The sequence below is a fragment of the Panulirus ornatus genome, chromosome 14 (assembly GCF_036320965.1).
Source record: "Panulirus ornatus isolate Po-2019 chromosome 14, ASM3632096v1, whole genome shotgun sequence".
In the NCBI taxonomy this organism is placed as follows: Eukaryota; Metazoa; Arthropoda; class Malacostraca; order Decapoda; family Palinuridae; genus Panulirus; species Panulirus ornatus.
This window is the reverse complement of record NC_092237.1, coordinates 30,282,575-30,354,363: the sequence shown is the minus strand read 5'-3', so window position 1 is coordinate 30,354,363 and position 71,789 is coordinate 30,282,575.

Sequence of the window (71,789 nt, the reverse complement as noted above, 5' to 3'; positions counted from 1 at the left end):
AAGTGGAGTGAGAGGAATGTTGACGACACGTGGAGGTAAAGGAAGGTTGACGCCATGTAAAGGTAGAGGAAGACTGACGTCACATTAAGGAAGAGGAGGTTGACGCCACATTGAGGTAGAAGAAGGTTTAGGCCACGTAGAAATAGAAGAATATTGATGCCACACAGAAGGTAAGGGAAAGTTGACGACACATGGAGATAAAGGAAGGTTGACGCCATGTAAACTAAGAGGAAAGCTGACGGCCACGTGTAGGTAGAGGAAGGTTGAAACCACGTGGAATAGAGTAAGGTTGAGGCCACGTGGAGGTAGAGGAAGGTTGACGCTAAGTGGAGGTAGAAGAAAGTTGAAGCCACATGAAGGTAGGGGAAGGTTGACGACACATTGATGTAAAGGAAGGTTGGCGACATGTTAAGGAAGAGGAATGCTGACGCCACGTGGGGTGAAGAGGAATGTTGACGCCACGTAGAGATAGAAGAATGTTGACGACACATGAAGGTAGGGGAAGGGTGACGACACATGGAGGTAAAGGAAGGTTGACGACAAGTGACGGAAGAGGGAAGTTGACGCCACGTGGAGGTAGAGGAAGGTTGACGCCACGTGGAGGTAGAATAAGGGTGACGCCAAATGAAGGTAGAGGAAGGTTAACGCCACGTGGAGGTAGAAGAAGGTTGACGCAACGTAGAAGTAGAAGAATATTGACGCCATATGAAGGTAGGGGAAGGTTGAAGATACGTGGAGGTAAAGGAAGGATGACGATATTTTAAGGTAGAGGAAGGTTGACGCCTACTGGAGGTACAGGAAGGTTGACGCCACGTGGAGGTAAAGGAAGGTTGACGTGTCCTGGAGGTTGAGGAATGTGGAGTAGAGGAATGTTGACGACACGTGGAGGCAAAGGAACGTTAACGACACTTGTCGGTAGAGGAAGGTTGAAGCTACGTAGACGTAGAAGAAAGTTGAGGACTCGTAGAGGTAGAAGAATGTTGACGCCACATGAAGGTAGGGTGAAGGTTGACGACACATCGAGGTATAGGAAGTTTGACGCCATTTAAAGGTAGAGGAAGGCTGACGCCAAGTGCAATTAGAGGAATGTTGACGACATGTGGAAGTAAAGGAAGGTTGACGCCATGTAAATGTAGAGGAAGGTTGACGCCACTTGGAATTAGAACAAGGTTGACGCCAAGTAGACATAGAGTAAGGTTGAAGCCACGCGGAAGTAGATGAAACGTGACGCTACTTATAGGTAGAGGAAGGTTAACGCCACGTGGAGGTAGAAGATGGTTGATGCCACATGGAGGTAGGGGAAGGTTGATTACATATAGAGCTAAAGAAAGGTTGACGCTATATGTATGTAGAGGAAGGTTGACGCCAGGTAAAGGTCGAGGAAGGTTGACACAAACTGGAGGTACAGGAAGGTTGACGCCACGTGGAAGGTAGAGGAAAGTTGACGACAAGTGGAGGTAAAGAAAGATTCACGCCACGTGGAGTTAGAGGAAGGTTGACACCATGTGGAAGTAGAAGGCTGACTCCACATTAAGATAGAGGAAGGTTTACGCCACGTGGAGATAGAAGTATGTTTACACCTCGTAGAAATTGAAGAATACGTCACATGAAGGTAGGGAAAGGTTGACGACACGTGGAGGTAAAGGAAGTTTGACGCCATGTAAACTAAGAGGAAACCTGACGCCACGTGGAGGTAGAGGATGGTTGAAACCACGTGGAGTAGAGTAAAGCTGAAGCCACGTGGAGGTAGAAGAAGGTTGACGCAATCTTACGCTAGAAGAATGTTGACGCTTTATGAAGGTAGAGGAAGGCTGACGCCACGTGTAGGCAGAGGAAGGCTGACGCCACGTGTAGGTAGAGGGAGGTTAACGCTACGTGGAGGTAAAGGAAGGTTGAGACACGTGCAGGAAATGGAAGTTTGATGCCTCGTTGAGGTAGAGAAGGATAACGCCACTTGGAGGCAGAGGAAGGTTGACGCTTCATGGAGGTAGAGGAAGGTTATCGTCACGTGGAGGTAGATGAAGGTTGACTCTTCTTAGAGGTAGAAGAAGGTTGACGACACATGTATGTGCTGGAAGGTTGACGCCATGTAAAGGTAAAGTAAGGCTGACGCCACATGGAGGTAGAGAAGGTTGACGCCACGAGGAGGTAGAGGAAGGTTAACGCCATGTGGAGGTAGAAGAAGATTGACACCTCCTGAGGTAAAGGAAGGTTGACGAAACGTGGAGGTAGAAGAAGGTTGACGCCAAATGAAGGTAGAGGAAGGTTGACGCCACGTGGAGGTAGAAAAAATTTTACGCAACTTAGAGGTAGAAGAATGTTTCCGCGATATGAAGGCAGGGCCAGGTTGACGATACATGGAGGTAAGTGAAGGTTGACGCCACGTGGAGGTAAGGGAAGGTTGACGCCACGTGGAGGTAAGGGAAGGTTGACGCCACGTGGAGGTAAAGGAAGGTTTATACCAAGTAGAGGTAGAAGAATGTTGACGCCACATGAAGGTAGGGGAAGGGAGGTAGAAGAAAGTTGACGCCACGTAGAGGTAGATGAATGTTGACGTCACGTGGAGGTACAAGAAAGTTAACGCCACGTAGAGGTCGAAGAAGGTTGACACCACGTGCAGGTAGGAGAATGTTGACACCACATGAAGGTAGGGGAAGGCTGACGACTCATGGAGGTGAAGGAAGGTTGACGCCATGTAAATGAAGAGGAACGTTGATGCTACGTGGAGGTAGGGGAAAGTTGACAGCAAGTGGAGGTACAGGAAGGCTGACGCCTGTAAGGCATGTAAGGAAAGGTTGACGCTATGTGGAGGAAGAGGAAAGTTAACGCCAGGTGGATGTAGAGGAAGGTTGAAACCACGTGAAGGGAGAGGTAGTTTGACGCCATTTGGAGGTAGAAGATGGTTGACGCCACATGAAGCTAGAGGAACTTTGACGCCACGTGGAGGTATAAGAAAGTTAACTCTACGTAGATTTAGAAGAATGTTGACGCCACATTAAGGTAGATGAAGGTATCCGCCATCTGGAAGTAGAGAAAGGTTGAGGCCACGTGGAGGTAGAGGATGGTGCACGCTACGTGGAGGTAGGGAGAGGTTGACGACACATGGAGGTAAAGTAAGGTTGACAGCATGTAAAGGTAGAGGAAGATTGACGCCACGTGGAGTTAGAGGAAGGTTGTCGACACATTGAGGTAAAGGAAGGTTGACGCCATGTAATGGTAGAGGAAGGATGACGCCACGTGGAGATAGAGGAAGGATGACGCCGAGTGGAGATAGAGGAAGGTTGATACCAAGGGAAGGTAGATGAAGGGTGACGCTTCGTAGGGGTAGAGGAAGGTTGACGCCACGTGGAGATAGAAGATTGACGCCACGTGGAGGTAGGGAAAGGTTGACGACATATGGAGGTAAAGGAAGGTTGACGCCAGGTAAAGTTAGAGGAAGGTTGACGCCAGATAAAGTTAGAAAAAAGTTGACGCCACAAGGAGGTCGAGGTAGTTGTACGCCACGTGTAGGTAGAAGAGGGTTAACGCCACGTTGAGGTAGAGGAAGGTTGACGCCATGTGGAGGTAGAAGAAGCTGGACTCCACATGAATGTAGAGGAAGGTTGACGCCACGTGCAGGTAGAAGAAGGTTGACGCCATGTAAAGGTAGAGGAAGATTTACGCCACGTGGATGTAGAGGTAGGATGCCCCCACTTGTAGGTAGAAGAAGTTTAACGCCACGTGTAGGTAGAGGAAGCTTGACGCCATGTGGAGGTAGAAGAAGCTTGACTCCACAAGAAGGTAGAGGAAGGTTGATGCTACATAGAGATAGAACAAGGTTGACGCCACGTAGAGGTAGAAGAATATTGATGCCACATGAAGATAGGGGAAGTTTGACGACACATGGAGGTAAAGGAAGACTAACGCCATATAAAGTTAGAGAAAAGTTGACGCCAATTGGAAGTAGACGAAGGTTGAAGCCACGTTGAGGTAGAGTAAGGTTGAAGCCACGTGGAGGTAGAGGAAGGTCGTCGCCACGTGGAGGTGAAGAAGGTTAGGTAGAAGAATGTTGATGTTATATGAAGGCAGCGGAAGGTTGACGCCACTTGGAGGTAAAGAAAGGTTGACGCAACGTATAGGTAGTGCAAGGTTGACGCTACATTGAGCAGAGGAGTGTTGACGACAGCTGGAGGTAAATGAAGGTTTTCGCCTCGTTGAAGTAGAGGAATGTTACCGGCATGTGCAGTTAAGGAAAGGTTGAAAACACGGAGGTAAAGGAAGGTTGACTCTACGGGGAGGTAGAAGAAGGTTGTCGACACGTTCAGGTAAAGGAAGATTGACGCATGAAAAGGTAGAGTAAGGTTGGCGCCACGTGGAGGTAGAAGAAGGTTGACGCCACGTAGAGGTAGAAGAATATTGAGGACATATGAAGTTAGGGGAAGGTTGACGACACATGGAGGTAAAGGAAGACTGATGCAATATAAAGTTAGAGAAATGTTGATGCCACGTGGAAGTAGACGAAGGTTGAAGCCACGTAGAGGTAGAGGATAGTGCATGCTACGTGGAGGTAGGGAAAGGCTGACGACACATGGAGATAAAGGAATGTTGACAGCATGTAAATATAGAGGAAGGTTGAAGCCACATGGAGTTAGAGGAAGGTTGAAGCCACATGGTGTTAGAGGAAGGTTGTCGACAAGTTGAGGTAAAGGAAGGTTGACGCATGTAAAGGTAGAGGAAGGTTGATGCAACGTGGAGATACAGGAAGGTTGGCGCCACGTAGAGATAGAGGAAGTTTGATACCAAGGGGATGTAGATGAAGGGTGACGCTACGTAGGGGTAGAGGAAGGTTGACGCCACTTGGAGATAGAAGAAGATTGACGGCACGTGGAGGTAGGGAAAGGTTGACGACACATGAAGGTTAACGAAAGTTGACACCATATAAAGGTAGAGGAAGGTCTACGCCACGTGGAGGTAGAGGTAGGTTGACGCCACGTGTAGGTAGAAGAAGGTTAACGCCACGTGTAGGTAGAGGAAGGTTGACGCCATTTGGAGGATAGAAGCAGCTTGGCTCCACATGAAGGTAGAGGAAGGTTGACGGCATTTGGAGGTAGAAGAAGGTTGACGCCACGTAGAGGTAGAAGAATATTGAGGGCACATGAAGGTAGGGGAAGGTTAACGACACATGGAGGTAACGAAAGACTGACGTCATATAAAGTTAGAGAAAAGTTGATGCCAAGTGGAAGTAGACGAAGGTTGAAGCCACGTGGAGATAGAGTAAGGTTGAAGCCACGTGTAGGTAGAGGAAGGTTGACGCCACGTGCAGGTGCAAGAAGGTTTAAGCCACGTATAGGTAGAAGAATGTTGACGCCATATGAAGGTAGGGGAAGGTTGACGCCACTTGGAGATAGAGAAAGGTTGATGCCACGGGGAGGTAGAGGAAGGTTGACGCTACGTGGAGGTAGAGGAGTGTTGACGACACGTGGATGTAGAAGAAAGTTGACGCCACGTAGAAGTAAAAGAATGATGACTCCAAATGAAGGTGGGGAACGTTGACGATATATGGAGGTAAAGGAAATTTGACGACATGTAAAGGTAGAGGAAGGCTGACGCCACGTGGAGGTACAGGAAGGTTGATCCACGGTGAGGTAAAGGATGGTTGACGGCACGATTAGCTAAAGGAAGGTTGAAGACGTGTAGGTAGAGGAAGGTTGACGCCACGTGGAAGTAGATGAACGTTGACGCTACGTGGAGGTAGAGGAAGGTGAACACCACGTGGAGTTAAAGGAAGGTTGACGCCTCGTTGAGGTAGAGGAAGGTTGAAACCAAGTGGAGGTAAAGGAAGGTTCACAGCACGTCGAGGTAGAAGAAGGTTGACGCCATATGGAGGTAGAGAAAGGTTGACGCCACGTAGATATAGAGGTAGGATGAGGCCACGTGTAGGTAGAAGAAGGTTAACACCACGTGGAGGTAGAGGAAAGTTGACGCCATGTGGAGGTAGAAGAAGCTTGACTCCATATGAAGGTAGAGGAAGGTTGACGCCACGTGGAGGCAGAATAAGGTTGACGCCATGTAGAAGTAGAAGAATAGTGAGGCCAGGTGAAGGTAAGGGAAGGTTGACGACACATGGAGGTAAAGGAAGACTGACGCCATATAAAGCTAGAGAAAAGTTGACGCCACGTGGAAGTAGACGAATGTTGAAGCCACGTGAAGGTAGAGTAAAGTTGAAGCCACGTGGAGGTAGAGGAAGGTTGACGCCACATGGAGGTGTAAGAAGGTTGACGCTACGTAGAGGTAGAAGAATGTTGACGCCATATGAAGGTAGGGGAACGTTGACGCCACTTGAAGGTAGAGAAAGGTTGACGCCACGTGGTGGTAGTGGAGGGTTTACGCTACACAGAGATAGAGGAGTGTTGGCGACACATGGAGGTAAAAGAAGGTTCTCGCCTCGCTGAGGTAGAGGAATGATGATATCATGTGGAGGTATGGGAAGGTTGAAAACACATGGAGGTAAAGGAAGATTGACGCCATGTAAAGGTATAGGAAGATTGACGCCATGTGGAGGTAGAGGAAGGCTTACGCCACGTGGAGGGAGAAGAACATTAACGCTATGTGGAGGTAGAAGAAGGTTGACGCTCCGTGGAGGTAGAGGAAGGTAGACGCCACTTGGAGATAGAAGAAGGGTGACACCAAATGAAGGTAGAGGAACGTTGACGCTTCGTGAAGGTAGAGGAAGGATAACGCCACGTGGAGGTAGAATAAGGTTGACGCCATTTGGAGGTAGAAGAATGTTGACGCAAGATGAAGCTAGGGGAACTTTGACGGCACGTGGAGATAAAAGAAAGGTAAAGCTACGTAGATTTAGAAGAATGTTGACGCCACATGAATGTAGATGAAGGTATCCGCCATCTGGAGGTAGAGGAAGGTTGACGCTACGTGGAGGTAGAGGATGGTGCACGCTACGTGGAGGTAGGGAAAGGTTGACGACAATTGGAGGTAAAGTAAGGTTGACAGCATGTAAGGGTAGAGGAAGATTGACGCCACGTGGAGTTAGAGGAAGGTTGTCGACACATTGAGGTAAAGGACGCCATGTAATGGTAGGGGAAGGTTTAAGCCACGTGAAGATAGAGGAAGGATGACGCCGAGTGGAGATAGAGGAAGGTTGATACCAAGAGGAGGTAGATGAAGGGTGACGTACGTGGGTAGAGAACGTTGACTCTAACGTGAGGATAGAGAAGAGATTGACGCCACGTAGAGGTAGAGATGTAAGGTAAGGTTGACGGTATGTGGAGGAAGAGGAGGGTTAACGTCAGGTGGATGTAGAGGAAGGTTGAAACCACGTGAAGGAGAGAAAGTTTGACGTCATTTATAGTTAGAAGAAGGTTGACGCCACATGAAGATAGAGGAACTTTGATGCCACGTGAAGGTACAAGAAGGTAACGTATTAGATTTAGAAGATTGACCCCACATGGAGCATATGAAGAATCGCCATATGGAGGTAGACAAAGTTTGACCAAGGGAGGTAGAGAAGGTGAACGCTACATGGGGGTTTAGGAAAAGGTTGACGACACATGGAGGTAAAGTAAGGTTGACAGATGAAAGGTTGAGGAATGAGGTTAAAGAAAGTTAACACCATGTAAAGGTAGAGGAAGGTCTACGCCACATGGATGTAGAGGCAGGTTGACGTAGAAGAAGGTTAACGCCACATGGAGGTAGAGGAAGGTTGACGCAATTTGGAGGTAGAAGCAACTTGGCACCAGATGAAGGTAGAGCAAGGTAGACGCCATTTGGAGGTAGAAGAGGGTTGACACCACATAGAAGTAGAAGAATATTGAGGCCACATGAAGGTAGGGGAAGGTTAACGACACATGGAGGTAAAGAAAGACTGACGCCATATAAAGTTAGAGAAAAGTTGATGCCAAGTGGATGTAGACGAAAGTTGAAGCCACGTGGAGGTATAGTAAGGTTGAAGCCACGAAGAGGTAGAGGAATGTTGACGCCAAATGGAGGTAGAGGAAGGTTGACGCTACGTGGAGGTAAAGAAAGGTGAATACCACGTGGAGTTAAAGGAAGGCTGACGCCTCGTGGAGGTAGAGGAAGGTTGAAACCAAGTGGAGGTAAAGGAAGGTTCACCGCAGGTGGAGGTAGAAGAAGGTTGACGCCATATGGAGGTAGAGGAAGGTTGACGCCACGTAGAGATAGAGGTAGGATGAGGCCAGTTGTAGGTAGAAGAAGGTTAACACCATGTGGAGATTGAGGAAAGTTGACGCCATGTGGAGGTAGAAGAAACTTGACTCCACATGAAGGTAGAGGAAGGTTGACGCCACGTTGAGGTAGAACAAGGCTGACGCCACGTAGAGGTAGAAGAATATTGAGGCCAGGTGAAGGTAAGGGAAGGTTGACGACACATGGAGGTAAAGGAAGACTGACGCCATATAAAGTTTGAGAAAAGTTGACGCTACGTGGAAGTAGACGAATGTTGAAGCGACATGTAGGTAGAGTAAGGTTAAAGCCACGTAGTGGTAGAGGAAGGTTTACGACACGTGCAGGTGGAAGAAGGTTGACGCCACGTAGAGGTAGAAAAATGTTGACGCCATATGAAGATAGGGGAAGGTTGACGCCACTTGGAGGTAGAGAAAGGTTGACGCCACGTGGTGGTAGTGGAAGGTTGACGCTACATTGATATAGATGAGTGTTGACAACACGTGGAGGTAAAAGAAGGTTCTCGCCTCGTTGAGGTAGAAGAATGTTGACGTCATGTGGAGGTAAGGGTAGGTTGAAAACACATGGAAGTAAAGGAAGACTGACGCCATGTAAAGGTATAGGAAGGTTGACGCCACGTGGAGGTAGAGGAAGGTTTACGCAACGTGGAGGTAGAAGAAGATTGACGCCACATAAAGGTAGAGGAAGGTTAACGCCACGTGGAGATAGAAGAAGGTTGACGCGGCGTAGAGGTAGAAGAATGTTGACGACACATGAAGGTGGATGAAACTAGACGAAGCCAGGAGGTAAATCATGATTGAAGACGTGTTAATGAAGAGGAAGGCTGACGCCAAGTGGAGATAGAGTAAGGTTGAGGCCACGTAGCGATAGAGGAAGGACTATCCCACGTAGAGGTAGAAGAATGTTGACCGCTCATGAAGGTAGGGGAAGGATGACGCCATATGGAGGTATAAGAAAGTTGACGCCACGTAGAGGTAGAAAAAGGTTGACACCAAATACAGGTAGGAGAATGTTGACGCCACATAAAGGTAGGGGAAGGCTGACGACTCATGGAGGTGAAGGAAGGTTGACACCATGTAAATGTAGAGGAAGGTTGACGCCATGTAAATGTAGAGGAAGGTTGACGCTACGTGGAGGTAGGGGAAAGTTGACAACAAGAGGAGGTACAGGAAGGCTGATGCGTGTAAGGGATGTAAGGTAAGGTTGACGGTATGTGGAGGAAGAGGAGGGTTAACGTCAGGTGGATGTAGAGGAAGGTTGAAACCACGTGAAGGGAGAGAAAGTTTGACGTCATTTATAGTTAGAAGAAGGTTGACGCCACATGAAGATAGAGGAACTTTGATGCCACGTGAAGGTACAAGAAAGGTAACGCTACTTAGATTTAGAAGATGTTGACGCCACATGAATGCAGATGAAGCAATCCGCCATTTGGAGGTAGACAAAGGTTGACGCCACGTGGAGGTAGAGTATGGTGAACGCTACATGGAGTTAGGAAAAGGTTGACGACACATGGAGGTAAAGTAAGGTTGACAGCATGTAAAGGTAGAGGAAGGTTGACGCCACATGGAGGTAGAGGTAGGTTGATGACACGTGTACGTAGAAGAAGGTTAACGCCACGTGGAGGTAGAGGAAGGTTGACGCCATTTAGAGGTAGAAGCAGCTTGGCTCCACATGAAGGTAGAGGAATGTTGACGCCATTTGGAGGTTGAAGAATGTTGACACTACATAGAGGTAGGAGAATATGGAGGCCACATGAAGGTAGGGGAAGGTTAACGACACATGGAGGTAAAGAAAGACTGACGCCATATAAAGTTAGAGAAAAGTTGATGCCAAGTGGATGTAGACGAAGGTTGAAACCACGTGGCGGTAGAGTAACGTTGAAGCCACGAAGAGGTAGAGGAAGGCTGACGCCAAGTGGAGGTAGAGGAAGGATGACGCTACGTGGAGGTAGAGAAAGGTGAACACCACGAGGAGTTAAAGGAAGGCTAACGCCTCCTGGAGGTAGAGGAAGGTTGAAACCAAGTGGAGGTAAAGGAAGGCTCACAGCAGGTGGAGGTAGAAGAAGGTTGACGCATATGGAGGTAGAGGAAGGTTGACGCCACGTAGAGTTAGAGGTAGGATGAGTCCATGTGTAGGTAGAAGATTAACACCACGTGGAGATAGAGGAAAGTTGACGCCATGTGGAGGTAGAAGAAACTTGACTCCACATGAAGGTAGAGGAAGGTTGACGCCACGTTGAGGTAGAACAAGGCTGACGCCACGTAGAGGTAGAAGAATATTGAGGCCAGGTGAAGGTAAGGGAAGGTTGAAGACACATGAGGTAAAGGAAGACTGACGCCATATAAAGTTTGAGAAAAGTTGACGCTACGTGGAAGTAGATGAATGTTGAAGCCACGTGGAGGTAGAGTAAGGTTGAAGCCACGTAGAGGTAGAGGAAGCTTGACGACACGTGGAGGTGGAAGAAGGTTGACGCCACGTAGAGGTAGAAGAATGTTGACGCCATATGAAGGTAGGGGAAGATTGACGCTACTTTGAGGTAGAGAAAGGTTGACGCCACGTGGTGGTTGTGGAAGGTTGACGCTACATTGATATAGAGGAGTGTTGACAACACGTGGAGGTAAAAGAGGGTTCTCGCCTCGTTGAGGTAGAGGAATGTTGACGTCATGTGGAGGTAAGGGTAGGTTGAAAACACATGGAGGTAAAGGAAGATTGACGCCATGCAAAGGTATAGGAAGGTTGACGCCACGTGGAGGTAGAGGAAGGTTTACGCAACGTGGAGGTAGAAGAAGATTGACGCCACATGAAGGTAGTGGAAGGTTAACGACACGTGGAGATAGAAGAAGGTTGACGCGGCGTAGAGGTAGGAGAATGTTGACGCCACATGAAGGTGGGTGAAACTTGACGAAGCAGTGAGGTAAATTATGATTGAAGACATGTTAATGAAGAGGAAGGCTGACGCCACGTGGAAATAAAGGAAGGCTGAGGCCACGTAGCTGTAGAGGAAGGACTATGCCACGTAGAGGTAGAAGAATGTTGACGGCACATGAAGGTAGGGGAAGGTTGACGTCATATGGAGGTAGAAGAAAGTTGACGCTACGTAGAGGTAGAAGAAGGTTGACACCATGTACAGGTAGGAGAATGTTGACTCCACATAAAGGTAGGGGAAGGCTGACGACTCATGGAGGTGAAGGAAGGTTGACGCCATGTAAATGTAGAGGAAGGTTGACGCTACGTGGAGGTAGAGGAAAGTTGACAACAAGAGGAGGTACAGGAAGGCTGGTGCGTGTAAGGGATGTAAGGTAAGGTTGACGCCATGTGGAGGAAGAGGAAGGTTAACGCCAGGTGGATGTAGAGGAAGGTTGAAACCACGTGAAGGGAGAGGAAGTTTGACGCCACTTGGAGGTAGAAGAAGGTTGACGCCACATGAAGATAGAGGAACTTTGACGCCACGTGGAGGTATAAGAAAGGTAACGCTACGTAGATTTAGAAGATTTTGACGCCACATGAATGCAGATGAAGGAATCCGCCATCTGGAGGTAGACAAAGGTTGACGCTAGGTGGAGGTAGAGGATGGTGCACGCTACATGGAGGTAGGGAAAGGTTGACGACACATGGAGGTAAAGTAAGGTTGACAGTATGTAAAGATAGAGGATGGTTGACGCCACATGGAGGTAGAGGTAGGTTGACGCCACGTGCACGTAGAAGAAGGTTAACGCCACGTGGGGGTAGAGGAAGGTTGACGCTATTTGGAGGTAGAAGCAGCTTGGCTCCACATGAATGTAGAGGAAGGTTGACGCTATTTAGAGGTAGAAGAAGGTTGACACTACATAGAGGTAGGAGAATATTGACACCACATGAAGGTAGGGGAAGGTTAACGACACATGAAGGTAAAGAAAGACTGACGCCATATAAAGTTAGAGAAAAGTTGACGCCAAGTGGAAGTAGATGAAGGTTGAAGCCACGTGGGGGTAGAGTAAGGCTGAGGCCACGTAGAGGTAGAGGAAGGGTGACGCCTCGTGGAGGTAGAGGAAGGTTGACGCTACGTGGAGGTAGAGAAAGGTGAACACCACGTGGAGTTAAAGGAAGGCTGACGCCTCGTGGAGGTAGAGGAAGGTTGAAACCAAGTGGAGGTAAAGGAAGGTTCACAGCAGGTGGAGGTAGAAGAATGTTGACGCCAAATGGAGGTAGAGGAAGGTTGACGCCACGTAGAGATAGAGGTAGGATGAGGCCATGTGTAGGTAGAAGAAGGTTAACACCACGTAGAGATTGAGGAAAGTTGACGCCATGTGGAGGTAGAAGAAACTTGACTCCACATGAAGGTAGAGGAAGGTTGACGCCACATTGAGGTAGAACAAGGCTGACGCCACGTAGAAGTAGAAGAATATTGAGGCCAGGTGAAGGTAAGGGAAGGTTGACGAAACTTGGAGGTAAAGGAAGACTGACGCCATATAAAGTTTGAGAAAAGTTGACGCTACGTGGAAGTAGACGAATGTTGAAGTCACGTGGAGGTAGAGTAAGGTTGAAGTCACGTAGAGGTAGAGGAAGGTGACGACACGTGGAGGTGGAAGAAGGTTGACGCCACGTAGAGGTAGAAGAATGTTGACGCCATATGAAGGTAGGGAAGGTTGACGCCACTTGGAGGTAGAGAAAGGTTGACGCCACGTGGTGGTAGTGTAAGGTTGACGCTACATGGAGATAGAGGAGTGCTGACAACACGTGGAGGTAAAAGAAGGTTCTCGCCTTGTTGAGGTAGAGGAATGTTGACGTCATGTGGAGGTAAGGGTAGGTTGAAAACTCATGGAGGTTAAGGAAGATTGACGCCATGTAAAGGTATAGGAAGGTTGACGCCACGTGGAGGTAGAGGAAGGTTTACGCAACGTGGAGGTAGAAGAATGTTGACACCACATGAATGTAGAGGAAGGTTAACGACACGTGGAGATAGAAGAAGGTTGACGCGGCGTATAGGTAGAAGAATGTTGACGCCACATGAAGGTGGGTGAAACTTGACGAAGCAATGAGGTAAATCATGATTAAAGACGTGTTAATGAAGAGGAAGGCTGACGCCATGTGGAGATAGAGAAAGGTTGAGACCACGTAGCGGTAGAGGAAGGACTATGCCACGTAGAGGTAGAAGAATGTTAACGGCACATGAAGGTAGGGGAAGGTTGACGCCATATGGAGGTAGAAGAAAGTTGACGCCACGTAGAGGTAGAAGAAGGTTGACACCACATACAGGTAGGAGAATGTTGACCCCACATGAAGGTAGGGGAAGATTGACGACTCATGGAGGTGAAGGAAGGTTGACGACATGTAAATGTAGAGGATGGTTGACGCTACGTGGAGGTAGGGGAAAGTTGACAACAAGAGGAGGTACAGGAAGGCTGATGCGTGTAAGGAATGTAAGGTAAGGTTGACGCCATGTGGAGGAAGAGGAAGGTTAACGCCAGGTGGATGTAGAGGAAGGTTGAAACCACGTGAAGGGAGAGGAAGTTTGACGCCATTTGTAGGTAGAAGAAGGTTGACGTCACATGAAGATGGAGGAACTTTGACGCCACGTGGAGGTATAAGAAAGGTAACGCTACGTAGATTTAGATGTTGACGCCACATGAATGCAGATGAAGGAATCCGCCATATGGAGGTAGACAAAGGTTGACGCCACGTGGAGGTAGAGGATGGTCCACGCTACGTGGAGGTAAGGAAAGGTTGACGACACATGGAGGTAAAGTAAGGTTGACAGCATGTAAAGGTAGAGGAAGGTTGACGCCACATGAAGGTAGAGGTAGGTTGACCCCATTTGGAGGTAGAAGCAGCTTGGCTCCACATGAAGGTAGAAGAATGTTGACGCAATTTGGAGGTAGAAGAAGGTTGACACCATATAGAGGGAGAAGAATATTGAGGCCACATGAAGGTAGGGGAAGATTAACGACACGTGGATGTAAAGAAAGATTGACGCCATATAAAGTTAGAGAAAAGTTGATGCCAAGTGGAATTAGACGAAGGTTGAAGGCAAGTGGAGGCAGAGTAAGGTTGAAGCCACGTAGAGGTAGAGGAAGGTTGACGCCAAGTGAAGGTAGAGGAAGGTTGACACTACGTGGAGGTAGAGAAAGGTGAACAACACGTGGAGTTAAAGGAAGGCTGACGCCTCGTAGAGGTAGATGAAGGTTGACGCCATGTGGAGGGAGAGGAAGGTTAACGCCAGGTGGATGTAGAGGAAGGTTGAAACACGTGAAGAGAGGGGAAGTTTGACGCCATTTGTAGGTAGAAGAAGGTTGACGCCACATGAAGCTAGAGGAACTTTGACGCCACGTGGAGGTATAAGAAAGGGAAAGGTTGACGACACATGGAGGTAAAGTAAGGTAGACAGCATGTAAAGGTAGAGGAAGGTTGACGCCACGTGGAATTAGAGGAAGGTTGTCGACACATTGTGGGAAAGGAAGGTTGACGCCATGGAATGGGAGAGGAAGTTTGACGCCATGCAATGGTAGAGGAAGGTTGACGCCACGTGGAGATAGAGGAAGGATGACGCCGAGTGTATATAGAGGAAGGTTGATACCAAGGGGAGGTAGGTGAAGGGTGACGCTAGGTAGCGGTAGAGGAAGGTTGACGCCACGTGTAGGTGGAAGAAGATTGACGGCACGTGGAAAGGTTGACGACATATGGAGGTAAAGGAAGGTTGACGCCAGGTAAAGTTAGTGGAAGGTTTACGCCACGTGGAGGTAGAGGTAGGTGTACGCCACGCGTATGTAGAGGAGGGTTAACGCCACCTGAAGGTAGAGGAAGGTTGACGCCATGTGGAGTTGGAAAAAGCTTGACTTCACATGAATGTAGAGGAAGGTTGGCGCCACGTGGAGGTAGAAGAAGGTTGACGCCATGTAAAGGTAGAGGAAGGTGTACGCCACGTGGATGTAGAGGTAGGATAACGCCACTTGTAGGTGACACCACTTGTAGGTAGAAGAAGCTTAACGCCACGTGTAGGTAGAGGAAGGTTGACGCCATGTGGAGGTAGAAGAAGCTAGACTCCACAAGAAGGTACAAGAAGGTTGACGCTACGTAGAGGTAGATCAAGGTTGACGCCACGTAGAGGTAGAAGAATATTGTGGCCACATGAAGGTAGGGGAAGTTTGACGACATATGGAGGTAAAGGAAGACTGACACCATTTAAAGTTAGAGAAAAGTTGACACCACGAGGAAGTAGACGAAGGTTGAACCCACGTGGAGGTATAGTAAGGTTGAAACTAGGTGGAGGTAGAGGAAGGTCGTCGCCACGTGGAGGTGGAAGAAGGTTGACGCCACGTAGAGGTAGAAGAATGTTGACGCTATATGAAGGTAAGGGAAGGTTGATGCCACTTGGAGGTAAAGAAAGGTTGACGCCACGTGGAGGTAGTGGAAGGTTGACGCTACATGGAGGTACAGGAGTATTGACGACACGTGGAGGTAAAAAAAGGCTTTCGCCTCGTTGAGGTAGAGGAATGTTAACGATATGTGGAGGTAAGGAAAGGTTGAAAACACATGGAGGTAAAGGAAGGTTGACGCCATGTAAAGGTAAAGGAAGGTTGACGCTACGGGGAGGTAGAGGAAGGTTGTCGACACGTTGAGGTAAAGGAAGGTTGACGCAACGTGGAGATAGAGGAAGGTTGGCACCACGTAGAGATAGAGGAAGTTTGATACCAAGGTGATGTAGATGAAGGGCGACGCTACGTAGGGGTAGAGGAAGGCTGACGCCACTTGGAGATAGAAGAAGATTGACGGCACGTGGTGGTAGGGAAAGATTGAGGACACATGAAGCTAAACGAAAGTTTACCTACGCCACCTGTAGGTAGAGGTAGGTTGACGCCACATGTAGGTAGAAGAAGGTTAACGCACGTGGAGGTAGATGAAAGTTGACGCCATTTGGAGGTAGAAGAAGCTTGTCTCCACATGAAGGTAGAGGAAGGTTGACGGCATTTGCAGGTAGAAGAAGGTTGAAGCCACGTAGAGGTAGAAGAATATTGAGGGCACATGAAGGTAGGGGAAGGTTAACGACACATGGAGGTAAAGAAAGACTGACGCCATATAAAGTTAGAGAAAAGTTGATGCCACGTGGAAGTAGACGAATGTTGAAGCTCCGTGGAGGCAGATTAAGGTTGAAGCCATATGGAGGTAGAGGAAGTTTGACGCCACGTGCAGGTGGAAGAAGGTTTAAGCCACGTAGAGATAGAAGAATGTTAACGCCATATGAAGGTAGGGGAAGGTTGACGCCACTTGGAGGTAGAGAAAGGTTGACGCCACGTGGAGGTAGAGGAAGGTTGACGCTACATGGAGGTAGAGGAGTGTTGACGACACATGGAGGTAGAAGAAAGCTGACGCCAGGTAGAAGTAGAAGAATGTTGACGCCAAATGAAGGTTGGGGAAGGTTGACGATACATGGAGGTAAAGAAAATTTGACGACATGTAAAGGAAGAGGAACGCTGACGCCACGTGGAGGTACAGGATGGTTGAGCCACAGTGAGGTAAAGGATGGTTGACGACACGCTTAGGTAAAGGAAGGTTGAAGACATGTGTAGATAGAGGAAGGTTGACGCCACGTGGAGGTAGAGGAAGGTTGACACACTCGTCCCAGTGTGGCACTCCTAGTATGGCAATCCTCCCAGTGTGGCACTGTTCGCGGTGTAGCACTCCTCCCATATGGCAATCCTCACGGTGTGGCACTCCTCCCAGTGTGGGACTCCTTCCAGTGTGGCATTCCCAGTATGGCACTCCTCCCAGTTTGGCACTCCTCCCAGTGTGGCAATCCTCCCATTGTGCCAATCCTCCCAGTGTGGCACTTTTTCCAGTCAGGCACTCCTTATATGGTAATCCTCCCAGTTTGGCACTCCTAGTATGGCACTCCTCTTAGTGTGTCACTCCTGATGGTGTAGCACTCCTCCCACTGTGGCATTCCTCGCAGTGTGGCACTAGTCTCAGTGTGGCACTCCTAGTATGACGCTCCTCCCAGTTTTGCACACCTCCCATTGTAGCGCTCCTCCCAGTGTGGTACTCCTCCCAGTGTGGCATTACTTCCAGTGCTGCACTACTCCCAGTGTGGCACTCCTAGTATGGCACTCCTAATTTGGCACTCCTCCCAGTAGAGCACTCATCCCAGTGTGGCAATCCTCCAATTATGGCACTGCTTCCATTGTGGCACTACTCCCAGTGTGGCACTCCTAGTATGGCACTCCTCCCACTGTGGCACTACTAAGAGTGTGGCACTCCTAGTATTGCACTGCTCCCAGTGTGGCACTCTTCCCAGTGGAGCACTCGTCCCAGTGTGGCACTCCTCCCATTGTGGCTCTCCTCCCATTGTGGTACTACCCCAGTGTGGCACTGCTAGTATGGCACTCCTCTCAGTGTGGCACTCCTCCAAGTGTAGCACTCCTCCCACTGTGGCACTCCTGGTGTAGCACTCTTCCCTTTGTGGCACTGCTCCCATCGTGGCACTCTTCCAAGTGTGGCGCTCTTAGTATGGCACTCTTCCCGTGTGGCACTCATAATATGGCACTCCTTTGAGTGTGGCATTCCTCCAAGTGTAGCACTCCTCCCAATGTGGCACTCTTCCAATTGTAGCACTCCTCCCATCGTGGCACTCCTTCCAGTGTGGCACTTTTTCCTGTGTGGCACTTCTTATATGGCAATCCTCCCTATGTGGCACTCCTTTCAGTGTGTCACTCCTAGTAGGGCACTCCTCTCTGTGTGGCACTCCTCTTAGTGTAGCATTACTCCCAGTGTTGCATTCCTCCCTGTGTGGCACTACTCTCAGTGTGGCACTCCAAGTATGGCACTCCTCCCAGTTTCGCACTCCTCCCAGTGAAGCATTCGTCCCAGTGTAGCACTCCTCCGAGTGTGGCAATCCTCCAAGTGTGGCACTCATAGTATGGCACTCCTTCAATGTGGCACTCTTCCCAATGTGACAATCCTAGTATGGCACTCCTATTAGTGTGGCACTCCTCCCAGTGTAGCACTCCTCCCAGTGTGGCACTCCTCCGAGTGTGGCACTCCTAGTGTGGCACTCCTTCCAGTGTGGCACCCCTCCCAGTGTAACACTCCTCCCAGTTTGGCACTACTCCCATTGTAGCACTCCTAATTTGGCACTCCTCCCTGTATGTTAATGCTCCTAGTGTGGCACTCCTCCCAGTATGGCACTCCTCCCAGTGTGGCACTCCTCCCAGTGTGGCAATCCTCCCATTGTGGCATTTTTCTCAGCGTGGCACTCCTCTCAGTGTGGTATCCCGTCCAATGTGGCACTCTTCCTAGTGTAGCACTCCTCTTAGTGTGGCACTCCTTCCAGTGTGGCACTTATTCCGGTGTCCACTCCTCCCAGTGTGGGACTCTTATTATGGCACTCCTCTCTGTGTGGCACTCCTCCCAGTTTGGCTCTCGTCCCAGTGTGGCACTCCTTCCAGTGTGGCACTCCTCCAAGTGTGGCACTCCTCCATGTGTTACACTCTTTCCAGTGTGGCACTTCTCCCAGTCTAGCACTCTTCCCAGTGTGGCACTCCTTCCAATGTGGCACTCCTAGTGAAGCACTCCTCCGTGTGCCACTCCTTATATGGCACTCCTCCCACTGTGGCACTCTTTATATGGTACTCCTCCCAATGTGGCACTCCTCCCAGTGTGGCAGTCCTAGTATGCCACTCCTTCCAGTGTGACACTCCTCCCACTGTGGAACTCCTCCCAGTGTGGCACTTATCCAATTGTTGCAATTATCCCGATGTGGCACTAGTAGTATGCCACTCCTCCCAGTCTGGCACTCCTAGAATGGTACTTCTCCTACTGTGGCACTCCTCCAAGTGTGGCACTCTTAATATGGCATTCCTCCTAGTATGGCACTTCTATCAGTGTGGCACTCCTCATAGTGTGTAACTCATCTTATTGTGGCACTTCTCCCAGTGTAGCACTCCTCCCAGTTTGGCACTACTCCAATTGTGGCACTCCTTAAATGGCACTACTCCCAGTGAGGCAATGCTCCCAGTTTGGCACTCCTCCCAGTATGGCTCTCCACTTAGTGCGGCACTCCTCGCAGTGAAGCACTCCTCTCAGTTTGGCACTACTCCCATTGTGGCACTCCTAGTTTGGCATTCCTCCCAGTATGGTACTCCTCACAGTGTGGCACTCCACTCCTCCCTGTGTAGCACTCCTAGTATGGCATTCCTCCCAGTGTGGTACTCCTCCCAGTTTAGTACTCCTTCCAGTGTGGCACTCCTCCCAATGTGGCACTACTCCCATTTTGGCACTCCTCCAAGTGTGGCACTATTTCTTTGGCACTCCTCCCAGTGTGGCACTACTCCCTGTGTGGCAATCCAAGTATGGTTTTCCTCCCAGTGTGGCACTCCTCCCATTGTGGCACTACTCCCATTTTGGCACTCCTCCAAGTGTGGCACTACTTCTATGGCACTCCTCCCATTGTGGTACTCCTCCCAATGTGGCACTACATCCAGTGTGGCATTCTTCCCAATATAGCACACGTAGTATGGCACTCCTCCCAATGTGGCACTACTCCCTGTGTGGCAATCCAAGTATGGCATTCCTCAGAGTATGGCATTCCTCTCAATGGATCACCCCTCCCAGTGTGGCACTCCTCCCATTGTGGCACTACACCCAGTGTGGCATTCTTCCCAATATGGCGCTCGTAGTATGGCATTCCACCCAGTGTGGAACTCCTCCCAGTGTGGCACTCCTCCCAGTGTAGCACTTACCCCAATGTGGGGCTTATCCCTATGTGGCACTCCTAGTATGGCACTCCTCCCACTATGTCACTCCTCCCAGTGTAATATTCCTCCCAATGTGGCACTCCTCCTAGTTTGGCACTACTTACATTGTGGAATTCCTCTTAGTGTGGCACTCCTCCCACTAAGGCAATCCTCCAGTATGGCACTCTTCCCAATGTGCCACCCCTCGCAGTCTGGCACTCCTCCCAGTGTGACATTCCTCTTAGCGTGGCTCTCCTCCCAATGTGGCATTCCTTCCAGTGTAGCACTCCTCCCAGTGTAGCACTCCTTCCAGTGTAGCACTCCTCCCATTGTGGCACTACTCCCATTTTTGGCACTCCTCCAAGTGTGGCACTCCTTGTATGGTACTCCTCCCAGTTTGGCACTCCTCCCAGTGTGGCACTACTCCGTGTGTGGCATTCCAAGTATGTCACTCCTCTCAGTGTGGCACTACTCCCATTGTGGCATTCCTCCCAATATGGCACTGGTAGTATGGCACTCGTAGTATAGCACTCCTCCCAGTATGGCACTACTCCCAATGTGTCACTCCTCCCAGTGTAGTACTCCTCCTAATGTGGCACTCCTCCCAGTTTGGCACTACTTACATTGTGGCATTCCTCCTAGTGTGGCACTCATCCCACTATGGCCATCTTCCCAGTATGGCACCCTTCCCAAAATGGCTTCCCTCCTAGTCTGGCACTCCTCCCAGTGTGGTACTCCTCCCAGTGTGGCACTCTTCCCAGTGTGGCACTCTTCCCAGTGTGGCACTCATCCTTGTGTGGCACTCCTCTCAGTGTGGCACTCCTGCTAAAGTGGCAATCCTCTCTGTGTGGCACTCATCCTTGTGTGGCACTCCTCTAGTATGGCACTGCTCCGAGTTTGGCACTTTTACAAGTGTGGCACTTCTATTGTGGCACTATTCCCAGTGTAGCACTCCTCCCAGTGTGGCACTCCTGCCTGTTTTGTACTCGTAGTTTGGCACTCCTCCGAGTGTGGCTGTCCTCCCACTTTGGCATTCCGAGTGTGGCACTCCTAGCATGGCACTCCTTCCAGTGACGCACTCCCGCCAGAGTAGCACTCCTCTCAGTATGGCACTACTCCAACTGTGGCACTCTTCCGAGTTTGGAACTCCTCCCAGTGTGGCACTCCTAGTATGGCACTCCTCCCAGTGTGCCACTCCTCCCAGTGTAACACTCCTCCCAGTGTGGCACTCCACCCTGTGTGGCACTCCTCCAAATATAGCACTCCTTCAAGTATGGTATTCATCCCAGTTTTGCACTCTTACCAGTGTCTCACTCCTAGTATGGCACTCCTCCCATTGTGGCACTCCTCCTAGTGTAGCACTTCTCCAAGTGTGGCATTCCTCCCAGTGTGGCACTATTCTCAGTGGGGCATTTCCTCCACTGTGGCACTCCCAGCATGGCACTTCTAAAAGTGTAGCACTCCTCCCAGTGTGACACTCCACCCACTGTGGCACTCCTCCCAGTGTGGTAACTCCTAGTGTCGCACTCATAGTATGGAACTCCTCCCAGTGTGGCACTCCTCCCAGTGAAGCACTCCTCCCGGTGTGGCACTCCTCATAGTGTGGCACAACTCCCAGTGAGGGATTCCTCACAGAATAGCACTCCTATCAGTGTGGCACTCCTCTCAGTTTAGCTCTCCTAGTATGGCACTCCTCCCATTGGGCACTCCTCTAGTGTGGCACTGCTGCCAGCTTGGCACTCCTGGTATGGCATTCTTCCCAGTGTGGCACTACTCCCATAGTAGTACTCCTCCCAATGCGCCTTCCTGCTAGTGTGGCACTCCTCCCAGTATGGCACTCCTCATAGTATAGCACTCCTCAATGTATGGCACTCATCCAAGTGTGGCAGTCCTACCAGTGTGGCAATCCTCTCAGTTTGACACTCCTTGTATGGCACTCCTCCCAATGTGAAACTTCCCACTGTAGCACTCCTCCCAGTGTGGCACTCCTCCCAGTGTGGCACTCCTCCCAGTGTGGCACTCCTCTAAATATAGCACTCCTTCAAGTATGGTATTCATTCCAGTTTTGCACTCTTACCAGTGTCTCACTCCAAGTATGGCACTCCTCCCATTGTGGCACTCCTCCTAGTGTAGCACTTCTCCAAGTGTGGCATTCCTCCCAGTGTGGCACTATTCTCAGTGGGGCATTTCCTCCACTGTGGCACTCCCAGCATGGCACTTCTAAAAGTGTAGCACTCCTCCCAGTGTGACACTCCACCCACTGTGGCACTCCTCCCAGTGTGGTAACTCCTAGTGTCGCACTCATAGTATGGAACTCCTCCCAGTGTGGCACTCCTCCCAGTGTAGCACTCCTCCCGGTGTGGCACTCCTCATAGTGTGGCACAACTCCCAGTGAGGGATTCCTCACAGAATAGCACTCCTATCAGTGTGGCACTCCTCTCAGTGTAGCACTCCTAGTATGGCACTCCTCCCATTGTGGCACTCCTCTAGTGTGGCACTGCTGCCAGCTTGGCACTCCTGGTATGGCATTCTTCCCAGTGTGGCACTCCTCCCATAGTAGTACTCCCAATGCGCCTTCCTGCTAGTGTGGCACTCCTCCCAGTATGGCACTCCTCATAGTATAGCACTCCTCAATGTATGGCACTCATCCAAGTGTGGCAGTCCTACCAGTGTGGCAATCCTCTCAGTTTGACACTCCTTGTATGGCACTCCTCCCAATGTGAAACTTCCCACTGTAGCACTCCTCCCAGTGTGGCACTCCTCCCAGTGTGGCACTCCTCCCAGTGTGGCACTCCTCTAAATATAGCACTCCTTCAAGTATGGTATTCATTCCAGTTTTGCACTCTTACCAGTGTCTCACTCCAAGTATGGCACTCCTCCCATTGTGGCACTCCTCCTAGTGTAGCACTTCTCCAAGTGTGGCATTCCTCCCAGTGTGGCACTATTCTCAGTGGGGCATTTCCTCCACTGTGGCACTCCCAGCATGGCACTTCTAAAAGTGTAGCACTCCTCCCAGTGTGACACTCCACCCACTGTGGCACTCCTCCCAGTGTGGTAACTCCTAGTGTCGCACTCATAGTATGGAACTCCTCCCAGTGTGGCACTCCTCCCAGTGTAGCACTCCTCCCGGTGTGGCACTCCTCATAGTGTGGCACAACTCCCAGTGAGGGATTCCTCACAGAATAGCACTCCTATCAGTGTGGCACTCCTCTCAGTTTACCTCTCCTAGTATGGCACTCCTCCCATTGTGGCACTCCTCTAGTGTGGCACTGCTGCCAGCTTGGCACTCCTGGTATGGCATTCTTCCCAGTGTGGCACTCCTCCCATAGTAGTACTCCTCCCAATGTGCCTTCCTGCTAGTGTGGCACTCCTCCCAGTATGGCACTCCTCATAGTATAGCACTCCTCCATGTATGGCACTCATCCAAGTGTGGCAGTCCTACCAGTGTGGCAATCCTCTCAGTTTGACACTCCTTGTATGGCACTCCTCCCAATGTGAAACTTCCCACTGTAGCACTCCTCCCAGTGTGGCACTCCTCCCAGTGTGGCACTCCTCCCAGTGTGGCACTCCTCTAAATATAGCACTCCTTCAAGTATGGTATTCATCCCAGTTTTGCACTCTTACCAGTGTCTCACTCCTAGTATGGCATTCCCTCCCATTGTGGCACTCCTCCTAGTGTAGCACTTCTCCAAGTGTGGCATTCCTCCCAGTTTGGCACTATTCTCAGTGGGGCATTTCCTCCACTGTGGCACTCCCAGCATGGCACTTCTAAAAGTGTAGCACTTCTCCCAGTGTGACACTCCACCCACTGTGGCACTCCTCCCAGTGTGGTAACTCCTAGTGTCGCACTCATAGTATGGAACTCCTCCCAGTGTGGCACTCCTCCCAGTGTAGCACTTCTCCCAGTATGGCACTCCTCATAGTGTGGCACTACTCCCAGTGAGGGTTTCCTCACAGAATAGCACTCCTCTCAGTGTGGCACTCCTCTCAGTGTAGCACTCCTAGTATGGCACTCCTCCCATTGTGGCACTCCTCTAGTGTGGCACTGCTGCCAGCTTGGCACTCCTTGTATGGCATTCTTCCCAGTGTGGCACTCCACCCATAGTAGTACTCCTCTCAATGCGCCTTCCTGCTAGTGTGGCACTCCTCCCAGTATGGCACTCCTCCTAGTATAGCACTCCTCCATGTATGGCACTCCTCCGAGTGTGGCAGTCCTCCCAGTGTGGCAATCCTCTCAGTTTGACACTCCTTGTATGGCACTCCTCCTAGTGTGAAACTTCCCAGTGTAGCACTCCTCCCAGTGTGGCACTCCTCCCTGTGTGGCACTCCTCCAAATATAGCACTCCTTCAAGTATGGTATTCATCCCAGTTTTGCACTCTTACCAGTGTCTCACTCCTAGTATGGCACTCCTCCCATTGTGGCACTCCTCCTAGTGTAGCACTTCTCCAAGTGTGGCATTCCTCCCAGTGTGGCACTATTCTCAGTGGGGCATTTCCTCCACTGTGGCACTCCCAGCATGGCACTTCTAAAAGTGTAGCACTCCTCCCAGTGTGACACTCCACCCACTGTGGCACTCCTCCCAGTGTGGTAACTCCTAGTGTCGCACTCATAGTATGGAACTCCTCCCAGTGTGGCACTCCTCCCAGTGTAGCACTCCTCCCGGTGTGGCACTCCTCATAGTGTGGCACAACTCCCAGTGAGGGATTCCTCACAGAATAGCACTCCTATCAGTGTGGCACTCCTCTCAGTTTACCTCTCCTAGTATGGCACTCCTCCCATTGTGGCACTCCTCTAGTGTGGCACTGCTGCCAGCTTGGCACTCCTTGTATGGCATTCTTCCCAGTGTGGCACTCCACCCATAGTAGTACTCCTCTCAATGCGCCTTCCTGCTAGTGTGGCACTCCTCCCAGTATGGCACTCCTCCTAGTATAGCACTCCTCCATGTATGGCACTCCTCCGAGTGTGGCAGTCCTCTAAATATAGCACTCCTTCAAGTATGGTATTCATTCCAGTTTTGCACTCTTACCAGTGTCTCACTCCAAGTATGGCACTCCTCCCATTGTGGCACTCCTCCCAGTGTGGTAACTCCTAGTGTCGCACTCATAGTATGGAACTCCTCCCAGTGTGGCACTCCTCCCAGTGTAGCACTCCTCCCAGTGTGGTAACTCCTAGTGTCGCACTCATAGTATGGAACTCCTCCCAGTGTGGCACTCCTCCCATAGTAGTACTCCTCCCAATGCGCCTTCCTGCTAGTGTGGCACTCCTCCCAGTATGGCACTCCTCATAGTATAGCACTCCTCCATGTATGGCACTCATCCAAGTGTGGCAGTCCTACCAGTGTGGCAATCCTCTCAGTTTGACACTCCTTGTATGGCACTCCTCCCAATGTGAAACTTCCCACTGTAGCACTCCTCCCAGTGTGGCACTCCTCCCAGTGTGGCACTCCTCCCAGTGTGGCACTCCTCCCAGTGTGGCACTCCTCTAAATATAGCACTCCTTCAAGTATGGTATTCATTCCCGTTTTGCACTCTTACCAGTGTCTCACTCCAAGTATGGCACTCCTCCCATTGTGGCACTCCTCCTAGTGTAGCACTTCTCCAAGTGTGGCATTCTTCCCAGTGTGCCACTATTCTCAGTGGGGCATTTCCTCCACTGTGGCACTCCCAGCATGGCACTTCTAAAAGTGTAGCACTTCTCCCAGTGTGACACTCCACCCACTGTGGCACTCCTCCCAGTGTGGTAACTCCTAGTGCCGCACTCATAGTATGGAACTCCTCCCAGTGTGGCACTCCTCCCAGTGTAGCACTTCTCCCAGTATGGCACTCCTCATAGTGTGGCACTACTCCCAGTGAGGGTTTCCTCACAGAATAGCACTCCTCTCAGTGTGGCACTCCTCTCAGTGTAGCACTCCTAGTATGGCACTCCTCCCATTGTGGCACTCCTCTAGTGTGGCACTGCTGCCAGCTTGGCACTCCTTGTATGGCATTCTTCCCAGTGTGGCACTCCACCCATAGTAGTACTCCTCTCAATGCGCCTTCCTGCTAGTGTGGCACTCCTCCCAGTATGGCACTCCTCCTAGTATAGCACTCCTCCATGTATGGCACTCCTCCGAGTGTGGCAGTCCTCCCAGTGTGGCAATCCTCTCAGTTTGACACTCCTTGTATGGCACTCCTCCTAGTGTGAAACTTCCCAGTGTAGCACTCCTCCCAGTGTGGCACTCCTCCCTGTGTGGCACTCCTCCAAATATAGCACTCCTTCAAGTATGGTATTCATTCCAGTTTTGCACTCTTACCAGTGTCTCACTCCTAGTATGGCACTCCTCCCATTGTGGCACTCCTCCTAGTGTAGCACTTCTCCAAGTGTGGCATTCCTCCCAGTGTGGCACTATTCTCAGTGGGGCATTTCCTCCAATGTGGCACTCCCAGCATGGCACTTCTAAAAGTGTAGCACTCCTCCCAGTGTGACACTCCACCCACTGTGGCACTCCTCCCAGTGTGGTAACTCCTAGTGTCGCACTCATAGTATGGAACTCCTCCCAGTGTGGCACTCCTCCCAGTGTAGCACTCCTCCCAGTGTGCCACTCCTCCCAGTGTAGCACTCCTCCCAGTGTGGCACTCCACCCTGTGTGGCACTCCTCCAAATATAGCACTCCTTCAAGTATGGTATTCATCCCAGTTTTGCACTCTTACCAGTGTCTCACTCCTCGTATGGCACTCCTCCCATTGTGGCACTCCTCCTAGTGTAGCACTTCTCCAAGTGTGGCATTCCTCCCAGTGTGGCACTATTATCAGTGGGGCATTTCCTCCAATGTGGCACTCCCAGCATGGCACTTCTAAAAGTGTAGCACTCCTCCCAGTGTGACACTCCACCCACTGTGGCACTCCTCCCAGTGTGGTAACTCCTAGTGTCGCACTCATAGTATGGAACTCCTCCCAGTGTGGCACTCCTCCCAGTGTAGCACTCCTCCCAGTGTGGCACTCCTCATAGTGTGGCACAACTCCCAGTGAGGGATTCCTCACAGTTTAGCACTCCTATCAGTGTGGCACTCCTCTCAGTTTAGCTCTCCTAGTATGGCACTCCTCTCATTGGGCACTCCTCTAGTGTGGCACTGCTGCCAGCTTGGCACTCCTGGTATGGCATTCTTCCCAGTGTGGCACTCCTCCCATAGTAGTACTCCTCCCAATGCGTCTTCCTGCTAGTGTGGCACTCCTCCCAGTATGGCACTCCTCATAGTATAGCACTCCTCCATGTATGGCACTCATCCAAGTGTTGCAGTCCTACCAGTGTGGCAATCCTCTCAGTTTGACACTTCTTGTATGGTACTCCTCCCAATGTGAAACTTCCCAGTGTAGCACTCCTCCCAGTGTGGCACTCCTCCCAGTGTGGCACTCCTCCCAGTGTGGCACTCCTCTAAATATAGCACTCCTTCAAGTATGGTATTCATTCCAGTTTTGCACTCTTACCAGTGTCTCACTCCAAGTATGGCACTCCTCCCATTGTGGCACTCCTCCTAGTGTAGCACTTCTCCAAGTGTGGCATTCTTCCCAGTGTGGCACTATTCTCAGTGGGGCATTTCCTCCACTGTGGCACTCCCAGCATGGCACTTCTAAAAGTGTAGCACTTCTCCCAGTGTGACACTCCACCCACTGTGGCACTCCTCCCAGTGTGGTAACTCCTAGTGTCGCACTCATAGTATGGAACTCCTCCCAGTGTGGCACTCCTCCCAGTGTAGCACTTCTCCCAGTGTGGCACTCCTCATAGTGTGGCACTACTCCCAGTGAGGGATTCCTCACAGAATAGCACTCCTATCAGTGTGGCACTCCTCTCAGTGTAGCACTCCTAGTATGGCACTCCTCCCATTGTGGCACTCCTCTAGTGTGGCACTGCTGCCAGCTTGGCACTCCTTGTATGGCATTCTTCCCAGTGTGGCACTCCTCCCATAGTAGTACTCCTCCCAATGCGCCTTCCTGCTAGTGTGGCACTCCTCCCAGTATGGCACTCCTCCTAGTATAGCACTCCTCCATGTATGGCACTCCTCCAAGTGTGGCAGTCCTCCCAGTGTGGCAATCCTCTCAGTTTGACACTCCTTGTATGGCACTCCTCCCAGTGTGAAACTTCCCAGTGTAGGCACTCCTCCCAGTGTGGCACTCCTCCCAGTGTGGCACTCCTCCAAATATAGCACTCCTTCAAGTATGGCATTCATCCCAGTTTGGCACTCTTACCAGTGTCTCACTCCTAGTATGGCACTCCTCCCATTGTGGCACTCCTCCTAGTGTAGCACTTCTCCAAGTGTGGCATTCCTCCCAGTGTGGCACTATTCTCAGTGGGGCATTTCCTCCACTGTGGCACTCCCAGCATGGCACTTCTCAAAGTGTAGCACTCCTCCCAGTGTGACACTCCACCCACTGTGGCACTCCTTCCAGTGTGGTAACTCCTAGTATCGCACTCATAGTATGGAACTCCTCCCAGTGTGGCACTCCTCCCAGTGTAGCACTCCTCCCAGTTTGGCACTCCTCATAGTGTGGCACTACTCCCAGTGAGGGATTCCTCACAGAATGGCACTCCTATCAGTGTGGCACTCCTCTCAGTGTAGCACTCCTAGTATGGCACTCCTCCCATTGTGGCACTCCACTAGTGTGGCACTGCTGCCAGCTTGGCACTCCTGGTATGGCATTCTTCCCAGTGTGGCACTCCTCCCATAGTAGTACTCCTCCCAATGTGCCTTCCTGCTAGTGTGGCACTCATCCCAGTATGGCACTCCTCCTAGTGTAGCACTCCTCCATGTATGGCACTCCCAGTGTGGCAGTCCTACCAGTGTGGGAATCCTCTCAGTGTGGCACTCCTAGTATGGCACTCCTTCCAGTATGAAACTTCCCAGTGTAGCACTCCTCCCAGTGTGGCACTCCTCCCAATGTGGCACTGCTCATTGTGGCACTCCTCCCATTGTGGCATTCCTAGTATGGCTTTCCTCCCAGCGTATCAGTCCTCCCAGTGTGGCACTTCACCCAGTGTGGCACTCCTCCCAATGTGGCATTCCTCCCAGCGTGGCACTAATAGTATTGCAATTCTCCCAATTTGGCTCTCTTCCCAGTGTGGCACTGCTTCCAGTCGGGCATTTGACCTAATCTGGCACTCTTCCCAGTATGGTACTCCTCCTAGTGTGGCACTCCTCCCAGTGTCGCACTCCTCCCGGTGTGGCACTACTCCCAGCGTGACATTCCTCTCAATGTGGCACTCCCGTCTTTGTGGCACTCCTCTCAGTGTGGGACTCTTCCCAGTTTGGCACTCCTCCCAATGTGGCAATCCTGCTACTGTGGCACTACTCCAAGGGTGGCACTCCTCATAGTGTGGCCCTCCATCCATTGTGGCGCTCCTCCCTGTGTGGCACTCGTCCCATTGTGGCACTCCTCCAAGTATGGCACATGTCCCAGAGTGGTACTCTTACCAGTTAGCACTCCTTCAAGTATGCACTCCTCCCAGTTTGGCAGTTCTCCCAGAGTGGCAATCCTCCCAGTGTGGCACTCCTAGTATGACACTCCTCCCAGTGTGGCACTCCTCCCAATGTGGCACTACTCCAAGTGTGGCACTCCCAATGTTTCACTCCTAGTATGGCACTCCCAGTGTAGCAGTCCTCCCAGTGTGGTTCTTCACCCAGTGTGGCACTCCTACCAATGTGGCTTTAATCCCAGTGTGGCACTAATAGTATGGCAATACTCCCAGTTTGGCACTCTTCCCAATGTGGCACTGATTCCAGTCGGGCACTTGACCTAATGTGTCACTCTTCCCAGTTTGGCACTCCTCCTAGTGTGGCACTCCTCATAGTGTGGCACTCCTCCCGGTGTGGCACTACTCCCAATGTGACATTCCTCTCAGTATGGCACTCCTCTCGGTGTGGCACTTCTCCCAGTGTGGGATTCCTCCCATTTTAGCACTCCTCCCAATGTGGCATTCCTGCTACTGTGGCACTATTCCAAGTGTGGTACTCCTCCTAGTGTGGCCCTCCTTCTGTTGTGGCTCTCCTCCCGGTGTGGCACTCCTCCCAGTGTGGCACTCCTCCAAGTGTGGCACTCCTCCAAGTGTGGCACTCCAAGTATGGCACATGTCCCAGTGTGGTACTCCTCCCAGTGTAGCAATTCTCCACTGAGCACTCCTTCCAGTGTGAGAATCCTCCCAGTGTGGCAATCCTAGTATGGCACTTCTCCCAGTGTAGCAATCCTACAAGTATGGTACTCCTCCCAGTGTGGCAGTCCTCCCAGTGTGGCAATCCTAGTGTTGCACTCCAATCAGTTTGCCACCACTCCCATTGTGGGACTCCTTCTAGTTTGGCACTCCTCCCAGTATTGTACTCCTCCATGTGCGGAACTCCTCCTAGTGTGGCATTACTTCTAGTGTGGCACTCCTCCTAGTGTGGCACCTCTCCCATTGTGGCACTTTTCCATGTATGGTACTTCTCCCAATATGGCATTCCTGCTAGTGTGGCACTCCTCCTAGTGTAACAATGTCCCAGTGTGGCACCCCTCCCAGTGTAGTACTCCTAATGTGGCACTCCACATACTGTGGCACTCCTCCCAGAATGGCACTCCTCCCAGTGTGGCACTCCTAGTATGTCATTACTCCCAGTAGGGCACTCCACCTAGTGTGGCACTCATCCCCGTGGGGCACTCTTCCTAGTGTGGCACACATACCCGTAGGGCACTCTTCCTAGTGTGGCACTCCTCTTAGTGTGGCACTCGTCCCAGTTTGGCACTCCTCCAAGAGTGATATTCCTTCCAGTTCGGCAACCCTCTCATTGTGGCACTCACTCCAGCTTGGCACTCCTCTCAGTTTGGCACTCCTTGTAGTGTGGCACTACTTCTCGTAGGGCACTCCTCCAAGTGTGGCACTCCCCAGTATGGCACTGCTTCCAGTGTTTCACTCCTAACAGTGTGGCACTCCTCCCAATGTGGCATTCCCCTAGTGTGGCACTACTCCCCGTGTGGCAATCCTTCCCGTGTAACACTTCACCTAGTGTGGTACTCCTCCCAGTATGGCACTACTCCCAGTGTGGCACTCCTCCTAATGTGTCACTCCTAGTGTGGCATTCCTCCTAGTGTGGCACTCCTCACAGTGTAGCACTCCTCCCAGTGTGGCATTCCTCCCATTGTGGCACTACTCCCATTGCAGCACTACAAATATTGTGACATTCCTCCCAGTGCTGCACTCCTCTCAGTGTGGCACTCCTCCTATTGTGCCACTCCTCCATGTGTGGCACTCTTAACAATGTGGCATTCTCCCTAGTGTGGCATTTCTCCAAGTCTGGCATTATTCCCAATGTGACATTCCTCCCAGTGTGGCACTCCTCTCAGTGTGGCAATCCTCCCAGTGTGACAATCCTCCCAGTCTAGCACTCCTACTAGTTTGGAACTACTCCTAGTGTTGCACTCCTCCTAGTTTGGCACTCCTCCCAGTATGTTACTCCTCTCAATTAGGCACTCCTCCCAGTGTGACAGTCCTGCCACTTCGGAACTGTTCAGAGTGTGGCACTCTTCCCAGTGTGGCGCTCCTCCCAGTATGGCACTCCACCCAGTGTGGCACTCCTCCCAGTTTGGCACTCATTCTAGTGTGGCACTCCTCCCAGTATGGCACTTCTCCCTGTGTGCCAGTCGTCCCAGTATGGCACTTTTCCCAGTGTGGCACTCCTCCCAGTAGGGCACTTCTAGTATGGCACTCCTCTCAGTGTGGCACTCCTCCTAGTAAGTCACTCCTCGCAGTGCGGCGCTCCTTCCAGTGTGGTACTACTAGAATGGCAATCCTCCCAGTGTGGCTGCCCTCCCACTTTTGCACTCCTCCTAGTATGGCACTCCTCCCAGTGAGGCACTCCTCCCACTATGGCACTCCTCCCAGTGTAGCACTCCTGCCTGTTTGGTACTCCTAGTTTGGCACTCCTCCGAGTGTGGCTGTCCTCCCACTTTGGCAGTCCTCCGAGTGTGGCACTCCTAGCATGGCACTCCTTCCAGTGACGCACTCCCGCCAGTGTAGCACTCCTCTCAGTATGGCACTACTCCAACTGTGGCACTCCTCCGAGTTTGGAACTCCTCCCAGTGTGGCACTCCTAGTATGGCACTCCTCCCAGTGTGCCACTCCTCCCAGTGTAGCACTCCTAGCATGGCACTCCTCCCAGTGTGGCACTCCTCTAGTATGGCACTGCTGCCAGCTTGGCACTCCTGGTATGGTATTCTTCCCAGTGTGGCACTCCTCCCATAGTAGTACTCCTCCCACTGTGCCTTCCTGCTAGTGTGGCACTCCTCCCAGTATGGCATTCCTCCTAGTGTAGCACTCCTGCATGTATAGCACTCCTCCAAGTGTGGCAGTCCTCCCAGTGTGGCAATCCTCTGTGTGGCACTCCTAGTATGGCACTCTTCCCAGTGTGCCACTCCTCCCAGTGTAGCACTCCTCCCAGTGTGGCACTCCTCCCAGTGTGGCACTCCTCCAAATATAGCACTCCTTCAAGTATGGCATTCATCCCAGTTTGGCACTCTTACCAGTGTCTCACTCCTAGTATGGCACTCCTCCCATTGTGGCACTCCTCCTAGTGTAGCACTTCTCCAAGTGTGGCATTCCTCCCAGTGTGGCACTATTCTCAGTGGAGCATTTCCTCCACTGTGGCACTCCCAGCATGGCACTTCTCAAAGTGTAGCACTCATCCCAGTGTGACACTCCACCCACTGTAGCACTCCTCCCAGTGTGATAACTCCTAGTGTCGCATTCATAGTATGGAACTCCTCCCAGTGTGGCACTCCTCCCAGTGTAGCACTCCTCCCAGTGTGGCACTTCTCATAGTGTGGCACTACTCCCAGTGAGGGATTCCTCACAGAATGACAATCCTATTAGTTTGGCACTCCTCTCAGTGTAGCACTCCTAGTATGGCACTCCTCCCGTTGTGGCACTCCTCTACTGTGGCACTGCTGCCAGCTTGGCACTCCTGGTATGGCATTCTTCCCAGTGTGGCACTCCTCCCATAGTAGTACTCCTCCCAATGTGCCTTCCTGCTAGTGTGGCACTCCTCCCATAGTAGTACTCCTCCCAATGTGCCTTACTGCTAGTGTGGCACTCCTCCCAGTGTGGCACTCCTCCTAGTGTAGCACTCCTCCATGTATGGCACTCCTCCCAGTGTGACCGTCCTCCCAGTGGGGCAATCCTCTCAGTGTGGAACTCCTAGTATGGCACTCCTCCCAGTGTGCCACTCCTCCCAGTGTAGCACTCCTCCTAGTGTGGCACTCCTCTCAGTGTGGCACTCCTCCAAATATAGCACTCCTTCAAGTATGGCATTCATCCCAGTTTGGCACTCTTACCAGTGTCACTCCTAGTATGGCACTCCTCCCATTGTGGCACTCCTCCTAGTGTAGCACTTCTCCAAGTGTGGCATTCCTCCCAGTGTGGCACTATTCTCAGTGGGGCATTTCCTCCAATGTGGCACTCCCAGCATGGCACTTCTCAAAGTGTAGCGCTCATCCCAGTGTGACACTCCACCCACTGTGGCACTCCTCCCAGTGTGGTAACTCCTAGTGTCGCACTCATAGTATGGAACTCCTCCCAGTGTGGCACTCCTCCCAGTGTAGCACTCCTCCCAGTGTGGCACTCCTCATAGTGTGGCACTACTCCCAGTGAGGGATTCCTCACAGAATGGCACTCCTATCAGTGTGGCACTCTTCTTAGTGTAGCACTCCTAGTATGGGACTCCTCCCATTGTGGCACTCCTCTAGTGTGGCACTGCTGCCAGCTTGGCACTACTGGTATGGCATTCTTCCCAGTGTGGCACTCCTCCCATAGTAGTACTCCTCCCAATGTGCCTTCCTGCTAGTGTGGCACTCCTCCCAGTATGGCAATCCTTCTAGTGTAGTACTCCTCCATATATGGCACTCATCCCAGTGTGGCAGTCCTCCCAGTGTGGGAATCCTCTCAGTGTGGCACTCCTTGTATGGCACTCCTCCCAGTGTGAAACTTCCCAGTGTAGCACTCCTCCGTGTGGCACTCCTCCCAATGTGGTACTACTCACAGTGTGGCACTCCTCCCAGTGTGGCACTCCTCCCAGTGTGGCACTCCTAGTATGGCTTTCCTCCGAGCGTGGCAGTCCTCCCATTGTGGCACTTCACCCAGTGTGGCACTCCTCCCAATGTGGCATTCCTCCCAGCGTGGCACTAATAGTATTGCAATTCTCCCAGTTTGGCTCTCTTCCCAGTGTGGCACTGCTTCCAGTCGGGCACTTGACCTAATCTGGCACTCTTCCCAGTATGGTACTCCTCCTAGTGCGGCACTCCTCCCAGTGTGGCACTCCTCATGGTGTGGCACTACTCCCAGTGTGACATTCCTCTCAATGTGGCACTCCTGTCTTTGTGGCACTCCTCTCAGTGTGGGACTCTTCCCAATTTGGCACTCCTCCCAATGTGGCAATCCTGCTACTGTGGCACTACTCCAAGGGTGGCAGTCCTCCTAGTGTGGCCCTCCATCCATTGTGGCGCTCCTCCCTGTGTGGCACTCGCCCCATTGTGGCACTCCTCCAAGTATGGCACTCCAAGTATGGCACATGTCCCAGAGTGGTACTCCTACCAGTGTAGCACTCCTTCAAGTATGGCACTCCTCCCAGTTTGGCAGTCCTCCCAGAGTGGCAATCCTCCCAGTGTGGCACTCCTAGTATGACACTCCTCCCTGTGTGGCACTCCTCCCAATGTGGCACTACTCCAAGTGTGGCACTCCTCCCAATGTTTCACTCCTTGTATGGCACTCCTCCCAGTGTAGCAGTCCTCCCAGTGTGGTTCTTCACCCAGTGTGGCACTCCTACCAATGTGACTTTAATCCCAGTGTGGCACTAATAGTATTGCAATACTCCCAGTTTGGCACTCTTCCCACTGTGGCACTGCTTCCAGTCGGGCACTTGACCTAATGTGTCACTCTTCCCAGTATGGCACTCCTCCTAGTGTGGCACTTCTCATAGTGTGGCACTCCTCCCGTGTGGCACTACTCCCAATGTGGCATTCCTGCTACTGTGGCACTATTCCAAGTGTGGTACTCCTCCTAGTGTGGCCCTCCTTTTGTTGTGGCACTCCTCCAAGTGTGGCACTCCAAGTATGGCACATGTCCCAGTGTGGTACTCCTCCCAGTGTAGCAATCCTCCCACTGAGCACTCCTTCCAGTGTAAGAATCCTCCCAGTGTGGCAATCCTAGTATGGCACTTCTCCCAGTGTAGCAATCCTCTAAGTATGGCACTCCTCCCAGTGTGGCAGTCCTCCCAGTGTGGCACTCTTCCCAGTGTAGCAATCCTCCCAGTGTGGCAATCCTTCCAATGTGGCACTTCTCCCAGTGTGGCACTACTCCCAGTGTGGCACTCCTCCCAGTTTGACATTCCTAGTATGGCACTCCTCCCTCTGTAGCAGTCCTCCCAATGTGTTACTCCACGCAATGTGGCACTCCTCCCAGTGTGGCATTCCTCCCAATATGGCACTCATAGTATGGCACTCCTCCCGGTTTGGCACTCCTCCCAGTGTAGCACTCCTCCCATTGTCGCATTCATCCCAGTGTGGGTTTTCTCCTAGTGTGGCATTCGTCCCAGTGTGGCACTCCTCTCAGAGGGGCACTCCTCCCAGTGTAGCACTCCTCCCAGTGTGGCACTCCTCCCAGTGTTACATTACTCCCAGTGAGGCACTCCTCAGTGTAGCACTCCTCCCAGAGATGCAATCCCCCCAGTGTGGCACTACGCCCAGTGTGGGACTAATAGTTTGGCACTAATAGTCTGGCACTCCTCCTAGTGTGGCACTCCTCCCCGTGCAGACCTCCCATTTTGGCACTCCTCCCAGTTTGGCACTGCTCCCAGTGTGGCACTCCTAGTATGGCGTTCCTCCCAGCGTGGCATTCCTCCCAGTGCAGCACTCCTCTCAGTGTAGCACTCTTCCCAGTGTAGCACTCCTCCCAATGTGGCACTCCTAGTATGGCACTCCTTACAGTTTGGCATTCCGCCCAGTGTGGCACTCATAATATGGCACTCCTCCCAGTGTGGCACTGATAATATGGCACTCCTCCCAGTGTGGCACTCCTTCCAATTTGGCACTCCTCCCGGTGTGGCACTCATTATATGGCACTCCTCCCAGTTTGTCAATCCTACCAGTGTAGCACTCCTCCCAGTGTGGCACTCCTTCCAGTGTAGAACTGCTCCCATTTTGGCATTCCTTCTAATATGGCACTCCTCGCAGTAGGGCACTACTCCCATTGTGGCACTTTTCCTAGTGTGGCACTACTCCAAGTGTGACATTCCTCTCAATGTGACACTCCTCCCAGTGTGGCACTCCTCTAAGTGTGGCAATCCTCCCAATGTGGCATTCTTGCCAGTGTGGCACTACTGCCAGTATGGCACTTTCCAGTGTACAACTCCTCCCATTGTGGCACTCCTAGTGTAGCACTCCTAATGCCGTACTCCAACTAGTGTGGCACTCCTCCCAGTTTGGCACTCCTGCCAATGTGACACTACTCCCAGTAGGGCACTCCACCTTATGTGGCTCTCCTCCCAGTATGGCACTCTTCCTAGTGTGGCACTCCTCCCAGTGTGGCACTTCCCAATGTGGCACTCCTCCCAGTGTATTATTCCTTCCAGTGTGGCACTCCTCCCAGCGTGGCATTCATTATAGTGAGGCACTCCTTTCAGTGTGGCACTCTTCCCAGCGTGGCATTCCTCCCAGTGTGGCATTCCTCCCAGTGTGCCACTTCTCCCTGAGTGACATTCCTCCCACTGTGGCAACCCTCTCAGTGTGGCACTCCTTCCAGCGTGGCACTCCTCCCAGTTAGGCACTCCACCCAGTGGGGCACTACTTCCAATGTGGAACTCCTCCAAGTGTGGCATTCCTCCCAGTATGGCACTACTCCCAGTTAGGCACTCCACCCAGTGTGGCACTACTTCCAATGTGGAACTCCTCCAAGTGTGGCATTCCTCCCAGTATGGCACTACTCACAGTGTGGCACTCTTCCTAGTGTGGTACTCCTCCATGTATAGCACTCCTCCCAATGTGGCATTATTCCTACTGTGGCATTTCTACTAGTGTAGCACTCCTCCTAGTGTGAAATTCCTCCCAGTATGGCACTGGCACTCCTCCCTGTCTAGTTCGGAACTTCTCCATATGTGGCACTCCTCCCAGTATCTCACGCCTCCCAGTGTGGCGCTTCTCCCAGTCTGGCGCTCTTCCAAGTGAAGCACTCCTCCTAAAATGGTGCTACTCCCAGTGTGGCAATCCTCCCAGTGTAAACCTCCTCTCAGTTTCGCACTACTCTCATCGTAGTTCTCCTCACAGTGTGGCACTCCTCTCAGTGTGGTACTTCACACAGTGTAGCATTCCTCACAGTGTGGCACTCCTCCGAATTTGGCACTCCTCTCAGTGTGGCACTCATCCCAGTGTGCCACTTCTCCCAGTGTAGCATTTCTCCCAGTGTGGCACTCCTCCCAGCGTGACATTCCTCTCAGTTTGGCACTCCTCACAGTGTATCACTCCTCCCATTGTGGCACTCCCCCCATTTGGGCACTACTCCCAGTGTGGTACTCCTCTCAGTGTAGCACTCCTTCCAGTGTGGCACTCCTCCCAGTGTGGCACTCCTAGTATGGCAATCTTCCCAGTTTGTCACTCCTCCCAGTGCAGCACTCCTCCCAGTGTGGCACTCCTCTCAATGTGGCACTACTTCCATTGTGGCAATCCTCCCAATGTGGCAATCCTAGGATGGCAATCCTCCTTTGTGGCACTCCTCCTAGCGTGGCACTCTTAGTATGGCACTCCTACGAATGTGGCACTCCTCCCAGTGTGGCAATTCCCCCAGTGTGGCACTCCTCCCAGAGTGGCTCTGCTAGTATGGCACTCCTCCCAGTGTGGCACTCCTCCCCGTGTAACACTCCTCCCATTGCGGCACTCCTACCAGTATGGCACCCCTAAGAATGTAGCGCTCCTCCCAGTGTGGCACTCCTCCAAGTGTGGCACTGTTCCCAGTGTAGCACTCCTAGTATGGCGCTCTTTCCATTTTGGCACTCCTCTCAGTGTATTACTCGACCCAGTGTGGCACTCCTCAAAGTATGGCAATCTTCCCAGTGTGGCAATCCTAAACTGGCGCTCCTCCTATTGTGGCACTCCTCCCAGTGTGGCACTCCTAGTATGGCACTCTTCCCATTTTGGCACTCCTCTCAGTGTAGCAGTCCTTCTAGTGTGGCACTACTCCCAGTGTGGCACTCCTCCCATTGTGGCACTCTTCACAGTGTAGCACTCCATCAATTTGGCACTCCTCCAAGTGTGGCACTCTTCGCAATGTGGTACTCCTCAGCGTGGCACTCCCAGTCTAGCACTCCTCCCAGTGTCGCATACCTTCCAGTGTGGAACTCCTCCCAGTGTAGCACCCCTCCAAGTGTGGAACTCCTCCCAGTGTGGAACTCCTAGTATGGCACTTCTCCCAGTGTGGTATTCTTCCCAGTGTATCACTCCTCCCAGTGTAGCACTCCTCCCAGTGTGGCACTCATCCCAGTGTTGTACTTCTCCAAGTATGGCACTCCTGCTTGTGTGGCACTCCCCCAGTGTGGCACTCCTAGTATGGCACACCTCCCAGTATGGTACTCCTCCCAGTGTATCACTCCTCCCAGTGTAGCACTCCTCCCAGTGTGGCACTCCTCCCAGTGTGGTACTCCTCCAAGTAAGGCACTCCTCCCTGTGTGGCACTCCTCCCAGTGTAGCACTCCTAGTATGGCACACCTCCCAGTATGGTACTCCTCCCAGTGTAGCACTCCCCCAGTATAGCACTACTCCCGATGTGGCATTCCTAGTAAGGCACTCATCCCAGTGTTGCACTACTCCCAGTGTAGCAATCCTCCAAGAATGGCACTCCTCCCAGTGCAGCACTCCTCCCAGTGTGGCACTCCTCCAAGTGTGGAACTCCTCCCAGTGTGGAACTCCTAGTATGGCACTCCTCCCAGTGTGGCACTCCTAGTATGGCACTCCTCCCAGTGCAGCACTCCTCCCAGTGTGGCACTCCTCCCAGTATGGTACTACTCCAAGTATGGCACTCCTCCCCTGTGGCACTCCTAGTATGGCACTTCTCCCAGTGTAGCACTCCTCCCAGTGTGGCAATCCACCCAGTGTGGCATTCCTCCCAGTGGTTCACTCCTCCCAGTGTAGAACTCCTTTCACGTTGGCACTCCTCCCAGTGTCGCACTACTATAATTAAGACACTCCTCCTAGTGTGGCACTCCTACCAGTATGGCACTCCTCGATGTTTGGCACTCCTCCCAAAGTGGCATTCCTCCTAGTGTGGCACTACTCCCAGTGTGGCACTCCTAACAGTGTACCACTTCTTCCAGTGTTACACTCCTCCCAATGTGGAACTACTACCAGTGTGGCACTCCACCTAGTGTGGCACTTTTAGCTGTATGGCACTCCTCTTTGTGTTGCGCTCTTCCCAGTGTGTCACTCCTTACAGTGAATCACTCCTACCAGTGTGGCATTCCTCCCAGTTTGGCACTCCTCGCAGTGTGGCACTTTCCAGTGTGGCACTCCTTCCCGTGTGGCACTCCTTCCAGTGTGGCACTCCTCTCAGTGTGGCACTTCTCCCAGTGTGGCACTCCTCTCAATGTGGCACTCCTAGTGTGGCACTGTTCCTAGTGCGGCACTTCCAGTAACGCACTCCTCCCAGTGTGGCACTCCCCTCATTTTGGCACTCCTCCAAATGTGGCAATCCTCCCAGTGTGGCACCATTCCCAGTGTGGCACTCCTCCCATTGTAACACTTCTCCCAGTGTGGCACTCATACCACTGTTGCACTAATCCCAGTTTGGCACTGGGCCTAGTGTGGCATTTCTCCCACTGTAGCACTATTTCAAGTGTGACAACCCACCTGTATGGCACTCCTCGTAGTATGGCACTCCTCGAGGTGTGGCACTCCTGACTGTGACACTACTCCAAGTGTGGCATTCCTCCCAGTGTGGCACTACTCCCGGTGTGACATTCCTCACACTCTGGCACTCCTCTCAGTGTGGCAATCCTCCCAGTGTGGCACTTCTTAAAGTTTGGCACTCCTCCTAATGTGGCATTCCTCCTAGTTTGGCGCTACTCTCAGTTTGGCAATCCTCCCAGTGTAACACTCCTCCCAGTGTTACACTCCACCCAGTGTGGCACTGCTCCCAGTTTGACACTCCACCTAGTGTGACACTTCTCCCTGTATGGCACTTCTCCTTGTGCAGCACTCTTCCCAATGTGGCACTTCTTACAGTGTGGCACTCCTCCCAGTGTGGAATTCCTCCCAGTGTAGCACTCCTGCCAGTGTGGCACTCTTCGCAGTGTGGCCCTCCTTCCAATGTGGCACTCCTCTTAGTGTGGCACATCCCAGTGTGGCACAGCTCCCGGTGTGGCACTAGTCTTAGTGTGGCAATACTCCCAGTATGGCACTCCTACTGTGGCATTCCACCCAGTATGGCACTCATCCTAATGTGGCTTTCCTCTCAGCGTGGCACTCCTCCCAATGTGGCATTCCTCCTAGTGTGGCCCTACTCCCAGTGTGGCACTCCTCCCATTATAACATTTCTCTTAGTGTGGCAATGCTCCCAGTATGGCCCTACTCTCAGTGTGGCACTCCTCCCTATATGGCACTCCTCCTAGTGTTACACTCCTCCCAGTGTGGCACTCCTTACACTGTGGCACTACTCCAAGTGTGGCATTCCTCCCATTGTAGCACTACTCCCGGTGTGACATTCCTCCTACTGTGGCACTCTTCTCAGTGTGGCAATCCTCCTAGTGTGGCACTTTTCCAAGTGTGGCACTCCTCCTGATATGGCATTCCCAGTTTGGCACTCCTGCCAGTGTAACACTCCTTCCAGTGTTACACTCCACCCACTGTGGCACTACTCCCAGTGTGACACTTCACCAAGTGTGGCATTTCTCCCTGTATGACACTCCCCCTTGTGTGGCACTCTTCCCAGTTTGGCACACCTTTCAGTGTGGCACTCCTCCCAGTGAGGCATTCCTCCCAGTGTGGCACTCCTCCCAGTGTTGCACTTTTCCCAATGTGGCACTCCTTCCAGTGTGGCACTCCTAGTGTGTCACTCCTCTCAGTGTGGCCATTCTCCCCAATGTGGCACTCCTCCCCGTGTGGCCATTCTCCCCAATGTGGCACTCCTCCCCGTGTGGCACTCCTAGTATGGCACTACTCCTAGTGTGGCACTACACCTAGTGTAGCACTCCTCCCTGTGTGGCAATCCTCCTAGTGAGGCACTCCTTCCAGTGTGGCACTCCTGACAGTGAGGCACTCCTTCCAGTGCGGCACTCTTGACAGTGAGGCACTCCCTCCAGTGTGGCATTCTTTCAAGTGTGGCACTGCTCCCGGTGTTACAATTCTTCCAGCGTTGTATTTCTCTCAGTGTGGCACTCCTCCCAGCGTAGCAATTCTCCAAGTGTGGCACTCCTCCTAATGTGGCATTCCTTCTAGTGTGACAATACTCTCAGTTTGGCACTCCTCCCAGTGTGGCACACCTGCCAGTGTTTCACTCCTCCCAGTGTAGCACTCGTTTCAGTGTGGCATTCCTTAAAGTATGGCACTCCTCCCAGTGTGGCACTCCTCTTAATGTTGCACTATTCCCAATTGGCACTCCCACAGTGTGGCACTCCTACTGTAGCACTCATTTCAGTGTGGCACTCCTCCCAGTATGGCACTCCTCCCAGTTTTGCAAACCTCTTATTGTGGCACTACTACTAGTGTGGCACTCCACCTAGTGTGGCACTCCATGTAGGGAACTCCTAGTGTAGCACTCTTCCCCGTTTGTCACTCCTGAAAGTTTGTCACTCTTCCCAGTGTGGCATTCCTCCCAGTGTGGATCTATTAACGCTGTGACAATCCCCCTTGTGGCACTCCTCTTAGTGTGGCACTCCTCCCAGTCTGGCACCTCGACATGTGTGGCACTACTCCCAATGTGGCAATCCTCCTTGTATGGAACTCCTAGTGTGGCGATCCTCCCCGTGTGGCACTCCTCTCAGTGTGACACTCCTCCGAGTGTGGCACTATTCATTGTGGCACTCCTCCCAGTGTAGCACTCTTTTCAGTGTGGCACTCCTCCCAGTATGGCACTCCTAGTTTAGCAAACCTCTTACTGTGGCACTACTACTAGTGTGACACTCCACCTAGTGTTGCACTCCTCCTTATATGGAACTCCTAGTGTGGCACTCCTCTCCGTGTCTCATTCCTGAAAGTGTGGCACTCCTTGTAGTGTGGCATGACTCCCAGTGTGGCACTATTTCCGGTGTGACAATCCCCCCATGTGGCACTCCCTTTAGTGTGGGTTCCTCCCAGTGTGACACTGCATGTGTGGCACTCGTCCTAATGTGGCAATCCTCCCTGTATGGAACTCCTCTTATGTGGCACTCCTCCCCGTGTGGCACTCCTGAATGTGTGGCACTCCTCTTAGTGTGGCATTCCTCCTAGTGTCACTATTCCCGGTTTGACATTCCCCATGTGGTACTCCTCTCATTGTGGCACTCCTCACAGTGTGGCACTTCGACATATGTGGCACTCCTCCCAATATGGCAATCCTCCTAGTGTGGCACTACTCCTTGTGTGGCACTACTCCCATTGTAAAACTCCTCCCAGTGTGGCACTCCTCCCAGTGTGGCACTGCTCTCAGTGTAGCTCTGCACCTAGTGTGGCACTCCTCCCTGCATGGCACTCCTCCTATTGTGGTACATCAACGTTTGGCACTCCTCCCAGTGTGGCATTCCTCCTAGAGTGGCACTTCTCTCAATGTAGCACTCCTTCTAGTGTGGCACTCCTGCTAGTGTGGCACTCCTCGTAGTGTGGCACTCCTTCCAATGTGGCACTTCTCCCAGTGTGGCACTCTGGTATGGCACTCCTTCCAGTGATTCACTCTTCCCTTGTGGCACTCCTCCAAGTGTGGCACTCCTACCATTGTGGCAGTCCTCTCACTGTGGCACCATCCAGTGTGTCACTCCTCCGAGTGTGGCACTCCTAATGTGGCAATCCTCCCTGTATGGAACTCCTAGTGTGGCGATCCTCCCCGTGTGGCACTCCTCTCATGTTACACTCCTCCGAGTGTGGCACTACTCATTGTGGCATCCTCCCAGTGTGCACTCTTTTCAGTGTGGCAAACTCCCAGTATGGCACTCCTCCCAGTTTGGCAAACCTGTACCGTGGCATTACTCCTAGTGTGGCACTCCACTCAGTTGCACTCCTCCTTATATGGAACTCCTAGTGTGGCACTCCTCTCCTGTGTGCACTCTGAAAGTGGCACTCCTTGCAGTGTGCATTCCTCCAGTGTGGCACTATTTCCAGGTGACAATCCCCGTGTGGTACACCTTTCAGTGTGGGATCCTCCCAGTGTGCACTTGACATGTGTGGCACTCGTCCCTAATGTGGCAATCCTCCCTGTAGTGGAACTCCTAGTGTGGCACTCCTTCCCGTGTGGCACTTCTGAATGTGTGGCACTCCTCCCATATGGCATTCCTCTCATTGGCACTACTCCCCGTGTGGCACTCTCCCTCCAGTGTAGCACTCTTCCCAGTGTGCAATCTCCTAGTGTAGCACGCCTCCCATTGTTGCACTCCTCCCAGTATGGCACTAGTTCCGTTTGGAGACACTCTAATGTGGCACTCCTTTCGTATGGCACTCCTCCTAGTGTGGCCCTCCTCCAGTGTGTCCTCACTCCTCCCAGTGTGGCAATCCTCCCACCGTGGCATTCCTCACAGTGGCACTCCTCCCAATGTGGCACTCCTATCCAGTGTGGCACTCTCCAGTTTGGCACTACACATATGGCACCCTCTCAGTGCAGCCTCCAGTGTAGCACTCCAGTGTGGCACTCCTTCCATTGTGGCCCACTCCCAGTGTGGTACTCCTCCATGTGGCACTCCTAGTGTGGCACTCCTCTTCAATGTGGCACTCCTCCTGATGGGCACTACTCCCAGTGTGGCACTACTCCTATTGTCACCTAATGTGTGCACTCTCCCAGCTGATGGGCACCTCTCCAAGTGTGGCACTCCTCCTATAGTTGGCCCTCCTCCCAGTGTGGCACTACGTCCCCGTGTGGCACTCCCTGTATGGCACTCCTCCAAGTGTGGCACTCCATATGTGCACTCTCCTAGTGTGGGACTCCTTCCAGTTGTGGCACTCCTCCATGTGTAGCACTCCTCCAGTGTGCAATACTCCCAGTGTGGCATCCTAGTGCGTCACTCCTCCCATGTAGCACTCCTCCAAGTATGGCACTCTCCCAGTTCTGGCATCCTCCCTAGTGTGGCAATCCTCCAGTGAGCACTCCTAGTGTACACTCCTCCTAGTGTGGCACTCCTTCCATGTGGCATCCTCCCAGTGTGGCACTCCTTCCAGTGTGGCACTCTCCCAATGTGGCACTACCTCCAGTGTGGCACTCCTCCCAGTGTGGCATTCCTCCAGTATGGCACTACTCCCTAGTGAGGCATCCTCCCAATGTGCGCTCTTCTCCACGCATGGCACTCCTCCAAGTTGGCACTCCTCCCAATGTTGGCACCTCCGTTGTGGCACTCCTCCATGTAGCACTCCTCCCATGTGGCACTTCTCCAAGTGTGGCACTCCAGTGTGGCACTCCTCAGTGTGGCACTCCTCGAGGCACTCCTCCCATGTGTAGCACTCCTCCCAGTGTGGCACTCATCCCAGTGTTGTACTTCTCCAAGTATGGCACTCCTGCTTGTGTGGCACTCCCCCAGTGTGGCACTCCTAGTATGGCACACCTCCCAGTATGGTACTCCTCCCAGTGTATCACTCCTCCCAGTGTAGCACTCCTCCCAGTGTGGCACTCCTCCCAGTGTGGTACTCCTCCAAGTAAGGCACTCCTCCCTGTGTGGCACTCCTCCCAGTGTAGCACTCCTAGTATGGCACACCTCCCAGTATGGTACTCCTCCCAGTGTAGCACTCCCCCAGTATAGCACTACTCCCGATGTGGCATTCCTAGTAAGGCACTCATCCCAGTGTTGCACTACTCCCAGTGTAGCAATCCTCCAAGAATGGCACTCCTCCCAGTGCAGCACTCCTCCCAGTGTGGCACTCCTCCAAGTGTGGAACTCCTCCCAGTGTGGAACTCCTAGTATGGCACTCCTCCCAGTGTGGCACTCCTAGTATGGCACTCCTCCCAGTGCAGCACTCCTCCCAGTGTGGCACTCCTCCCAGTATGGTACTACTCCAAGTATGGCACTCCTCCCCTGTGGCACTCCTAGTATGGCACTTCTCCCAGTGTAGCACTCCTCCCAGTGTGGCAATCCACCCAGTGTGGCATTCCTCCCAGTGGTTCACTCCTCCCAGTGTAGCACTCCTTTCACGTTGGCACTCCTCCCAGTGTCGCACTACTATAATTAAGACACTCCTCCTAGTGTGGCACTCCTACCAGTATGGCACTCCTCGATGTTTGGCACTCCTCCCAAAGTGGCATTCCTCCTAGTGTGGCACTACTCCCAGTGTGGCACTCCTAACAGTGTACCACTTCTTCCAGTGTTACACTCCTCCCAATGTGGAACTACTACCAGTGTGGCACTCCACCTAGTGTGGCACTTTTAGCTGTATGGCACTCCTCTTTGTGTTGCGCTCTTCCCAGTGTGTCACTCCTTACAGTGAATCACTCCTACCAGTGTGGCATTCCTCCCAGTTTGGCACTCCTCGCAGTGTGGCACTTTCCAGTGTGGCACTCCTTCCCGTGTGGCACTCCTTCCAGTGTGGCACTCCTCTCAGTGTGGCACTTCTCCCAGTGTGGCACTCCTCTCAATGTGGCACTCCTAGTGTGGCACTGTTCCTAGTGCGGCACTTCCAGTAACGCACTCCTCCCAGTGTGGCACTCCCCTCATTTTGGCACTCCTCCAAATGTGGCAATCCTCCCAGTGTGGCACCATTCCCAGTGTGGCACTCCTCCCATTGTAACACTTCTCCCAGTGTGGCACTCATACCACTGTTGCACTAATCCCAGTTTGGCACTGGGCCTAGTGTGGCATTTCTCCCACTGTAGCACTATTTCAAGTGTGACAACCCACCTGTATGGCACTCCTCGTAGTATGGCACTCCTCGAGGTGTGGCACTCCTGACTGTGACACTACTCCAAGTGTGGCATTCCTCCCAGTGTGGCACTACTCCCGGTGTGACATTCCTCACACTCTGGCACTCCTCTCAGTGTGGCAATCCTCCCAGTGTGGCACTTCTTAAAGTTTGGCACTCCTCCTAATGTGGCATTCCTCCTAGTTTGGCGCTACTCTCAGTTTGGCAATCCTCCCAGTGTAACACTCCTCCCAGTGTTACACTCCACCCAGTGTGGCACTGCTCCCAGTTTGACACTCCACCTAGTGTGACACTTCTCCCTGTATGGCACTTCTCCTTGTGCTGCACTCTTCCCAATGTGGCACTTCTTACAGTGTGGCACTCCTCCCAGTGTGGAATTCCTCCCAGTGTAGCACTCCTGCCAGTGTGGCACTCTTCGCAGTGTGGCCCTCCTTCCAATGTGGCACTCCTCTTAGTGTGGCACATCCCAGTGTGGCACAGCTCCCGGTGTGGCACTAGTCTTAGTGTGGCAATACTCCCAGTATGGCACTCCTGCTGTGGCATTCCACCCAGTATGGCACTCATCCTAATGTGGCTTTCCTCTCAGCGTGGCACTCCTCCCAATGTGGCATTCCTCCTAGTGTGGCCCTACTCCCAGTGTGGCACTCCTCCCATTATAACATTTCTCTTAGTGTGGCAATGCTCCCAGTATGGCCCTACTCTCAGTGTGGCACTCCTCCCTATATGGCACTCCTCCTAGTGTTACACTCCTCCCAGTGTGGCACTCCTTACACTGTGGCACTACTCCAAGTGTGGCATTCCTCCCATTGTAGCACTACTCCCGGTGTGACATTCCTCCTACTGTGGCACTCTTCTCAGTGTGGCAATCCTCCTAGTGTGGCACTTTTCCAAGTGTGGCACTCCTCCTGATATGGCATTCCCAGTTTGGCACTCCTGCCAGTGTAACACTCCTTCCAGTGTTACACTCCACCCACTGTGGCACTACTCCCAGTGTGACACTTCACCAAGTGTGGCATTTCTCCCTGTATGACACTCCCAATTGTGTGGCACTCTTCCCAGTTTGGCACACCTTTCAGTGTGGCACTCCTCCCAGTGAGGCATTCCTCCCAGTGTGGCACTCCTCCCAGTGTTGCACTTTTCCCAATGTGGCACTCCTTCCAGTGTGGCACTCCTAGTGTGTCACTCCTCTCAGTGTGGCCATTCTCCCCAATGTGGCACTCCTCCCCGTGTGGCCATTCTCCCCAATGTGGCACTCCTCCCCGTGTGGCACTCCTAGTATGGCACTACTCCTAGTGTGGCACTACACCTAGTGTAGCACTCCTCCCTGTGTGGCAATCCTCCTAGTGAGGCACTCCTTCCAGTGTGGCACTCCTGACAGTGAGGCACTCCTTCCAGTGCGGCACTCTTGACAGTGAGGCACTCCCTCCAGTGTGGCATTCTTTCAAGTGTGGCACTGCTCCCGGTGTTACAATTCTTCCAGCGTTGTATTTCTCTCAGTGTGGCACTCCTCCCAGCGTAGCAATTCTCCAAGTGTGGCACTCCTCCTAATGTGGCATTCCTTCTAGTGTGACAATACTCTCAGTTTGGCACTCCTCCCAGTGTGGCACACCTGCCAGTGTTTCACTCCTCCCAGTGTAGCACTCGTTTCAGTGTGGCATTCCTTAAAGTATGGCACTCCTCCCAGTGTGGCACTCCTCTTAATGTTGCACTATTCCCAATTGGCACTCCCACAGTGTGGCACTCCTACTGTAGCACTCATTTCAGTGTGGCACTCCTCCCAGTATGGCACTCCTCCCAGTTTTGCAAACCTCTTATTGTGGCACTACTACTAGTGTGGCACTCCACCTAGTGTGGCACTCCATGTAGGGAACTCCTAGTGTAGCACTCTTCCCCGTTTGTCACTCCTGAAAGTTTGTCACTCTTCCCAGTGTGGCATTCCTCCCAGTGTGGATCTATTAACGCTGTGACAATCCCCCTTGTGGCACTCCTCTTAGTGTGGCACTCCTCCCAGTCTGGCACCTCGACATGTGTGGCACTACTCCCAATGTGGCAATCCTCCTTGTATGGAACTCCTAGTGTGGCGATCCTCCCCGTGTGGCACTCCTCTCAGTGTGACACTCCTCCGAGTGTGGCACTATTCATTGTGGCACTCCTCCCAGTGTAGCACTCTTTTCAGTGTGGCACTCCTCCCAGTATGGCACTCCTAGTTTAGCAAACCTCTTACTGTGGCACTACTACTAGTGTGACACTCCACCTAGTGTTGCACTCCTCCTTATATGGAACTCCTAGTGTGGCACTCCTCTCCGTGTCTCATTCCTGAAAGTGTGGCACTCCTTGTAGTGTGGCATGACTCCCAGTGTGGCACTATTTCCGGTGTGACAATCCCCCCATGTGGCACTCCCTTTAGTGTGGGTTCCTCCCAGTGTGACACTGCATGTGTGGCACTCGTCCTAATGTGGCAATCCTCCCTGTATGGAACTCCTTCTTATGTGGCACTCCTCCCCGTGTGGCACTCCTGAATGTGTGGCACTCCTCTTAGTGTGGCATTCCTCCTAGTGTCACTATTCCCGGTTTGACATTCCCCATGTGGTACTCCTCTCATTGTGGCACTCCTCACAGTGTGGCACTTCGACATATGTGGCACTCCTCCCAATATGGCAATCCTCCTAGTGTGGCACTACTCCTTGTGTGGCACTACTCCCATTGTAAAACTCCTCCCAGTGTGGCACTCCTCCCAGTGTGGCACTGCTCTCAGTGTAGCTCTGCACCTAGTGTGGCACTCCTCCCTGCATGGCACTCCTCCTATTGTGGTACTCAACGTTTGGCACTCCTCCCAGTGTGGCATTCCTCCTAGAGTGGCACTTCTCTCAATGTAGCACTCCTTCTAGTGTGGCACTCCTGCTAGTGTGGCACTCCTCGTAGTGTGGCACTCCTTCCAATGTGGCACTTCTCCCAGTGTGGCACTCCTGGTATGGCACTCCTTCCAGTGATTCACTCTTCCCTTGTGGCACTCCTCCAAGTGTGGCACTCCTACCATTGTGGCAGTCCTCTCACTGTGGCACTCATCCCAGTGTGTCACTCCTCCGAGTGTGGCACTCCTAATGTGGCAATCCTCCCTGTATGGAACTCCTAGTGTGGCGATCCTCCCCGTGTGGCACTCCTCTCAGTGTTACACTCCTCCGAGTGTGGCACTACTCATTGTGGCACCCTCCCAGTGTAGCACTCTTTTCAGTGTGGCAAACCTCCCAGTATGGCACTCCTCCCAGTTTGGCAAACCTGTAACCGTGGCATTACTCCTAGTGTGGCACTCCACCTAGTTGCACTCCTCCTTATATGGAACTCCTAGTGTGGCACTCCTCTCCTTGTCTCACTCCTGAAAGTGTGGCACTCCTTGCAGTGTGTCATTCCTCCCAGTGTGGCACTATTTCCGGCGTGACAATCCCCCGTGTGGTACACCTTTTAGTGTGGGTTCCTCCCGGTGTGGCACTTCGACATGTGTGGCACTCGTCCTAATGTGGCAATCCTCCCTGTATGGAACTCCTAATGTGGCACTCCTTCCCGTGTGGCACTTCTGAATGTGTGGCACTCCTCCCAATATGGCATTCCTCCTACTTTGCCACTACTCCCCGTGTGGCACTCCCCTCCAGTGTAGCACTACTCCCAGTGTGGCAATCTTCCTAGTGTAGCACGCCTCCCATTGTTGCACTCCTCCCAGTATGGCACTAGTTCCGGTTTGGAAATCAATCTAATGTGGCACTCCTTTCAGTATGGCACTCCTCCTAGTGTGGCCCTCCTCCCAGTGTGTCACTCCTCCCAGTGTGGCAATCCTCCCACCGTGGCATTCCTCACAGTGCGTCACTCCTCCCAATGTGGCACTCCTACCAGTGTGGCACTACTCCCAGTTTGGCACTACCCCTATGGCATCCCTCTCAGTGCAGCACTCCTAGTGTAGCACTCCTAGTGTGGCACTCCTTCCATTGTGGCACCACTCCCAGTGTGGTACTCCTCCAGTGTGGCACTCCTAGTATGGCACTCCTCTTAATGTGGCACTCCTCCTAGTGTGGCACTACTCCCAGTGTGGCACTACTCCTATTGTACCAGTACTAGTGTGCCACTCCTCCCAGTATGGCACCCCTCCAAGTTTGGCACTCCTCCCAATGTGGCACTCCTCCCAGTGTGGCACTACTCCCCGTTTGGCACTCCCTGTATGGCACTCCTCTCAGTGTGGCACTCCTAGTGTAGCACTCCTATTAGTGGGGCACTCCTTCCGTTGTGGCACTCCTCCTTGTGTAGCACTCCTTCCATTGTGTCAATCCTCCCAGCGTGGCATTCCTCACAGTGCGTCACTCCTCCCAATGTGGCACTCCTCCCAGTGTGGCACTACTCCCAGTTTGGCACTACCCCTATGGCATCCCTCTCAGTACAGCACTCCTAGTGTAACACTCCTCCTAGTGTGGCACTCCTTCCATTGTGGCACCACTCCCAGTGTAGCACTCCTTCCAGTGTGGTACTCCTCCCAATGTGGCACTCCTAGTGTGGCACTCCTCCCAATGTGGCATTCCTCCCAGTGTGGCACTACTCCCAGTGAGGCACTACTCCTAATGTGCCGCTCTTCCCAGTATGGCACTCCTCCAAGTACGGCACTCCTCCCAATGTGGCACTCCTATTGTGGCACTCCCCAATGTAGCACTCCTCCCAGTGTGGCACTACTCCAAGTTTGGCACTCCATGTATGGCACTCCTCAGTGTGGCACTCCTAGCGTAGCACTCCTCTTAGTGTGGCACTCCTTCCATTGTGGCACTACTCCCAGTGTGTATTTCCACCCATTGTGGCACTCCTAGTATGGCACTCCTCCCAATGCGGCACTCCTCCAAATGTGGCACTCCTCCCAATGCGGCACTCCTCCCAGTGTGGCACTACTCCCATTGTGCTACTACTCCTAATGTGCCTCTCCTCCCACTATGGCATTCCTCTAAGTTTGGCACTCCTCCCAATGTGGCACTCCTCCCACTTTGGCACTACTCCCAGTTTGGCACTCCCTGTAAGGCACTTATCTCAGTGTGGCACTCCTAGTGTAGCAATCCTCTTAGTGTGGCACTCCTTCCATTGTGGCACTACTACCAGTGTGTAACTCCACCCAGTGTGGCACTCCTTGTATGGCACTCCTCCCAATGTGGCACTCCTCCAAGTGTGGCACTCCTCCATCTGTGGCTTTCCTAGTATGGCACTTCTCCCTGTGTGGCACTTATCCCAGTATGGCACTACTCCCATTGTGGCACACCTCTAAGTGTACCATTCCTCCCAGTATGGCAATTCTCCAAGTTTGGCACTTTTTCCAATGTGGCACTCCACCAAGTGAGGCACTACTTCCAGTGTGGCACTCCTAGTATGGCACTCCTTTCAATGGGGCACTCCTCCCAGTGTTGCACTCCTAGCAGTTCGGCACTCCTAATATGGCATTCATCCCAGTGTGGCACTCCTTCCAGTGTATCACTCCTCCCAGCGTGGCTTTCCTTCCAATGTGGCACTTTTCCCATTCTGGCACTCCTACTAGTGTGGGACTCCTCCCCGTATGGCAGTCATACTATTGTGACATTCCTCCCAGTGTGGAACACCTCTCGGTGTGGCATTTCTCCAAGTGTGGCACTATTCCCAGTAGGGCACTCCATCTAGTGTGGCACTCATCCCGTAGGGCACTCTTCCTAGTGTGCCATTCCTCTCAGTGTGGCACTCCTCCCAGTGTGATATTCCTCCCAGTTCGGCAACCCTCTCATTGTGGCACTCCTTCCAGCTTGGAACTCCTCCCAGTTTTTCACTCCTCCTAGTGTGGCACTACTTCCCTTATGGCACTCCTCATAGTGTGGCACTCCTCCCAGTGTGGCACTGCTGCCAGTGGGGCACTCCTCCCAGTGTGGCACTCCTTCAAGGGTAGCATTACTCCTAGTAGGGCACTCCACCTAGTGTGGCACTCATCCTTGTAGGGCACTCTTCCTAGTGTGGCACTCATCTCAATGTGGCACTCCTCCCAGTGTGGCACTCCTCCCAGAATATTCCTTCCAGTTCGGCAACCCTCTCATTGTGGCATTCCTTCCAGCTTGGCACTCCTCCCAGTTTGTCACTCCTCCTGGTGTGGCACTACTTTCCGTATGGCACTCCTCCAAGTGTGATACTCCTAGTATGGCACTGCTTCCAGTGTTTCACTCCTCCCAGTGTGGCACTCCTCCCAATGTGGCATTCCTCCTAGTGTGGCACTACTTCCAGTGTGGCAATCCTTCCCGTGTAACACTACTACTAGTGTGTTACCCCTCCCAGTGAGACACTACTCCCACCGTGGCACTCCTCCTAATGTGGCACTTTTCCCAGTATAGCATTCCTCCTAGTGTGGCACTCCTCTCACTGGAACACTCCTCCCAGTATAGCATTCCTCTCATTGTGGCACTCCTCACATTACGGCACTACTACTATTGTGACATTCCTCCCAGTGTGGCACTCCTCTCAGTTCCTCCAATTATGGCACTCTTAACAATGTGGCATTTTCTCTAGTGTGGCATTTCTCCCAGTTTGGCATTTCTCCCAATGGGGCACTCATCACAGTGTGGCACTCCTCTCAGTGTGGCACTCCTCCCAGTGTAGCAATTCTCCCAAAGTGATATTTCTCCCAGTTCGGCAACCCTCTCATTGTGGCACTCCTTCCAGCTTGGCACTCCTCCCAGTTTGGCACTCCTCCCAGTGAGCCACTCCTCCAAGTATGGCACTCTTAACAATGTGGCATTCTCCCTAGTGTAGCATTTCTCACAGTTTGGCATTTCCCCCAATGTGACATTCCTCCCAGTGTGGCACTCCTCTCAGTGTGGCAATCCTCCCAGTCTAGCACTCCTCCTAGTTTGGCACTACTCCAAGTGTTGCACTCCAAGTTTGGCACTCCTCCCAGTATGTTACTCCTCTCAGTTAGGCACTCCTCCCAGTTTGACAGTCCGCCCACTGTGGGTGACAGTCCTCCCAGGGTGGCATTTCTCTCAGTATGGTCCTCCTCCCAGTCTGGCACTCCTCCAAGTGTGGCAATCCTTCTAGTGTGGCACTCCTCTCAGTGTGGCACTTCTCCCAGTGTGGCACTCCTCCCAGTGTGATACTTTTCCTAGTGTGGCACTCCTCTCAATATGGCACTTCTAGTATGGCACTCCTATCAGTGCGGCACTTCTCCCAGTATGGAACTCCTTCCAGTGTGGCACTCCTCCCAGTGTGCTACTCCTAGTATGGCACTCCTACCAGTGTGGCTGTCCTCCCAATTTGGCACTCCTCCTAGTATGGCACTCCTCCCACTGAGGCACTCCTCCCAGTATGGCACTCCTCCCAGTGTGGCACTCCTGCCATTTTCGTACTCCTAGTATGGCACTCCGAGTGTGGCTGTCCTCCCACTTTGGCACTCCTCCCACTGTGGCACTCCTAGCATGGCACTCCTCCCAGTGACGCACTCATGCCAGTGTAGCACTCCTCTCAGTATGGCACTACTCCAAGTGTGGCACTCCTCCTAGTGTGGCACTACTCCCAGTGTGGCAATCCTCCCAGTATAACACTCCTCTCAGTTTGGTTCTCCTCCCAGTGTGGCACTCCTCTCAGTGTGGTTCTCCTCCCAGTTTGGCACTTCTCCAGTGTAGCACTCTTCCCAGTGTGGCACTCCTCCCAGTATAGCACTTCTTCCGGTGTGGCAATTCTCACAATGCGGCACTTCTAGTATGGCACTCCTCCCAATGTGGCACTCCTCCCAGCGTGGCACTCCTAGTATGGCACTCCTCAATTTGGCACTCCTCCCAGTGTAGCACTCCTCCCAATGTGGCACTCCTCCGTGTGTGTTACAACTCTCAGTGTGGCACTCCTCCTAGTGTGCCACTCCTAGTATCGCACTCTTCCCAGTGTGGCACTACTCCCTGTGTGACACTCCTCACAGTGTGATACTCATCGTGTGGCATTCCTCCCAGTGTGGCACTCCTCCAATTGTGGCATTCTTCCCAGTGTAGCACTCCTAGTATGGCACCCCTCCCAGTGTGGCACTCCTCCCAGTGTAGCACACCTCCAAGTGTATGGCACTCTTCCCAATGTGGCATTACTCCCAGTGTGGCACTCCTAGTATGGCATTCCTTCCAGTGTGGAACTCTTCCAAGTTTAGCATTCCTCCCAGTGTTGCAATCCTCCCAGTGCATCAGTCCTCTCAGTGTAGCACTTCTCCCAGTGTAGCACTCCTCCCAGTGTGGCACTTCTAGTATGGCACTGTTTCCAGTGTGGCACTCCTCCCAGTGTGGCACTCTTCCCCATGTGACACTACTGCCAGTGTGGCACACGTAGCATGGCACTCCTCAAAGTGTGGCACACCTAGTATGGCACTCCTCCCATTGTGGCACTCCTCCCAGTGCAGCACTCTTCTTAGTTTAGCTCTCCTCTCTGTGTAGCACTCCTTCCAGTGTGACACTTCTAGTATGGCCCTCCTACCAGTGTGGCACTCCTACCAATGTGGCGCTTCTTCCAATGTGACACAACTCCAAATTAGGCACTCCTCCCAGTGTGGCACTCCTCCCAGTATAGCACTTCTCTTAGCGTGGCACTCCTCCCAGTATGGCACTGATCCCAGTGTAGCACTCCTCCCAATGTGGCACTACTCGAAGTGACATTCGTCCCATTGTGACACTCCTCTCAGTGTGGCACTCATCCCAGTGCGGCAATCCTCCAAGTATGGCCCATGTGGCACTCCCGCTAGTGTTTCACTACTCCCAGTGTGGCACTCCTCCCAGTGTAACACTATTCCTACTTTGGCACTCCTCCCAGGGTGACATTCCTCCCAATGTTGCACTTCTCACAGTGTACCACTCCTCCAAAGTGAGGCACTCCTCCCAGTGAGGCACTTCTCCCAGTTTAGGACTTCTCCCAGCGTGGCACTCCTTGTATGGCACTCCTCTCAGTGAAGCACTCCTCCCAGTGTGACATTTCTCAGAGAGTGGCACTCCTCCCAGTGTGGCACTGCTAGTATGGCACTCCTCTCAGTGTGGGACTCCTCCCAGTGCAGCACTCCTTTCAGTGTATCACTCCTCCCAGTGTAGCACTCCTCCCATTGAGGCACTCCTAGTATGGCACTCCTCCCAGTGTGGCACTCCTCAAAATGTGTGGCACTACTCTCCGTGTGGCACTTCTCCCAGTATGCCACTCCTAGTGTGGCACTCCTCCTATGATGGCACTCCTAGTGTGGCACTCCTCATAGAGTGGCACTCCTCCCAGTGTGGTATTACTCTAAGTTTAACATTCCTCCCAGTGTGGCACTCCTCTCAGCTTGGCACTCCTCCCAGTGTGGCACTTCTCCCAATATGGCATTCATCTGAGTGTGACACTCCTTCCAGTATCACTCCTCCCAGTGTGGCAATCCTCTCAGTGTTTCATTCCTCTCAGTGTGGCACTCCTCCCAGTGTGGCACTGCTTCCAGACTGATATTCCTCCTAGTGTGGCAACCCTCTCAGTGGGGTACTCCTCTCAGTGAGACTCTTCACAGTGTGGCACTCCTCACAGTGTAGCATTCCTCCAAGTATGGCACTCCACCCTGTGTGGCACTCCTCCCAGTGTGGCACTCATATTATGACACTCGTCCCTCTGTGGCACTCCTCCCAATGTAGCACTCCTCCCAGTATGGCACTCCTCCAAGTGTGGCGGTACTCCCATTGTGGCACTCCTCCCAGTGTGGCACTCCTTCCAGTGCGGCACTCTTCCCCGTGTCACTACTCCCAGTGTGGCACACCTAGCATGGCACTCCTCCCAGTGTGGCACACCTAGTATGGCACTCCTACCAGTGTGGCACTCCTCCCAGTGCAGCACTCTTAGTGTAGCTCTCCTCTCTGTGTAGCACTCCTCCCAGTGTGGCACTTCTAGTATGGCACTCCTCTCAGTGTGGCACTCCTTCCAATGTGGCGCTTCTTCCAAGTGTGGCACCACTCAAGTGTGGCACTCCTCAAGTGTGGCACTCCTCCCAGTATGGCACTCCTCTTAGTGTGGCACTCCTTCCATTATGGCACTGCCCCCAGTGTGGCACTCCTTCCATTGCGGCACTACTCCAAGTGTGATATTCCTCCCAGTGTGGCACTCCTCTCAGTGTGGTACTAATCCCAGTGTGGCAATACTCCAAGTATGGCCTTCCTCTCTATGTGGCATTCTCACTAGTGTTTCAGTACTTCCAGTGTGGCACTCCTCCCAGTGTAACACTCCTCCCAGTTTGGCACTTCTCCCAGTTTGGGACTTATCCCAGCGTGGCACTCCTTGTATGGCACTCCTCCCAGTGAAGCACTCCTCCCAGTGTGACATTCCTCTTAGTGTGGCACTCCTCCCAGTGCGGCACTGCTATTATGGCACTCCTCTCAGTGTGGGACTCCTCCCAGTGCAGCACTCCTTTCAGTGTAGCACTCCTCCCAGTGTAGCACTCCTCCCATTGTGGCACTCCTCCCAGTATGCCACTCCTAGTGTGGCACTCCTCCCATGATGGCAGTCCTCCTAGTGTGGCACTCATCCCAGAGTGGCACTCACTCCCAGTGTGGCACTACTCCAAGTTTGACATGCCTCCCAGTGTGACACTCCTCTCAGCTTGGCACTCCTCCCGTGTGGCACTCCTCCCAATGTGGCATTCCTCTGAGTGTGGCACTCCTTCTAGTGTCACTCCTCCCAGTGTGGCAATCCTCTCAGTGTGGCTTTACTCTCAGTGTGGCACTCCTCCTAGTGTGGCACTCCTTCCAGACTGATATTCCCCCTAGTGTGGCAACCCTCTTAGTGGGGCACTCATCCCGGTGTGGATCTCCTCCCAATGTGGCACTCCTCCCAGTGTAGCATTCCTCCAAGTATGGCACTCCTCCTAGTGTGGCACTCCTCCCAGTGTGGCACTCATATTATGGCACTCCTCCCAGTGTGGCACTCCTATTGTAACACTACTCCCAGTGTGGCACTCCTCCAAATGTGGCGGTACTCCCAGTGTGGCACTCCTCCCAGTGTGGCAATCCTAGTATGGCACTCCCAGTGTAGCACTCAGTGTAGTACTCCTCCCAGTGTAGCACTCCTCCCATTATGGCACTCCTAGTATAGCACTGTTTCCAGAGTGGCAATCCTTCCAGTTTGGCACTCTTCCCAGTGTGGCACCTCTGGTATGGCACTCCTCCCAGTGTCGCACTTCTCCCAGTGTAGCACTCCTCCCACTGTTGCACTCTTTCCATTGTGGCACTACTCCCACTGTGGCAATCCTCCTAATTTAGAGCTCCTCGCAGTATGGCACTCCTCCTAGTGTGTCAATCCATCCAGTATGGCACTCCTCCCAGATTGCCACTCCTCCCGGTGTGGCACTCCTCCCAGTATGGCACTACTCCCAGTGTGAGATTCCTTCTAGTGTGGCACTCCTCTCATTGTGGCACTCCTCCCAGATTGGCACTCCTCCTAGCGTGGCACTCCTCATAATGTGCATTCCTGCTATTGTGGCACTACTCCCAGTGTGGCACTCCTCCCAGTGTAACTCACCCCAGTGTGGCACTTTTCCCAATTTGGCACTCCTAATGTAGCACTCCCTGCAGTATGGCACTCCTCCTAGTGTCACTCCATCCAGTATGGCACTCCTCCCAGATTGCCACTCCTCCCAGTGTGGCACTCCTCCCAGTATGGCACTACTCCCAGTGTGAGATTCCTTCTAGTGTGGCACTCCTCTCATTGTGGCACTCCTCCCAGGTTGGCACTGCTCCTAGCGTGGTACTCCTCATAATGTGGCATTCTTGCTATTGTGGCAATACTCCCAGTGTAACACTCCTTCCAGTGTGGCACTCCTCCCCGTGTCGCACTCCTCCTAATGTGGCACCCATCTTAGTGAGGCACTCCTCCCTGTAGGGCACTCCTCCTAGTTTGGCACTCCTCCCAGTGTGGCACTCTTGCCAATGTGGCACTCCTTTCAGTGTGGCGTTCCTCCTAGTGTGGCATTCTCCCACTGTGGCACTCCTTCCTGTGTGGCACTCCTCCTTGTGTGGCAGTCATCTCAGTGTGGCTCTCCTCCTACTGTGGCACTCCTCCCACCGTTGAATTCCTCGCACTGTGGAACTCCTCCCAGTTTGACACTCCTCCCAGAATGACAAATCTCCCAGTGTGGCACTCCTCCCAGCGTGGCACTCCTCCCAGTTTGGCACTCCTCCTAGTGTGGCACTACTTCAAGTTTGGCACTCCTCTTGTGTGGCACTCCTCCAGTATGGCACTGCTCCCAGTGTGGTACTACTCCCAGTGTGGCACTCCTCCCAATCTCTCATTCCTCCTAGTGTGGCACTACTCCCAGTGTGGCGCTACTCTTAGTGTGGCAATCTTTCCAGTATGGCACTCCCAGTGTGGCACTCCTCTCAGTATGGCACTACTCCGTGTGGCACTCCTCCCAGTGTGGCACTCATCCCAGTGCGGCACTAGTCCTAGTATGACATTCCTGCTAGTGTGGCATTCCACTCAGTGTGGCACTCCTCCTAGTGCGCCACTACTCTAAGAATGCGGTGTGAGGTGGTTTGACCGAGTAAGTAATAATAGAGGAAGAGAGATGTGTGGTAATAGAGTGTGGTTGAGAGAGCAGAAGAGGGTGTTTTGAAATGGTTTGGTCATTTGGAGAGAATGAGTGAGGAAAGATTGACCAAGAGGATATATGTGTCAGAGGTGGAGGGAACGAGGAGAAGTGGGAGACCAAATTGGATGTGGAAAGATGGAGTGAAAAAGATGATGAGTGATCATGCAGAAGGGTGCGGCACTCCTCCTAGTGCAAAACTTCTCACAGTGTGGCACCCCTAGTATGGCACTCCTCCCAGTGTGGCACTGCTCCCAGTGCAGCACTCCTCCAAGTGTGGCACTCCTCCAAGTGTGGCACTCCTCCCAGTGTGGCATCAATCCCAGTGTGGCACTCCTAGTATGGCACTCCTCCCAGTGAGGCACTCCCAGTGTGGCACTCCTCCCAGTGTGGCACTCCGCCCAGTGTGGCACTCCTAGTATGGCACTCCTCCCAGTGTGGTACTCCTCCCAATGTAGCATTCCTCCCAGTGCATCACTCCTCCCAGTGTATCACTACTCCCAGTGTGGCATTTCTAGTATGGCACTCCTCTTAGTGTGGCACTCCTAGTGTACCACTCCTCCTGGTGTGGCACTCCTCCCAGTGTGGTACTACACCCAGTGTGGCACTTCTCCCTGTGTGACACTCCCAGTATAGCACTCCTCCCAGTGTGGCACTCCTCCCGGTGTAGACTTCCTCACAGTGTGACACCCCTAGTATGGCACTTCTTTTAGTGTGGCACTCCTCCCAGTGTAGCACTCCTTCATGAGTGGCACTCCTCCCAGTGTGGCACTCTTCCTGGTGTGGCACTCCTCGTATGGCACTCTTCCCAGTGTGGCACTCCCGGTGGAGCACTCCTACCAGTGTAGCACTCCTCCCAGTGTGGCACTCCTCCCAGTGTGATATTCCCATCGTAGCACTCCTCCCAGTGTATCACTCCCAGTTTAACACTCCTCCCAGTGTGGCATTCCTAGTATGGCACTTTTCTCAGTGTGGCACTCCTACTGTAGCACTCCTTCCATTGTGGCACTCCTCCCAGTGTGGCACTACTCCCAGTATGGCACTCCTCCAAATGTGTCACTCCAAGTATGGCACTCCTCCCAGTGTAGCACTCCTCCCAGTATGGCACTCCACCCAGTGTGGCACTCCTCTCAATGTTGCACTCTTCCCAATGTGGCACTCCTTCCAGTGTGGTACTCCTAGTGTGGCACTCTTGTCAGTGTGGCACTCTTCGCAGTGTGGCACTCCTCCCCGCGTGGCCCTCCTAGTGAGGCACTACTCCCAGTATGGCACTCCTAGTATGGCATTCCTTCCAGTATGGCACTTCTCCCAGTGTGGCACTCCTCTTAATGTGGCACTCCTCTCAATGTGGCATTCTTCCTAGTGCGGCACTACTCCAAGTGGGGCACTCCTCCCATTGTAACACTCCTCCAAGTGTGGCACTCCTCCTAGTGTGGCAATCCGCCTAGTTTGGCACTCGTCACAGTGTGGCACTACTCCCAGTGTGGCACTCCACCTAGTGTGGCACTCATCCCTGTATGACATTCCTCCTAGTGTGGCACTGCTCCCAGTGTGGAACTTCTGACAGTGTGTCACTCCTCCTAGTATGGCATTCTGCCAATTGTGGCACTACTCCCAGTGTGTAACTCCTCGAAGTGTGGCACTCCTGACTCTGGCACTCCTCCTAGTGCGGCACTCCTCCCAGTATGGCGATCCTCCAAGGATGGCACTCCTCACCGTGTGACACTCCTCCAAATGTGGCACTCCTCCCAGTGTGGCACTACTCCCAGTGTAGCATTCATCCTAGCGTGGTACTCCTCCCAGTGTTGCACTACTCCCAGTGTGGCAATACTCCTAGTGTGTCACTCCTACCAGTGTGGCACTCCTAGTATGGCACTGCTTCCACTGTGGCACTACTCCCAGTGTACCACTCCTTTCAGTGTAGCACTCCTCCCAGTGTGGCACTCTCTTTATGGCACTCATCTCAGTGTGGCACTCCTCCTAGCGTAGCTCTCATAGTGTGGCACTCCTCCCAATGTGGCACGCCTTCCAGTGTATCACTCCTAGTATGGCACTCCTCCCAGTGTGTCACTCCTCCCAGTGTAGCACTCCTCCCAGTGTGACACTTCTCCTAGTGTGGCACTACTCCCAGTGTGGTACTCCTCCTAGTGTGGCACTACTCCAAGTGTGGCAATCTTCCCAGTGTGGCATTCATAGTATGGCACTCCTCCCAGTGTAGCACTACTCCCAGTGTAGGACTCCTCCCAATGTGGCACTACTCCCATTGAGACACTCCTCCCAACGTGGCACTCCTAGTATGGCACTCCTAGTGACACTCCTCAGTGTGGCACTACTCCCATTGTGGCACTCCTCCCAGTTTAGCACTCCTCCCAGTGTAGCACTCCGCCCAGTGTCGCACTCCTGTTAAGGCAATACTCTCAGTGTAGCACTCATCCCATTGTGGCACTTTTCCCAGAATGGTACTCCTCCCAGTGTGATACTCCTCCCAGTGTGGCACTCATAGTATTGCACTCCTCCAAGTGTGGCACTACTCCCAGTGTGGCACTTATCCTAGTATGGCTCTACTCCTCGTGTGGCACTCCTCTCAATGTGGCACTCCTATCAGTATGACACTCCTCCCAGTGCGGCACTCCTCCTAGTGTGGCACTCTTCCCAGTGTAGCACTCCTTTCAGTGTGGAACTCCTCCCAATGTGGAACTCCTCCATGTGTAGCGCTCCTTTCATTGTGGCACTCCTCCCACTGTGGCACTCCTCCTACTTTGGCACTCCTCCCAGTATCTCACTCCTCCCAGTGTGGCACTCCTCCCAGTGTAGCACTCTTCCCAGTTCGGTACTCCTCCCAGTGTGGCACTTCTCCCATAGTGGCACTCCTAGTGTGCCACTCCTCTCAGTATGTCGCACCTCCATGTCTGGCACTCCTCCCAGTGTAGCATTCCTCTCAAAGTGGCACTCCTCCCAGTGTGGCACTACTCTCAGTTTGACACTCCTCCCAATGTGGCACTCCTAGTATGGAACTCCTATTATAGCACTACTCCCAGTGTGGCACTCCTCCTAGTGTGGTACTCGCCCCAGTGTGGCACTACTCCCAGTGTGGCACTCCACCTGGTGAGGCATTCTTCCAAGTGTGGCACTACTCCCAATGTGTCACTCCTCGAAATGTGGCACTCCTGACTCTGGCGCTCCTCCTAGTGCGGCACTCCTCCCAATGTGGCACTCCTAGTATGGAACTTCTATTATAGCACTACTATTATAGCACTACTCCCAGTGTGGCACTCCTAGTGTGGCACTCGTCCCAGTGTGGCACTACTCCCATTGTGGCTCTCCTTCTAGTGTGCCACTTCTCCCAGGATGGCACTCCTCCAAGTTTGGCACTCCTCCCAATGTGGAACTCCTCAAAGTATGGCACCTCTCCCAGTGTTACACACCTCCCAATATGGCACTCCTAGTATGGCAATCCTATCAATGTGGCACTCCTAGTATGGCACTCCTTCCAGTGTGGTACTCCTCCCATTGTTACACTGCTCACAGTGTGGCACTCCTATTATAACCCTCCTGCCAGTGTGGCAGTACTCCCAGTTTAGGACTTTTTTCAGTATGGCACTCCTCTTAGTGTGGCACAGCTCCCAGAGTGGCACTCCTCCCAATGTGGCATTCCTCCCACCATGGCACTCCTATCAGTGTGGCACTCCTCTTTGTATGGCACTACTCCCAATGTAGCACTCCTCCCAGTGTGGCACTCCTCCCAGTGTGGCACTATTCCCATTGTGGCACTACTCCCATTGTGGCATTCCTTCTAGTGTGCCATTCCTACCAGTATGGCAATTCTCCAAGTTTGGCATTCTTCTGAATGTGGCACTCCTCCCAGTGTGGCACTACTCCTAGTTTGGTACTACTCCCAATTTGGCACTCCTAGTATGGCGATCCTGTGAATGTGGCACTCCTCCTAGTGTGGCACTCCTCCCAGTGAGGCACTCATCCCAGTGTGGCATTCCTCCCAGTGTGGCACTACTCCCATTTGGCACTACTCCCATTGTGGCATTCCTCCTAGTGTGTCATTCCGACCAGTATGGCAATTCTCCAAGTTTAGCGTTCTTCCCAATGTGGCACTCTTCCCAGTGTGGCACTACTCTCAATATAGCACTCCTCCCAGTGTGGCACTCCTCCCATTGTGGCGCTACTCCCATTGTGGCACTACTCCCATTGTGGCATTCCTCCTAGTGTGCCATTCCTACCAGTATGGCAATTCTCCAAGTTTAGCATTCTTCCCAATATGGCACTCTTCTCAGTGTGGCACTAATCTTAGTTTGGCACTCCTCCCAATTTGGCACTCCTAGTATGGCGATCCTGTCAATGTGGCACTCCTCCTAGTGTGGCACTCCTCCCAGTGAGGCACTCATCCCAGTGTGGCACTATTCCCAGTGTGGCATTCCTCCCAGTGTGGCTACTCCCATTGTGGCACTACTCCTAGTGTGGCACGACTCCCAGTTTGGCACTCTTATATGGCACTTCTCTCATTGTGGCATTCCTCCTAGTGTAGCACTCCTAGTGTGGTACTCCTCAAAGTGTGGCACTACTCAAAGTGTGATACTCCCAGCCTGGCACTCCAAGTATGGCACTCCTAATGTAGCACCTCTCCAAGTATGGCACTACTCCCATTGTGGCACACCTCCTAGTGTGCCATTCCTCCCAGTATGGCAATTCTCCAAGTTTGGCACTCCTCCCAATGTGGCACTCCTCCCAGTGTGAACCTACTCCCAGTTTGGTACTCCTCCCAATTTGGCACTCCGACTATGGCAATCCTGTCACTGTGGTACTCCTCCCAGTATGGCACTCCTCCCAGTGAGGCACTCCTCCCAGTGTGGCACTCCTCCCAATGTAGCACTCCTCCCAGTGTGGTACTCCTCCCAGTGTGGCATTACTCCCATTGTGGCACTACTCCTAGTGTGTCACTCCTCCCGGCATGACACTAATCCAAGTTTGGCACTCCTCCCAATGTGGCGCTCCTCCCAGTGTGGCACTACTCCCAGTTTGGCACTCTTAGTATGGTACTCCTCTCAATGTGGCACTCCTCCTAGTGTAGCACCACTAGTGTGGCACTCCTCCTAGTGTAGCACCACTAGTGTGGCACTCCCTCCATTGTGGCAGTACTCAAAGTGTGGCACTCCCCCAGTATAGCACTCCTCCCAGTGTGGCACTCCTCACAGTGTGGTACTCCTCCCAATGTGGCGCTACTCCCATTCTGGCACTCCTCCTGTATGCCACTCCTTCAAGTATGGCACTTCGCCAAGACTGGCACTCCTACCATTGTGGCACTCCGCCCACTGTGGCACTACACCTTGTCTGGCACTATTCCCAATATGGCACTCCTAGTATTGCACCACTTCCAGTGTGTCACTCCTTCCAATTTGATGTTCCTCTCAGTATGTCACTCCTAGTATGGCACTCCCAGTGTGTTACGCCTTCCAGTGTGGCAATCTTCCCAGTGTGGCACCTCTCTGAATGTTGCACTCCTCCTAGTTTAGCACGTCTAGTATAGCACCCCTCCAAGTGTGGCACTTCTCCCAGTATGGCACTACTCCCAGTGTGGCACTACTCACAGTGTAGCACTCACCCATTGTGAAACTCCTTCCATTGTGGCACTCCTAGTGTGGCACTCCTCCAAGTTTGGAGCTCCTTCCAATTTAGCACCCCTCTCAGTGTGGCACTACTCCCATTTTGGCACTTCTCCCAATGTGGCCCTCATAGTAAGGCACTCCTCCCAGTGTGACACTCCTTCCATTGTGGCACTCTTCTCAGTGTGGCACTGCTTGTATGGCACTCCTCCCAGTGTATTACTCCTCCCAGTGTAACACTCCTCCTAGTGTGGCACTCCTTTCAGTGTGGCATAACTCCCACTGTGGCACTCCTACTTCTGTGGCACTCCTCCCAGTATGGCACTCGTCCAAGTGTGGCACTTCTCCCAGTATGGGATTCCTCCCAGTGTGGCACTACTCCCAGTGTAGCACTTTTCCCAGTATGGCACTCGTCCCATTGTGGCAAAACTCCCATTGTGGCACTCCTCCTGGTGTGCCACTCCTCCCAGGATGGCACTCCTCCATGTTTGGCACTTCTCCCAATGTGGCAGTCCTCCCAGTGTGGCATTCCTCAGTGTGGCACTCCTCCCAGTGTGGCACTAATCCAAGTGTAGCTGTCCACCTATTGTGGCACTCCTCCCAGTATGGCACACCTCCTTTCTGGCACTCCTCAAAGTTTGGCACTCCTCCCAGTCTGTTATTCCTCAGTGTGGCACTCCTACCCAGTGTGGCACTAATCCAAGTGCAGCTGTCCACCTAGTGTGACACTCCTCCCATATGGCACACCTATTGTAGCACTCCTCAAAGTTTGGCACTCCTTCTAGTGTGGTAGTCCTCCCACTGTGGCATTCCTCACAGTGTGGTACTCACAGTTTGGCAATTCTCCTAGTGTGGCACTCATCCAGTGTGGTATTACTCCTAGCGTGGCACTCCTCTTAATGAGACACTCCCCAAGTGTGGCTCTGCTCCCGAAGTAGCACTCCTCGCAGAGTGGCACTCCTCTCAGTGTGTCACTCCTCCCAGTGTGACACTCCTCCCAGTGTGGCACTCCTCTTAGTGTGGCACTACTCCCAGTGTGGCACTCCTCCAATTGTGGCACTACTCCCAGTGTGGCACACCTGGTGTGGCACTCCTTCCAGTATGGCACTATTCCTAGTAAGGCACTCCTCTCATTGTGGCACTCCTCCCATTGTGGCAGTCCTCTCAGTGTGGCACTCCTCCCAGTTTGACACTCCTTCAAGTGTGGCACTCCCCTTACTGTGGCACTACTCTTAGTTTGGCACTCCGTCTACAGTGGCACTCCCTCCAATATGGAACTTCTTGCAATTTTGCACTCCTCTCAATGTGGCACTCAACCAAATGTGGCATTCTTCCTACTGTGGCAATCCTCCAGTGTGGCATTCCTTTTAGTGTGGCACTCCTCTCAATCTGGCACTCCTAGTGTGGCACTCCTCCCAGTGTTGCACTCCTCCCAGTGTAGCAATCCACTCAGTTTGGCACTTCTTCCAATGTGTCATTTCTTCTAGTGTAGCAATACCACGTGTGGCACTCCTCATAGTGTGGCACTCCTCCCATTGTGGCACTTCACCAAGTTTGGCACTGACTTTAATGTCGCATTCCTCCTAGTACAGCACTACTTCCAGTGTGGCAATCCTCCCAGTGTAACACTCCTCCCAGTGTGGCACTCCTCCCAGTGTGGCACTACTCCCAGTGTGGCACTCCAACTATTTTGGCACTCCTCCCAGTATGGCACCCTTCCTAGTATGAACCTCCTCTCAGTGTGGCACTCCTCCCAGTGTGGCACTACTTCTAGTGTGGCATTTTTCAGAGTGTGGCACTTCTTCCAGTGTGGGACTTCTCCTAGTGTTTCACTCCTCCAGTGTGACATTCCTCTTTTTGTGGCACTCCTCTCAAAGCGGCAGTCCTTCAAGTGTGGCACTACATCCAGTGCGGCACTCCTCCTAGTGTAACACTCCTCCCAGTGTGGCACTGCTTCCACACTGGCACTCCTCCTACTGTGGCAATCCTGCCAGTGTGGCACTCCTCCCAGTGTGGCACTCCTAGTATGTCACTCCTCCCAATGTATCACTCCAGTGTGGCACTACACCAAGTGTGGCACTCCACCTAGTGTGGCATTACTCCTAGTATGGCACTCTTCTTAGTCTGGCCCTCCTCCCACTGTGTCACTCTTCCCAGTGTGGCACTCCTCCCAGTGTGTCACTTTTCCATGCGTGGCACTCCTCCTAATGTGGCATTCCTCCTAGTGTGACACTACTCCCAGTATGGCACTCCTCCCTGTGTAACATCTCTCAGTGTGACTCTCCTCCCAGTGTGGAACTACTCCCAGTATAGCTCTCAACCTAGTGCGGCACTCCTCCCAGTATGGCACTCTTACTGTTGTGGCACTCCTCAAAGTTTAGGACTCCTCCCATTGTGGCACTCCTCCCAGTGTGGCATTCCTCACATTTTGGGACTCCTCCCAATGTGACACTCCTCAGTGTGGCACTACTCCCAGTGTGGCACTGAGCTTAGTGTGGCACTCCTCCCAGTATGGCACCCTTCCTAGTGTGGCCCTCCTCTCAGTGTGGCACTCCTCACAGTGTAGCACTACTTCTAGTGTGGCATTTTTCAGAGTGTGGCACTTCTTCCAGTGTGGGACTTCTCCTAGTGTTTCACTCCTCCAGTGTGGCATTCCTTTTTGTGGCACTCCTCTCAAAGTGGCAGTCCTTCAAGTGTGGCACTGCACCCAGTGCGGCACTCCTCCTAGTGTAACACTCCTCCCAGTGTGGCACTGCTTCCACACTGACACTCCTCCTAGTGTGGCAACCCTGCCAGTGTGGCACTCCTCCCATTGTAGCACTCCTAGTATGTCACTCCTCCCAATGTATCACTCCAGTGTGGCACTACACCAAGTGTGGCACTCCACCTAGTGTGGCACTATTCCCAGTATGGCACTCTTTTTAGTCTGGCCTACCTCCCAGTGTGTCACTCCTCCCAGTGTGTCACTTTTCCATGCGTGGCACTCCTCCTAATGTGACATTCCTCCTAGTGTGGCACTACTCCCAGTATGGCACTCCTCCCTGTGTAACATCTCTCAGTGTGGCTCTCCTCCCAGTGTGGAAGTACTCCCAGTATAGCTCTCAACCTAGTGTGGCACTCCACCCAGTATGGCACTCTTACTGGTGTGGCACTCCTCAAAGTTTAGGACTCCTCCCATTGTGGCACTCCTCCCAGTGTGGCATTCCTCACATTTTGGGACTCATCCCAGTGTGGCACTACTCCTAGTGTGGCACTCCTCCAGTGTGGCATTCCTCCTAGTGTGGCACTCCTCTCAATGTGGCACTCCTACTGTGGCACTCCCAACAGTGTGGCACTCCTCCCATTGTCGCACTACTCTCAGTGTGGCACTCCTCTCAGTGTATCACACCTCTCAGTGTGGCACTACTATTTGTGTGGCACTCCTCCTAGTATGGCACTCCTTAATGTACGGCACTCCTTCCAGTGAGGCACTCCTCCCAGTGTGGCACTCTTCCTAGTGTGGCACTCCTCCAATTGTAGCAGTCCTCTCAGTGTGGCACTCCTGCCAGTTTGTCCTTTCCCCATTGTGGTACTCCTAGTGTGGCACTACTAGTGTGGCACACCTCCTAGTGTGGCACTCCCCTCAGTGTGGCACTCCTCTCAGTGTGGAGCTCCTCTCCATGTGGCACTCCTCCTTGTGGCACTCCTCTTGCTCTGGCACTCCTCTTAATGTGGCACTCCTCTCAGTGTAGCACTATTCCCAGTGAGGCATTCTTCCTAGTGTAGCACTCCTTCCAGGGTGGCACTCTTCCCAGTATGGCCTTCCTCCCATTGTGGAACTCCTCCTAGTGTAGCACTACTCCTAGTGTGGCACTCTTGCTCGTGTGGCACTCCCCTCAGTGTGGCACTCTTCTTAGTGTGGAGCTCCTCCAAGTGTGGCACTCCTCCCAGTGTAACATTCCTCTTAGTTTAGCATTCCTCCTAGTGTGGCACTCCTTCCAGTACGGCACTCCCCTCAGTGAGGCACTCATCCCAGTTTGGCACTCCTCTCAGTGTGGCACTCCTCTTGGTGGGCACTCCTAGTGTAGCACTCCTTCCAGTATGGCACTCCTCCCAGTGAGGCACCCTTCCTATTGTGGCACTCCTCCCAGTGTGGCACTCCTCCCAGTTTGGCATTCCTCCCGTTGTGGCATTGCTCCTATTGTGGCACTACTCCTAGCGTGGCACTCCTACTATTGTGGCACTCCCCACAGTTTGGCACTCCTCTCAGTGTGGAACTCCACCCAGTGTGGCACTCCTCCCAGCTTGGCATTCCTCTTAGTTTAGCAATCCTCCTAGTGTGGCACTCCTTCCAGTATGGCACTCCTATCAGTGAGGCACTCCTCCCAGTCTGGCACTCCTCTCAGTGTGGCACCCCTCTTAGTGTGGAATTCCTTCCAGTATGACACTCCTTCCAGTGAGGCATCTCTTCCTAGTGTAGCACTCCTCCCAGTGTGGCACTCCTCCGATTGTAGCAGTCCTCTCAATGTGGCAATCGTACTAGTTTGGCCCTCCTCTCAATACGCACTCCTAGTGTGGCACTCCTCCCAGTGTGGTACTCCCAGTTTGGCATTCCTCTTAGTGTGGCACTCCTCTCGGTGTGGCACTATTCCCAGTGTGGCCCTCCTCCCAGTGTGGCATTACTCTTAGTGTGGAACTCCTTTAGTGTCGCACTCTTGCCAGTATGGCACTCCTCCCAGTAAAGCACTCCTCCTAGTGTGGCACTCCTCCCATTGTAGCAGTCCTCTGTGTGGCACTCCTCCCAGTATGGCACTGCTTTTAGTGTGGCACTACTCCTTGTGTGGCACTCCTAGTCTGTCACTCCATCCAATATGGCGCTCCTCCCAATCTGGCACTCCTTTCTGTGTAGTACTCCTCCCAATGTGTCATTCCTCCAACTGTGGCACTACTCCACTTGTGGCACTCCTCTCAGTGTTGTAGCCTTCATGGTATGGCGCTCCTCCCAGTGTGGCACTCCTCCTAGTTTGGCACTACCCCAAGTATGGTACTCCTCCTAGTGTGGCACTCCTCCCAATATGGCACTCCTCCAAGTGTGGCGCTACTCCCAGTGTGGCACCCCTCACAGTGTGGCACTACTCCCGTTGTGACATTCCTCCGAGTGTGGCACTCCTCTTAGTGTGACACTCCTCCCAGTGTGGCGCTCATCCTAATGTGGCATTCCTCCTAGTGTGGCACTAATTCCTGTGTGGCACTCCTCCCAGCATAACACTCTCCAGTGTGGCACTCCTCCCGGTGTGGCACTACTCCCATTATGGCACTCCATGTAGTGTGGGCCCCCTCCCTGTGCGTTTCTCCTTCCAGTGTGGCACTCTTCTCAGTGTGGCATTCCTCAGAGTGTGGCAGTCCTCCCAGTTTGACGGTTTTCCTACTGTGGCACTCCTCCACTGTGGCATTGCTACTTGTGTAGCACTACTTCTAGTGTGGCATTTTTCAGAGTGTGGCACTTCTTCCAGTGTGGGACTTCTAGTGTTTCACTCCTCCAGTGTGGTATTCCTTTTTGTGGCACTCCTCTCAAATTGGCAGTCCTTCAAGTGTGGCAATGCACCCAGTGCGGCACTCATCCTAGTGTAACACTCCTCCCAGTGTGGCACTGCTTCCACACTGACACTCCTCCTAGAGCGGCAACCCTGCCAGTGTGGCACTCCTCCCATTGTGGCACTCCTAGTATGTCACTCCTCCCAATGTATCACTCCAGTGTGGCACTACACCAAGTGTGGCACTCCACTTAGTGTGGCACTATTCCCAGTGTGGCACTCTTCTTAATCTGGCCTTCCTCCGACTGTCACTCCTCCCAGTGTGGCACTCCTCCCAGTGTGTCACTTTTCCATGCGTGGCACTCCTCCTAATGTGGCATTCCTCCTAATGTGGCATTCCTCCTAGTGTGGCACTACTCCCAGTATGGCACTCCTCCCTGTGTAACATCTCTCAGTGTGGCTCTCTTCCCAGTGTGGAACTACTCACAGAATAGCTCTCAACCTAGTGTGGCACTCCTCCCAGTATGGCACTCTTACTGGTGTGGCACTCCTCAAAATTTAGGACTCCTCCCATTGTGGCACTCCTCCCAGTGTGGCATTTCTCACATTTTGGGGCTCCTCCCAGTGTGGCACTACTCCTAGTGTGGCACTCCTCCAGTGTGGCATTCCTCCTAGTGTGGCACTCCTCTCAATGTGGCACTCCTACTGTGGCGCTCCCAACAATGTGGCACTCCTCCCAGTGTCGCACTACTCTCAGTGTGGCACTCCTCTCAGTGTATCACACCTCTCAGTGTGGCACTACTATGTGTGGCACTCCTCCTAGTATGGCACTCCTTAATGTACGGCACTCCTTCCAGTGAGGCACTCCTCCCAGTGTGGCACTCTTCCCAGTGTGGCACTCCTCCAATTGTAGCAGTCCTCTCAGTGTGGCACTCCTGCCAGTTTGTCCTTTCCCCATTGTGGTACTCCTAGTGTGGCACTACTAGTGTGGCATACCTCCTAGTGTGGCACTCCCCTCAGTGTGGCACTCCTCTCAGTGTGGAGCTCCTCCCCATGTGGCACTCCTCTCAGTGTGGCACTCCTCTTGCTGTGGCACTCCTCTTAGTGTGGCACTCCTCTCAGTGTAGCACTATTCCCAGTGAGGCATTCTTCCTAGTGTAGCACTCCTCCCAGTGTGGCACTCTTCCCAGTATGGCCTTCCTCCCATTGTGGGACTTCTCCTAGTGTGGCACTACTCTTAGTGTGGCACTCTTGCTCGTGTGGCACTCCCCTAAGTGTGGCACTCTTCTTAGTGTGGAACTCCTCCAAGTGTGGCACTCCTTCCTGTGTGACTTCCTCTTAGTTTAGCATTCCTCCTTGTGTGGCACTCCTTCCAGTATGGCACTTCCCTCAGTGAGGCACTCATCCCAGTTTGGCACTCCTCTCAGTGTGGCACTCCTCTCAGTGTGGCACTCCTAGTGTGGCACTCCTTCCAGTATGGCACTCCTCCCAGTGAGGCACCCTTCCTATTGTGGCACTCCTCCCAGTGTGGCACTCCCAGTTTGGCATTCCTACCATTGTGGCATTGCTCCTATTGTGGCAATGCTCCTAGCGTGGCACTCCTCCTATTGTGGTACTCCCCTCAGTTTGGCACTCCTCTCAGTGTGGAACTTCACCCAGTGTGGCACTCCTCCCAGCTTGGCATTCCTCTTAGTTTAGCAATCCTACTAGTGTGGCACTCCTTCCAGTATGGCACTCCTATCAGTGAGGCACTCCTCTCAGTCTGGCACTCCTCTCAGTGTGGCACTCCTCTTAGTGTGGCACTCCTCTTAGTGTGGCACTCCTCTTAGTGTGGAATTCCTTCCAGTATGACACTCCTTATAGTGAGGCATCTCTTCCTAGTGTAGCACTCCTCCCAGTGTGGCACTCCTCCGATTGTAGTAGTCCTCTCAATGTGGCAATCGTACTAGTTTGGCCCTCCTCTCAATATGCACTCCTAGTGTAGCACTCCTCCCAGTGTGGTACTCCCAGTTTGGCATTCCTCTTAGTGTGGCACTCCTCTCGGTGTGGCACTATTCCCAGTGTGGCATTACTCTTAGTGTGGAACTCCTTTAGTGTCGCACTC